The sequence below is a fragment of the Phalangium opilio genome, unplaced genomic scaffold, assembly GCF_054372755.1.
Source record: "Phalangium opilio isolate 3A_F unplaced genomic scaffold, DU_Popi_V2 ptg000009l_1, whole genome shotgun sequence".
Taxonomy (NCBI): domain Eukaryota; kingdom Metazoa; phylum Arthropoda; class Arachnida; order Opiliones; family Phalangiidae; genus Phalangium; species Phalangium opilio.
Window position 1 is genome coordinate 4,482,395 of NW_028324146.1, and position 58,899 is coordinate 4,541,293.

The window sequence follows — 58,899 nt, forward strand, 5'->3', positions numbered from 1 at the left end:
TAAAACAAGTCTATAATGTGTTTCTGTGAGCTACGATTGTAAAATTAGTATTGTGTCATTAACCAAACTGTTTTCAAATTAAAGAGCTTTAGCGCACACCAGAAAAAGAATCGAGAAAGTTTTATTTAAAGCGTTTAAAAGTGGGCTACTGCATGCAGTATCGTTAAAGCTATACTCTCCCTCAAAAACTACCGATATTTACGCTAGATGGAGAGACCTTCAGGGGCGTGTATGCTTTGATTGAAATACGTCAGCCATCATTGGCCAATTGAGCCACGTGGTACAATGACCATAAAGGTCATAAATAATGGCAAACAATCCGATTCGTGTTAATTTGGTGTACACTTTAACGCCTTTCTCTGCCTTATAGTGCAATACATGCACTTAAACAAGCCACTACCGGGTCAAATATAGACCATATCATAAGTGTTACGACTTAAATTAACACATAATTAGTCGGAAAGTATACTACAGATATATTTTTTATCTGTAAGTAGTCGTACTTTGATCCAATTTTTTACACATATAGTTTGTATACAAGCCGAAGTAATTTGGTTTTAATTACGTAGTTCAAACATTTGTTATCATTCAAAATTTTCCAACAAAAAAGTGGCAGGTATTATCAAATCGATGTTTAAAACTAAATAAATTGCACGAAAATACCTTTATATTAAAACCCAAAAAGAAGGCGGATTACTACTATAATCCTCACAATCCAACACTTAGTATGGAACAACTTGTTTCCTTCCACGCTCTTCTCATTGGCTACCACTTGCTTCCGTTTTCTTTCACCGCTAATTAAAAATTTCTTTCGCACCAAAATCATTCTTCTGGTTTAGTTCACAAATTCACCGAGCCATTTCACATATACCCTTTTCCCTTCAGTGCTGGGAGAAAATGCTGTTGCACAGCGATGTTATATCGTCCAGTACTTATAAGGATCTGTTATATGATCCACGTATGATGAGAACTGTGGTTTCAAGTTTATTAGAGACATTTCGTTTCCATCACAAGAATCACACATTGGATGAGTGGGGTGGCGTAGCGGTTAGCGCTTTCGCCTCGCAGCAAGAGGATCCCGGGTTCAATCCCGGACTGTGGCACCGGGTGAAAATCTGGGAACAAATCTTTCTTCGTAGAGTTTGCAAGTTCTCTCCCCGCTTGTTAAAAGGAGTTTTCCTCCGCGGTCTAACCCGGTTTCTCCTTTCCATCAAAACTTGCTGAGGTTAACGGTAATAGTTGAATGAATGAATGAATATTTATTGTCTTTTCACATACAGTGAATCCCTTTTGGAACAGGGAGGAGCAGTTAGCTGCTCGCAAGTTTAGTTTTGTAATTATTAGAACATTTTATTAATTAATTTATTAAATGGTTTAAGGCTTAAGACGCGGTTATTGTTGCTGTGGTGGCAGGAATTAGTCATAGGGCGCTGTAGGTTAGCTGTGGCATAGGGGCTAGCCACCACCCCCCTATGCATTGTAAAGGGACCCACCTGTAAACAAGCCACAGGCTTAGTGTGGACATCCCTTCTTAGACAAAGCCTAGATTATTATTATTATTATATATTTTCATTCATGTTATATAACCTTGGATTTTTCGCTACTATATTAAATTCCTTTCACTTCTGAATTGGTCTTACTCTATTGATAGCTATTGTCATTATTCTCGCCTAATCAGTGAACAATAGACTGATTTTCTTTCGCGTTCTTATCTAAATCCATTATTCTAAAACAAATTAAGAGGCGTAGCACTCATTCCCTAGTTTTGGCGTGCCTCTTGATACATTATAAAGACAGAGCATTACTATTAAACCTCGTCATGAGTTCCAAACTCTTAATTATATTATTAACCCTATTTGCCGTTTCAGAGGTCTACTCTCAAGGTAAATGTTTTTGATTTTAACTAACTTCCAGTGTTATGGTTACCGTTCTTTTAAAGCGTGACGTTACAATCTAGTATTTGAATTTGGTAAGGTTTATTACATAAATGGTTTGGTAACGTGTATACGAGATTACTATTTGAAGTTTATTGAAGAAATGGTTAGGTAACACCGTAACAATGAAGTATGTTTATTTTGTTATGGATTGGTGTAGGATTTTGGGTTAGGTAGCCTGAATTAACTTTTACAAATTGAAGTAACGTTAATTACAGGGTTCGCATCCAAAAAAAAGAAGCCAGTAAAAAACCTTAATTAAACCATCACTAAAACTTTAAATTTTGATGTATTTAAATGGAAAACAAATAATTATTTATTTTTAAAGATAGTTTCAGATTTTTATTGTTTCAACTTCAAAAGTATTATTTAATAATATTTATTTATTTTTTTATGAAATATTTTACGATTTTTACTAAGCAGTGAATTTCGAAAGACAATTAGGCCTACCGCTTTTCACACACCTGCTATATATATGCTATATATAAAAAACTAATAAAAACCCAATAAAACCCGGTGGGCTGGGTTTTTTCAAACCTGGTTAATTATGCAATGTTGTTGACTAAAACCAGTGAACTTAAGTTAGGGCAAATATACAGCTATTACTGAAGAATAGGTTAGATAACACTGAAGTATGTTTAGTAATGGTTCTGGTATAATTTTTCAAGAAATAGTTAGGTACCCTGAATAAACTCTACAAATTTAAGTTAAGTTGATTATTCAGTTTTAATTGACTAATCACAGTGAAATAAAGTTAGGGTAAATATACAGAGTTTATTGAAAAAATATTAGGTAACATTGAAGTAATTAAATAGTAATGGGATTCAGTGAGGTTTATTGATTAAATGGTGAGGTAACCTTAATAAATAGTTATCATTTGAATAAATTGCATGGATTTTCAAATAAAATGGGATCTTAAACATTATTTTTAACACAGGTATAACTACTGGTATCAAGTCATACCGAGCAGTAGGGGAGTTAATTTCGTTGAGCAATGACGCGTTAAATGATACGAATACGCAGATTTTATTCGAAGAGAACTACGACTCGGTGGGACAAAGAGCCTCTCTGACTGTCACCATTATAGACATAGAGTTCACTATCGTCGAATATGAGAAACTTAAACAGATGTTCGTCTACGAGAAGGGTGAGTTTAATCATAGTGAAAGGCACGAGTATATTTAATTTTTTGGAACGTTTCCAAAAATGTTTAAAAAACCATGTATTATTCGTTATGCCACACTAGGACAATTGAATTGACTTTGTCCATACATTAAATTTTCAAAAAGTCAAAAAACGTAATGAAATACGTTTCATTTGACAATGATTACCTATACTTTATTTATACGTGTATATCGTCATTCGTTCCAGTAGAGATTAAAATATTAATTACATTGTCCGTGAAATATTTCACTGGAATACACAAGCTAAAAGGATTTAAAATGATTTTAGGAATAAAGTTTCTTAAAACGATTTAACTAGAATTAAGGTAGATTAATGAAGATTAAAATAATTAATATCAATTATAAAATTTATTTAATTATTTAAGAAAAACCTCTTAATCGCGTCTCGACTCGGAGAGGTTTATTTTGGTTTCCCAACTTGTTTTACTGACACTTAATGTCGTTTTCAGTTTCGAAACAGTGTCGGACGTTTTCACCCACCGATTTCGAAGAAAGTAGCTTGGCTCCTATTCATATAAAAAAGTTTATCATCAAAGATGGTAACACCATTTTCCCCGTTCGACAATTGCTGGCCCTTCACAATGGAACTGGTACCTCCAAGGGTATAATAAGTACAGGCTACAGGGAGATTCCAGCTCAGACTTGGGGTTTTAAACTTCAGGATGGTCCGGATATCAACATCGAAATTGACGCTTATTGGTCCATAGGTATACAACTTGTTGATGTTGAGCGACCAAAAATGATGTCTAAAATCATACACGAAATTTGTTTATTTATTTAGATGATTACACTTCACCGTCTAAAAATAAACAAGTGCCCCTCGGTTATCATCTTAAGAGGACGAAAGTCAATGAGAAACCACATTTTACTAGCGTCAACCTTTTCTTGTTCACTCATGATGAGTTTGACGAGAAAGTCTTTGAGGTAAGGCTAGGCAGAATTTGATTTGTTAAAGGGAGGGTGAAAAGGAAAATCAAGTGATTTTTATCGATTCTTCTACTAATTATAAGACCAGTCTGTATAGTGAAACATCCAGGAAATGCCTCCGAATGATATAAAACTCAAATTAGGTTCAGATTTTAAGGATAATTTTAAATAAGGACCTAGCGCCCTGCCTTTTTGTAAACAAAATTCTTTGTACAGAATTTTAGGGGGCTTCAAGCAATTTTTTGGTAGGGTTTACGGATTATTTTGAGGGAGCTAATTCTGAAATTTGGGGGGGGGGGCTATAGCCTCCAAAAAAAGGCCTAGCGACGCCACTGGTTTTAAGGGAGTGAAAACCGTGAAGAGTTTCCTGTCTCTGTAGACATTAATCACTAAATAGTCTTTGGACCCACCCCTATGAAATATCTCCATAATGTTGCTTCCCTGGAAACAAATTTTCCAAATTTCAAATTCAACAAAACTATACTTATTTAGGGATCACATATAAAGCTAAAATTCTATGGGTCTGGAAAAGAACGATATTTACAGTCTTAATGACTATAGGGGTTTCTTCGACTCAACCTTGAGTATCTCAACCAAAAAAAACCCTTTTAGAATATTCTACCAGTATTACTTATATCAACCACCAAGTTTGGTCAAATTAGGTATCGAATTGTAACTGTGCATAAAGAACAAAAAGATTTTCATATTTGCAGCCTGCTCGCGGCGTTCATTGTCCAGGTCGTCAAGAACCGGATATGAAATTTCCTGATGTGTCACTGATTGAAACACTCACTTACAAGAGCGAGTACGTTTGGGAAGATTATAAAACCTTTTCGGCCATTGATGTATGTGATTATAACATTTTCAAAAGAATATTAGCATGTTTAACAAACTAATTAAATTTATACAACAGGCCTGGATAGACCCAAAAACAAAACTGTTTCGTTTCGATATGATTCCCTCAAAGACATTTAATATCAATCCAAAAGATGTCTCCAGAATCATTTCAAAAAATCAAGGTAATTCATGTAGTTCCATTGCAAAAGTGGACCAGGGAAAGATGTAATTTTAGAAGTCCCGGACCCTCTTCCCCGGGACGAGGTGGGGGGTATGAAAGAAGAGGCGGATCATAGCGACAGAGGTAGATGGAAATTACGTATTTTTCGCCGTCCCCGTCAGCAACGTCATCAAAACGTAGTTTAAGTGAGCAAAACAGAAAATTTTAACTTTCCGTTACGTGTTGGAGGGAGGGGTTCTATACTGGGCCATGAGTCGGACTGAAGTAAATACTAACCGTTCTCCATTCCTGCTTCTAAAACTACATCTATCCCTGATAATATAATATAATTTCAGTCGACGAAAATGTGGATAAGATACCCCTTGTTTCCGCTTTTCATTCATATGAGCTTTTGAAATGAGACATTCATTTTAATCACGTCTCAATTTCCCAAAATTGCCCCTTTCCTTACTACAACGCCATTCTGTCATGCACTGATTGTATTCTAATACCAGAAGTGAGATGAGACTAGAAGTGAAGGGCTCTAGCATTGGTAATAGATCCTGGCATTAGTGAACAAATTTGAGGATTTTACGCAGCTTCAATCGCGCCTACGCTAGAGAGAAAAAAATTGGCCGAGTTCCAAAAAAATTTCCTACCCCCTTCCCCTCAACCTAAAGCGGCGAAACACGGACGCGGCTCCTTGATTCTAGTTCGGCCGTCTACCACCGCGAGCGTCTCACGTTTTGGAGGGGAAATTCTGAAACCGCCACTAGAGGGCCAACCGTTTGTGTGTTATCAAGAATATTCACTTTCGCCGAGTGAAGAATTTGGTTAGCTCAGTACTTCTAGTCTCATCTCACTTCTGCTAATACTAACTACCCTATCAAGACCAAACACATCTGAACAAACCACTTTTAAACTCTTTTGTAGGTGTAGTTTACGAAATCTCTGAAGGAACGAACGAAGGCTGCGTTGTTGATCCAATTTCTGAGACGCAATTCGACCCTCAAACTATTATTGACTATCGGCAAGACCACGATTGGAGTATCAAGTCGTTATTCGGAAGTAGTTCCGCCTCAGACTATATCGGGGTCGGAAAGGTAAAAATATAGTGGTTTAATAATGAGAGGAAACATAATACCAACTCAAACACCATCCATGTTTGTATTTCTAAAAAAATATATATATATTTCCATTAGACATCTGAAAGAGGAATTCCGTGTCTCTTATACCACGGTATTCGCAAAGATTGGCCTACGGAGGCGGAAGGAATCACAACCCTTTGGGAATGGTGTATTTCAAACGACAAGGTTTAAATGATTTTTCATGGTTTTTAAATTGACAGGTTTTAGAGCTTAAACAGATTCTATTCCGAACTATACCGGGGTTAGTGACTCGTTTCAAATTGTTAAGCTTCTGGTTATAGAACAGTCAGTTATGTCCCATTTCAATCAGAAATAATAGAAGCAATGAAATAATTCATGATAAAAATGTATTCTCTAAATTGAACACCATCTAGTGTTCTTCCCAAAAATCTACCATTTTTGCTTTGACGCGGGTAATTTTATAGATATATTGTTTAACAGCAGGGATAAATTTAATTTTAGAAGTAGGAATGGAGAACGGTTTGTATTTACTTCAGTCCGACTCATAGCCCAGTATAGAGCCCCTCCCTCCAACACGTAACGAAAACATTAAATTATCTTATTGGCTCACTTAATCTGCGTTTTGATGACGTTGCTGACGGGGACGGCGAAAAATACGTAATTTCTTTTTTACCTCTGTCCCTATGACCCGCCTCTTCTTTCATACCCCTCCGCCCCGTGGAAGGGGGTCCGGGACTTTGACGCGCGCCCACATTACTCTGTTCTCCATTCCTACTTCTAAAATTAAGTCTATCCCTGTTAACAGTTATAAAATGAACAGACAATAAACCCTGAAAATAATTAAATTGGTCTTGGGTCCGAGAAAAATGTAGATGGTGGTTAGTTACAGACGAATAATATACGATCAAATTAAATTAACTGTGTATTTAAAAACCATAGCCAAATACATCCTAACGCTTATATTCGATAATAATTTGAATAATTCATGTTTTTCTCTTTTTCAATTAATAGAGCATTGAATTGGAATTTCCCAAAAATAGATATCCAATCGTTAGTTTAAATATATACGTAATGAACGTAAGAACAATTTTTTTTTTTTTTTGGTTCCTTTCCTACGAAACTATTAATAAAACCATAAACTGTATATTCTAGAGCACCCAAACTGAAAGTACTGGAGTGTTTTACGAGGGCTTGCGATTCACTCACCATTTTCATAACGCCAAGACCTTAAGTTCTAAATTTATGGACGCCGCTTATTTCGATATAAGAGATTGTTTTGATGTTAGGAACATTCGGGATTTATCATTCACAGTTGATGGTGAGTCTGCAATTCAGTTTATTCATTAGAAACAGGGAATTAAGCATTCTGTTTGATCGCCACTCAACTTCTAGTAGAATCACAGTATCTTTGGCTAGAAACTATGTTAGACTAGCGTTTAAGACTGGTCTCCGGCAGGAAAGGGAGGTTGTGTTCAGTTGAAGTACATTATAACGTGAAGGCAGGCGAGAGTCAAGCCAGGGAAAACGTTTGGGGCTTTAAAAGTGACCTGCAAAATAAACTGAAGAAAACTGTTTGGGGATTTTAGATTTCTTCACGTACATCCGTCACACAGGCCAAACTTAATTAGGGGAAAACGTTTCTGGGAATACTTTGGGTGTTTTACCTTCATGCAGGATAGAATCGAAAGAAGTGAAACCTTTTGGGACATAAATAATTTTATTCTCGCATGTCCTTCATACAGGCCGAGTAATTTTGGGGGAAATCGTACGAACGAACACTTTTAAGGGTTGAACCTTTATACAGACCATAATGAAACGGGAGAAAACCTTTGGGGGGGGCAATTGGAGTGTTTTTCGCGTATTTCTTTCATATAGGGATGCAAACTTTCCGTAAAAAACCGGTTTTCGGTTAACCGATTAATTTAAATGGCCGGTTTAACCGATACAAAAAACTGGACAAAAACGGCTTTTATCCGGCATTTTATGATAAGTGTTGAAAAATGCTTCAACGAGAACTCAGAGACCAAATATTAGTAGTACCGATAGGCGTTAACTAATGCCGTTTTACATTGGCATTCTAGAATATGCCAATGGAAAATTACTCCATAGATGTTGTAATTTTCTTGAAGTGAGAACGAAAGTTCCTTTAAAATTGCGTTATTTACATCTATGTCTGATCCTTTGATATTGCTCCATGGTGGTAGATTGCTAGCAGTCAACCGAAACTAAGTAAAAAGTGACGAAAAACTAAAACTTTTCATTTTTTGAATTAAAAAAAAACTGAATCGGTTTTCGGTTTTCATTTTAAAAAACCGATTAAAACCGAAAAATTAAAAAACCGGTGCTCCGGAGTTGAAAAAACCGGTTTTAGGTTAAACCGGGCGGTTTTTGACATCACTACTTTCATACAGGCCAGCAGAGTCAATAAGGGTAAACGTTTTGAGGGTTTTAGCATTTTTCACATGATTATCGGGGTCTCATGAAACCATTTGCCAAATTTCAAGCTTGAACCTAGTATACCCTTGGAAAATAAAACAGACAGATTGCCTTAGTCCTCTGGGATTTTATAGATAAGCAAAGTATCTGAATTTTAATTAACATTCATGACAGTTTCTGGCGAAACTCTGAAAACATTGAAAGAACAAGACAGGAACCCGGAATTCGTAGGTGGATGGAAATACGCCGTCAATGAAGCTGCTAAATTATTAATTTCGTCCATGAGAGTTTCGGGTCTGAGAGTTGTAAGTGGTTGTTTTAACTGTTAGCATTAAGGAAGTAAATTATTATTACAACTAAAATTAACCAATTGATAGACGGTTACGGATAATGTTATGAGAGTAAACTTCGGCCTATTAGGTCGTCATCCTAAACTACTAAAAGACTCTACAGAACCAACATTAGACGAATCATTCAACGAATTGAAAACTGTTATCGACTCCGGAAATTTGAAACTCAATTTCACTTTGGATGACATGAAGGGGAAGAAAGTGGTTTGTAACTTTATTTAAGCAAGGTTTTACCCTACACCAAAAACGGATTTATGTACTAAGAACGTGGGATCGTAGCTTTAGCCTCTAGTACCATCCTCGCATACTTTATGGAGAAACTTCGTCTGCTTATATTTTGACTCCACCCACAAATTCTGTATATAGCGACTTCTAAAGATCGAAAATGTCATTCTTATCTCTATTTTCGTGGTTAAATATTTTTTTCCGAAATTGCGCCAGTGGTAAAAAAGCAAAGTGGACAACAATGCTATATTACTCCCGATTTAGTGGAATTTAGTTTTAAAGTTAAGAATATAAATAATTGATGTTTCTTTTTTTAAGCATCTAGTTTTTCTTTCTTTGTATATTTAACCACGAAAATAGAGATATACAGAATTTGTGGGTGGAGTCAAAATATAAGCAGACGACGTTTCTCAATAAAGTATGCGAGGATGGGTTGTGAATTTGCTACCTTCAACGTTCTTCTCACATAAATCCGTTTTTGCCTACACTCAAATTTAAGTTCAGAGGCCTTGAATCTGTGGAGAGGCATAAATATCAACTGGCAACTTACATAATGCCATGAAGCGATAGGGAGAAGGTATAAATTCGCCACATTTCTAGCTTTATCTCCAGTCCAAACGTAGGTCCGGAGTTAATCCCCGCCTCTAAATTACAAACAGCATCTCATTGGTTCTTGAAAACTCACGTCAGCGCGACGCGAATGACGAAAATTACGTTTTTTCCAACTGAGGAGAGGCGAAATAACCCGGCATCTTTTTACGTCCCCCATTGTATTTTGAAAGGGGTGGCGCGCGAATAATGGCATCTTATACCATCTCCCTAGTAAACTAGATATTGCTTCTTGATAATGCAGAATAATGTGTAATCATGAAACAATTATACATTTCAGGATTTAATATTAGTGGCCAAACCGGGGTCTTTAGTGAGTAGGACCAGAATTGACGATTACGACGCACCTTTAACTTACTCACCAGGTGTTATGGCCGCAGTGGCAATCATAATGTTGATGCTTGGTGTGGCTGTAGGTGCTGGAGGTGTCTTTACCAGATACACGTATTTCAAGACATGAGCTTCTTCACTGTATTTAATGATTGTAATAGTTTAGTGTAGTATAGCGTGTTAATAAATTAATTTTAATCGAAGTGGTTTTAGTTTGTCTGACTGACTGATTGATAATAAACGTTCAGCCCAAAACCGTTTAACTTAAGAATGCTAAAAATATGCAGGGACGTTATTCTTAAAGGGTCTGTAAACAAGTTGGCGGACCGTTTTATTATCCCCTTCTGGTATCACGTACCAATGCAGTCTTGTGATTTCTGTGTGCCGAAACAAAGACCCTGTTACTGATAAGATAGCAAACACTTGCGTAAAGTACACTCCAAAACCACGGGTTTCGTGTCAGTTTCTAAGAGTATTTCAACAAAGAAATTAAAGCTGAAACGTAAATCTTAAACAAAAACGGTCAGCCTTTCCCGACATTATTCTAAATATATTTAAGTTATTTGGAGTCGGAAAGTTTTATTCTGGAGTTTGCATAGTTAGGGGCCATCCGTAGCTGCTAAAAAAATCCAGCATGCTGTTCGTATTTGGGCATCATTGAGTGTGCTCTTTAGTAAAACAGTCACGTATCATGAAAGGTTCTTCTTGCTATATAGTATAACCAGCCTCAAACCGGGGTACTATGGGTAAATTTTACGTCCATGCATTGGAACGGGCTCTCTTGAAAGAGCTAGAGAGCTTGCTACTGCATAATCTTTTTTTTTTTTTAAGAGGTTTCAATGTAAATTGGGTCCCTGGAGGGTCCGCGACAAGGATGCGATTAGTCAGGTTTCAGGATGTGACTAATCAGGGAAGGAATTGAGGTTTACTTGGGAGGTGACGGAAGGGGTGTGGGGGTCAAGTCACCTCCGGCGGACACGGGGCAGTCGGCACCTATAGGGGAGGATCGCCGACATGTGTCGTATTCCCTCAAACTTTGCCGCCCAGTAAACTGCATAATCAAACTTTAACTCCTCCAACACTTTTTATTTAACTAGCAGTTTAAACAAATACCTTAGAGGGTAGTCTCCTATCTAATCTGTTTTTCATAACAACAACGCAATAAATCATTGCTTGATAAAATTATGTTTAACATATCAATTAACAAAAGATCAATCTTCACAAACACCTATATTCTCTATTGCTGATATGATATTACTGAACAATAGCTTCATTGGCAAACGTACGATTGCAAATTAATATAGGGCAACCAGCTTTATCAATGTACTCGCTTGTAGTGGAATGATTTTCGATGGCATTGTTTTAAGTTTCTATAATCTAATTAAGGTAAAGGTTTAAAATCCGGCTGCTGTCGAAAATATTTTTCCTTTTTCTCCCAAAATTTTGTGATTGTTTACAAATAACTTTTTTGCCAATAAAGAGCTCTCGCAGGAAAAAACATTACATATCAGGAATCTATATGATAAATAGGAATAAAGGTAGCGCAGCGAGGGGCTATTCACTCAAATATTCTGTACGACTGTTTAGTACGGTACGATGTGGCTACTATTACGAGCCATTGGGTCATCTTGTTTTCAAAAAGAGTCAAATGTCACAGTATCGCATTTGGTAGTATAAAATTTTTCGTTCGTGATTAAAGGGAGAGAATTGGGGTAAGGTAATATTTTTTATTTAGTATGTTTTTAGCCACACCGTATACAATGGCCTGTTAGTTTGACTTAGTGTGTAGAAGAAGAAGAAGAAAAAGATGATGGGATGTTTCTTTTGTTATTTTTTAATAGTACTTCTCAAGGAAAAAAATAAATAAATCATACATATTTGAACCCGAAAGGGATGGTAAGGTTTCGAAAAGGGCAGCCATTTATGTTAAACTTTCTCATACTTATGGCGTAAAAAATATGTCACAATCATTCCTGAAACCAGGCCAACAAATAACGCGACACTCAAGTATATAATCATGTCCTTTTGGACTATCGTATTTTGTGGCTGTTTTAACTGTTCTTCCTTGACGACATCGTAATTCCTCAAATAAATATCCCTGCGCTTTAGTAAGTGCAACTTTTCAACGTCGTTAAAGTATGGAGAAGAAATTGTAGCATTAGGTGTTGCTTTAACTGCCACTTGAAGTCTCAGTGTTCCTGGTGTTGCTTGAAGTGATATATTCTGTTTGAAATATGTAACATTGGGAATAAGTTCCTGAACATAGTAGCATTTTATTGGTAAGTACTATCAGAAGTAAGATAAGGGACTAGAAGTATCGAGGTAACCAAATTCTTCACTTGGCGAAAGTGAATATTCTTGATAAGACACCAACAGTGGCCCTCTGGTAGCTGTTTCTGAATTTTCCCTCCAACACGTGAGACGCTCGCGGCGGTAGACGGCCGAACTAGATTCAAGCATCCGCGTCCGTGTTCCGCGGCTTTAGGTTGAGGGAAGGAAGGGGGTAGGGAATTTTTTTGGAACTCGACCAATTTTTTTCTCTCAAGCTGCATAAAATCCTCAAATTTGTTCACTAGTGCCAGGATGCTAATACCAATGCTAGAACACTTTGCTTCTAGTCACTTATCTTACTTCTAGTACTATCATAGCGTTCACGACTGTTCTTGGGACGTCACTCAAATATTTCTCGCATTAACTAATTATCCCGTACATCCAGTTCGAATATGAAAAGAGGGGTCACACTTATCCTATTCGAGCCGTAAATCACAATAACGTTTCATTGCACTAAGTATAATGTCCTGTTTGCTTGTTTTTTTAAGAGATTCTACAATTTTCATTAAAGTTATAACGTTATTGGTATTATCACAAGGAGAATGATCTATCCCCTTTTGGTAGCCTATTATATGCTGGTCATTTTGGACAAACATAATCCAAAATTATTACACTTTTCAATTAAAATAATTTTCTCACCTTTTTTCCAATAGTCCAGTTGATTTTAACTTTTCCCTGGTCCAATGCTTTATGAAGCCGGTCCTTGACCAACTCGAGTTCTTCTTCTTTGACCCGAATGTCTCGCGGAAGTTTTGGGTGTCTTTCAAGAAGCTTGAAGGTGACTATCATGTCTGAGCCAAGTCTAGGAACATTCTAAAAGGTTTCTTGTCGATAAAAAAGTAGGTGACGAATGCGAAAGCCAGCATAGGCAACTAACCGTTCGAACAGAAGTAACTCTGAGTGAGGTGGGTTGAAGTACAGTAGCTTTAATTATCGCCGATTTCCACTCTCTTGCAAAGTGAAAGTTGCTCGTTTCGTTTGTTATAGCCCTTCGTATATTGGGTTTTACTAAGAAAATTGTTTTTGGCAACTTTTAAATTAAGACAAATTAACATTCCCTCCATGATAATTTTGAATTCATGTACACTCATAATATAAAACCCCAACCATTATGTCAAAATCACTTAAAACAAGCAGCCTCCGGCCAAACTAAACACTCCTGCATGTTGATCCACTCTAAGCACTATAAATTAGCATATACTCCAGGATCTGTCGAGTTTTGCGGGTTGTGTTTGTTCACTTAATTTTTTAACATTGATTATATTCTTTAGGCTCATTTTTGTTGGCATTTGTTACATTTAGAGCCTCTGGCAGTGACACTGTCTCATAAGTGATTTCGACATAATTCCTACCCACGGTCCCTTACCACTGTTGCACCCCTTTTGTTGAATATTTAGAACTAACCGAATGACATGCTCAAAATTGCCTACGTGTAACGTTGAACTGCAAAAGTGTTTGATGATTATCCGAAAAGCAGGGTGATATGTCAAATTCCATGGCATCTAAGTAGGCGATGTCCGGTTTGCGAACGTTGTAAAAATGAAAAGAAAGCTTGCTTCCTTCGAATAACCAATCAATATCAGACGTCTTGTTCAACTAGTTACATGGATTTTCAAAATATATTAAAATATCTTGGCGAAAATTTTCAGAATTTACCTTGACCACTCTGATTCTTAAACTGACCAGAGGTATTCCATTAACAGGAAAGGAAACATTCTAAAAAGAAAATATAACAACAAGTTGGGAAACCAAAATAAGCCTCTTCGAGTCGAGACGCAAATAAGAGGTTTTTCTTAAATAATTAAATAAATATAATTGATATTAATTATTTTAACCGTCATTAATTTACCTTAATACTAGTTAAATCGTTTTAAGAAACTTTAATCCAAAAATCATTTTAAACATAGCTATTGATGACGTTTGACTTCTAGCGTTTGCTCCTATTTGCCAAAAGTGAAAGCGGTGACAGACACATAGACACACAGACACGTCCAATGTAACACCTCTCCGTGACGTCATCGTCACTCGGAGAGGTAAATACTCATAAATTTAACTTGGTTGTTTAGATAATAAGGATGGAAATAGTAGTAAAACCGAACTTCAAAATATCCCTTTCATTTCAAATCCAGCTTCTATTTGCAATATTACGATCCTCTTTTGATCACTAAGACGCTCATGTTACCCAAATTTTATATGTTGGACCCACACCCCGTCGTAATAAAATGTTTGGCGTTGTCAATTTTATGCTTTGCACTTAGTGAAATCCAAAAATATACCATTACCTCAGCATCTGCGATACACCACTCCCAAACTGTAGTGGGACTGTCTTCGCTGGTTGGCCAATCTTTGCGGACTGTTTGAAAGACAGTGCAAGTGATACCTCGTTCCACAGACTTAATCATAAACATTGGTATATAATAATTGGCGAGCTGTAATAATTGAAGCAACATACAGTTCCGGTTTTGACATATTGATATTTATCAGTACCAAAGAAGCCTTCAATACTGTATGAATTAGGGTTTCGGTGATCTATGATGTATTCAGGTCGTAAGCTCAGCGATTTTAGATCACCCACTTCGGTTTCAGATTTTGATATATCTTCTAACGGGTAACCGTAGAATGCTCCTGTAATTTAATTCTAGACTTTAAAGCAGAGTATCAAGGTTAAATTGTAAGTAGTGAAATTATAAAATCCATTAAATGAAAGTAAATAATAATGAATGATTATTTGCGAACATTGAAAATATTCTAACCCTGCTCAGATGTAAAAATTCTTCGAAAATCCGTCGATAAGCGTCCAGTACTTGAGTCTTCTCTGATATGTTCGTCTACTTGTACTAATTTTCTTTCAACGTCGAGCCAAAACTAAGAAATTATCACTTTTGTTTAGCACCATATTCAAAATTCGTATCCCTTACACCCAAATTCAAAGTCAGAGGTAAAATAGAGTCTAATGTTTGGCACCCAAGTTTTCTTAGGACGAAACATACAGTATTTGGATCTAAAAAGTTTGATTTGACTTTAAACAAACGTGGACTGGTAACGTTGATGCCCTACCTAACGTCTTTGGGTTCACATACTGGAAGTTCCGTCCTGGCCCTATATCATGTAGACTATTCTGTGATCCCATTTTGAAAAATGCCTATTTTTTAAGTCTTCACAGGGATCCATGTAATTTTAGAAGCAGGAATGGAGAACGGTTAGTCTTTACTCCAGTCCGACTCATAGCCCCCCTCCCTACCACACTTTAACGAAAATTTAAAATTATCTTATTGGCTCACTTAAATTACGTTTGGATGACGTTTCTGACGGGGCGGCGAAAAATACGAATTTCCTATTTACCTATGTCGCTATGACCCGTCTCTTCTTTCATATCCCCGTCCCAGGGAAGGGAGTCGTGGACTTTGACGCGTGCCCAATGTACCCTGTTCTCTATTCCTGCTTCTAAAATTACATGAATTCCTGGTGTTCATTACATCTATGTAGTTCCTTGAAGACGCATTCTGATTGAGCATAAATTCAGCGTTAAAAGAAATTGATTTTAAACCAGCAAAGTCAGGAAACGGCGCCTCATCTTTGATTCCTGGACAGAAAACGCCACGCAATGGCTAAAAAAAAACATAAAATTAAGTCATGACCCTTTATATTCGAGTGTTAAGTGTCAGCATACTAGAAACACATTTTCATTAACATCATCGTGCGTGAACCCAAACAAATTTATATTTCGGACTGTAACAAGAGGAAGAACGCCTTCAACATGAACAATTTTGTCAATTTGAAAGCCTAAAGGTACGGTATTCAATTTTGAAGGTGATGTTTGAGTTCCATCTAAAATAAAACTCGTTAAAAGCAGAAGTTATCTATGATTTACTAACAAAGCAACTAACTTACCCGACCACGATGATTTGATTTCGTATCTGACTGGTGTTTCATTTTCTTTGGTGTCAATGACGTATTCATAATTTTTCGCGGCAATACCGCGGTAGGCCTTATTATCGCCCCATTTGGTTACATACTTATCTTCGAGATTCAAAATCTGTCTAATGGGTAGAATTTCGTGCATCCCTTTAAGTTGAAAAATCCGCCATGGTAGATCCTGTTTTTCAATATCTGCTTCCTTCAATTCAATACACTCTGCAAGATAACAAAATAGAAACGTTACGTTACTCATCTTCTACCGCAACTGACCAATAATATGTTATATCATATGCTGTTTAAAACACCAAGGAGGAGTAGAAATGGAGAAGGATTGTATGCGCATTCTAGACAAACAACCGTCAATCTCAACTCCCACAACGGGAGAAAGGGGTATATTGGAAAACTTTGTTATCTCTTATCAAGGGGCATCAGAGTTACCACAAACTCGCATTACAAGCTACCCTCTCGTGAGGTTCTAGATAAGGAAAAAAATAGGTCTGTTGGCTGTATTTGCGCAAACAAACGCGACTTCACTTCAAAATTTAGTGTTGGAAAGAGAGCGCAAAATTGTAGCCACAAACAGTAACCCTGGTGACAAGAAGGAACCTCTTTTGACACCCATTCTCCCACTGTGGTAGTCTGGACTCGCCGTGTAGAATACTAGTTCACCCCACAAATCGTCTCCTTTTTTACTCCTCCCTGGTTTAACCTTTTGTATTAATCCGCCTCAACGTTCGTTAAATTATCAATTATGAAAAATCTTTAATTTATGTCAAAGGTAATTGCTATGAAACTGTAAGATAGAGCAAATGAAGCGAGCATGTCTTAAGGCGCCCCCTCACCATCCCATATAGTTCTGACAGCACTCCAAACCTCCATAACTGATTTGTTTCCGGGCGCTTAAGAAATTTGTATGCGATCAACTGCGGACCACTTAAAGAGAATCTTCGGTCACTCGGGGCTTAATTATCTTCTTACCAGGTTGACCGGATCCATCCTTGTAGGTTAACACCCAAACTTGATTTCGATTCAGATCTTCGAAGATAGTGGCGTTTCCACCGTCAATAGAATAGAAAAAGGAGGATCGCCCCCTATTTTTATCATAATTTTCCTCAAGGTACATTTGTTCAGCACCCGGGATATTGGGAGACTTAAAGACGATTTCGCCCATAGTTCGGTAACTTCCATTTATTTTGGGTACTTCTGGTTTACCTGAAAATATATGACAATAACATTGTAAAATAACTGAGCCAAAAGGAAAGGGGTTCAGAAAATAATAATAATTGATATTTTAATAAATACCTTGGCATTTTACCAGACCAAGTACACAGAACTGAATAATAAATAGACTTCGAATTAGCGTCATTTTGTCAATTTTAAGAGGACTCATTTCCGACCTGTTAGTTCAGAAACACCTACTTAAACTAGAGAAGGGCACTGATAATTTATATCTCATATATATTGAAATAAAAACAATGCAAAAAATGTTCCACGAGTGCCTTAGATTAGATTGAATCGATTACATTGATTGTAGTTCCTTGTTTGAAACAACTTTATAATATTATAAAATGTGTTTTTTTTTTTTTTTTGCAAATTTACAGTTGCTGTTATTCAAATTGATTAGGAAGCAATAATTTCATTGCCATAATATATCAAACACAGAATGTTTTACGCGCTTTCATTTAGAGTATTAAATATTTATACATATAAAGCGCATATAAATTTATGGGGTAATGACGAATAAAACTGGGTTTCCAAAACAGAAATTCTCATTATTAAAAAATTTGGAAAATATTCGTTCATCAAAATAATCCATATCGTCGCTAATAATTCTAAGGCAGTTTATTTACTTTTGCCAAGAAGAAATTTACTATAAGAAGGCCTAAGTAGAGAGATTTTACGTTTCTACTCTTACGCTGGTGTTAGTGGACAAGTGAGCCCCACCTCTTTCGTTGCTCTGCCTTTCCCCATTGGATCCGTGGAGATAGGTCATACAGACGCGAATGACGTATTCCGACTATAGGAAAAAAAACCTCGAGAAAAGTAAACAGAAAATGGAGGCTGTCAGCGGTGCTGAAACGGTACGCGAATGGTTTTTAATTGTCATTAACAATTTAATTAAAGGTTTTGAATCTAACTTGATGGATTTTGAATACGCGTCTCTGCTTGAAAATCGTTTGTTCTATAATTGTTTCTAAATCGAATCAAGTGTACTATACTTCGTGAGTTCCATAAAAGAAACCAAGGCTTAACGAAAAGGTAAAAGAAATAGATGGTGGAAAACATAGAGTAAGATAAAATATTAAGCTCCGCTTCCGTTTCCACCCTCCCCTACCCAAGAATTAAGGGGGGATTGTCGACTATCACGCGAGCACCGGACGCCATTTTAGGCCTTTCTATAGTAAATCTCTTCTTGCTTTTGCTTAAAAGCTTATATTACATTAAATGGATGAAAAACCTGAGAAGGTTCGTAGACTTCTTTCCATCAAATACTTGCTAGGTTATCTGTAATAAATAGAATAGGGTAATATCATGTCAGGTAGCTATGTCATATAGGTTAGCCACCCCTCTGTGATTTGTAATGGAACCACGTATAAATAAGCCACAGGCTTACTTTAGAAATCCTTTCTAGGGAAAGCTTAGTTATTATTATACTGTAAGTGGATTTGCACTCGTTGAAGAGGCATACGCTACAATTCTAGGAATAGTTTCTCAAAACGACTTCACTAGAATTAAGGTAAATTATTGACGATTAAAATAATTAGTATCGATATATTTTTTTAATTATTAAAAAAAACCTCTTGAAAGGTAGATAGCCCTGTCTCGACTCGGAGAGGTTTATTTTGGTTTCCTAACTTGTTCATAATAATATCCATTCATTCAGAATTTCAGATGCTATTAGATTTTTTCAATATACCATTGAAACCTCCGCTTTGATTTTCACAAAAACCTTGGCTTCAATTCTAGAGGGGTTTAATAAATAAGAACTAGAATAGTTTTTATACCTAGAATAGTACGAATCTAAAAACGTGAACCGCATACGAGTTAAAATTTTCAAAGTGTTGAATCTTGTAGGCCACGTCCGTCTTTTCCGAATAATCCGCTAAGAAGGAAAGTCGTCCATAATACGGAAATCATCAGGCCTTCACAACCAAATTTCTTTTTCAACATGCGTTCATCCTATAAGCCTATGAATGTTAAAAAGTACTAGAAATAAATATTTTTGAGTGAAATTGAAGCAATTATGTGCTTTTGCGATATACCTACAAGGTATATGGCAAAAGCACATTAATCGACTTACACTTTTGAAAGTTTCAACTTAGCCTAGGCCTTGAAAACGATTTTACCAGGGAGGAGTAGAAAAGGTGACTACCGTGAATCTTAACACCCAAAACGGGAGAAAGGGTGATTTTTCGAAATTTTGGTTATCCCTTATCACGTCACAGCGGCATCAGCTGTTCCTGCAAACTTGCACTAGGCCTACGAGAGCTCGCACCGTAATTATAACACAGTTTGGAATTAATAAAAATAATTCCCGCGCATTTCGAATATCACAATTGATTTTTAGGTTAACCAGGTTTTTAAATAATTTGAAAAGTTTGTATCTTGGTGAAATGTTAACCGATTTTAACGAAACTTGTTTTACTTTAAATTAAAAAATACCCTACCACGCATTAAATTGGATTTCAACAAGATGACCCAAGGGCTGGTCTCATAATAGTAGCCATATCGTACTTAACAGGCGTACAGAAAATTTGTGTGAATAACACCTCGATGATCTACCTTCAACTGTACTAAAATTATAACTGCATTTTATTTACTTTTGTTACAATATTATTAGTGTGACACGAACGGAAAACGTGAGTGAATAGCCTTCGGTGCAAAGCCTTTAACAGCGCTAAAATGATTACCAGTAACATATACCTAACTCATAAAAGACGTACAGACTATTTTGAGTGAATAGCCTCTCGATGCGCTATCTTTAATTGTTCTAAAATTATTACCTGTAATCCTTATTGCAATAAATTTATTTATGATATAATTATAATAGTGCGACACTAACAGAAAACCTGAGTGACTATCCCTCGATGCGCTACCCTTAACAGTGCTTAACTGATTATCCGTAACCCTTACTACAATAATAGTAATAATAATTGTAATAGTCTGACCCAAAACAGAAAACATGAATGAGTAGCCCCTCCATGCGCATCCTTTAGTAGTAGTAAAATTAAATACCCGTAACAAACCCTTAATACAAGCGCAGAAAATCGTAGATATACTAATACATCAACAGGGAAAATTAGCTATAACACATTTTAACTTATATTAGCATCTTGGCATATTTTTTAGCTTATTTACATTTAAAATCTGCAACAGAAAACTGGCTGCTTTCTTCCTTTATTTAGCGGATTTTTGAAAAAGCAGTTGGTAACAATTTGAGCTACTTAAGCAGACATTTTTTTGGGCAATGCGGCCGCTTTAAGGCGAATGTAGTAGGATAATCCTGCCATCAGAGCCAAAAACTACATATAATCCACTTGCATAAGGGATAAAAATCCCCTACAATGATATCCCCGAATACGTGATTAAGATTTTTTAGGTGATTTCGATAATCTTTACATTGATTTCCCGTTATTGACGCAGATAACTTGTGATTTCTCTTTGAAATCCGATGAATTCCGGTGATTTTTTGGTGAATGCCGTGATTACCTCTGGAATCTTCGTGAATTATGATGAATGCGGTGATTATTTCTATTTCAACTGATTACGATTTTTATTTTGGATTTTAGAATTCCTCGATTGATGATGTGTGATTATTTCAGGAAATTACCGAGGTGATTACTTGTAAATCATGTTTCTGATTTTCCCAAGATTTGACGTGATTACTGACGATTTTCTCAGAATTATAGAAATCAAGTAATCCATAACTGCGGTTTTCTACACATGATTATTCAAGTGATTCACGGAAATTAAAAATTTTGTAAAAGAAATATTACATCAGGCTCACGTATTCGTTTGTCGTTAACGAGTATGAAACTCCTTTACGCGATGGCAATACAAAATGCTATCACGGAGATAGTAGGAGTGATACAATATTACATAATGGGTCAAATTATATTTTATAGAGGTTTAAAATGAATAAATGAGTAAATGAACATTTTACTGATCATTTAATTGCAAAAATTAGACTGACGTTACTATAAATGCAGGAGCATAATTTTCGATAACTGAAAGCAATTTGTTTAATTCTGTCAAAGTTGAATATCATTAAATAAATATGAGTCTATCTTGAGAATCCCGAAAAAGTTTCAAAGTTTGATATGGGTGGCAATTCATGAGCCTGTAGTAGAAAAAGAAATTGCTATAATTATCTTCTTTAAAACTATAAATTTAAATATGACTTAAATAGCTATGAACCTATTTTTGATCGGTCGGGCAATTTTTCACTACATGCAGTACCACTTCAAAGATGAAAACCAACGCAGCCAAAGTGTTTCCAACAGCAAGGACTAGAAACACAGAACAGAGAAAGAACAAGTCCATAGGTTCGTCCAATATCAAACTGTCAGACTCGAGAAGGTAATTTTGAGCTTTAAATTTAGCGTTAAAGAAATGTGTGGAAAGTAGACTAGTTTCAAAGATTCTTTCGATACTGTGAGCAAAAAAAGATTAATTAATAAAATTAAGAGAGTGGTCTACGACAAATTACTCTAAGAAGAATTCTAGCTAAGCTAACCGTCGCTGCTTTAACGTGTAGCGTGTTATTTTAGGATTCCCCAAAATTTAAGCGTATTCACCTCAAAATATGAAAGGGCTCCACCGGTGGCTTGCGGGCGCGATAGCATTGGAAGAGGTAAAACTCGGTCTGCCTTTTCACGTGTAAGGATAGAGACTACTAAGCCTCTGTTGGAGCCCTTTTAACTTCTAACAAATAAAATATTAAATTCTCTTAGCACTGTAGTTCTGCGCTACTCAGGTTCATTATAAGCAGACGATACGTATTTTTAAAGAGAGGATCCAGACAAGATTTCTCCTTTCGAGATTTTGCAGCCACGCTATTGGTTGGAAAATAGAGCTCAAATTTCCTACGAGAGGTGGCACTGGCCTAATGATTTTGGTTAATAACCGTGACGTTCGCGGATCCCATTGCCCTCTACAAAGTCTACATTATGGAAGCTAGCGTCCGAGACTCCTTTGTCATCTGCTCCTGCTAAGATGATACCCTTATGATTTTTATCACGATTAAATTACTGTTACGGATAAACTAAATATTGAGCCTCAGTAAGTTAAAACATTGAGACCTTGAGGAAAGGTTCCATTCAGTAAAGCGCTAAAAGGAGCTTATCGATATTAAATAACCCCGAACTTTAATGCAGTACTATGAAGTGAAGTCTCTTCGAAATCTCATTATTTCTATATTTAGGAAAAGTGGCGTTTCACGAAAAGGATAGAGATTGCTTCAGAAGACTTACGTGTAGTCGATATTTTCCAAGATTTCTCGAGGAATATTTTGGTTGAAAAACATATGGCCGAATACAGACTCGTAGGTTTCCTTTCCCACATAAATCCGTCTTAGTTGATCATCCAGTTGTTTCTTTAGTTGAAACAAATGTCCTTCACCTATGTCCCAAAACATTTGTGTTTGCTCAATAATAACACCTTTGCCAGACGCCAATCGATTTATAACATTCGGATCATTAAGGAATAGATATGTTTTCCCTCCTTTTTTCAACAAAGCTGAGTACGCAGAATCGTTTTTCTAAAATTTGAAATGCGGACCATTAATTACTTCTGCAGAGATAATGATGTCAGTAAACACCTGTTATGTAATCGATTCCTTTTGAGGCCATCGATACCAAGTTATACCAGAGTCAATGACATAACTGGATAAAAATAAAGCCCGAGTTGGACCATTTTGGTTTTTAAGAATTCTAACTCTGCGCGTGCCTTAAAAGAAATTGCTGAAACTAGCCAAGGCTTAACGAAGAACCTTTGTATTATCAATGATTAAGAATAATGTTTTCATTTTCAGTATAGTCCTAGTCCATATTGAAGTAACGCCGCCGCTACGGCGGTCGCTCATCTTCGGCGGCGAAACCTAGCGCCATTTTCGGACTGTCAGACACATTTACCTAGTAGTTTTTGGGTTGATTGTCGTAGGCTGCCATTCATTCCGTTTTTAGACACAGCCCGTACAAAAATTTTAGGCTGTAATTCATCTGCATACGCGCTTTTTTGTCGCTACCACGCTGTAATAGGTATACATTAAGGCTACATTTTCTGCAGCTCGAAAAACGCGAAAATTTAACAAGAATTCCAGAACTGCAAATTGTCTGCCGTTTCTACATTTTCTGTTTATTATCTGTTAATTGTCTGTACTGGCAGAAATATGCAGCGCGATTCTGCAAACGCGATGCAAAAGTAGAAATAACAGCTGCTAGTTTAAAACTGTAATTTGACCACATTTATAGACATGTTACAGGCCTGCAAATGTGATGGAAAAGTAGAAATCCAGATGCCAATTTAAAACTGTAATTTTACTTCATTTATAGACATGATACAGGTCTGCAAAACTTATGGAAAAGTAGATATTCAGCTGCCAATTTAAAACTGCAATTTGACCACATTTATAGACATGTAACAGGTCTACAAAAGTGATGGAAAAGCAGAAATCCAGCTGCCAATTTAAAACTGTAACTTGACCACATTTATAGACATGTAACAGGTCTACAAAAGTGATGGAAAAGCAGAAATCCAGCTGCCAATTTAAAATTGTAATTTGACCATTTTTATAGACATTTTACAGGTGTGCAAAAGTGATAGAAAAGTAGAAATACCAGATGCTAGTTTAAAACTGTAATTTGACTACATGTATAGACATGTTACAAGTCTGAAAAAGTGATGGAAAAGTAGAAATCCAGCTGCCAATTTAAAACTGTAATTTGACCATATTTATGGACATGTTTCAAGTCTGAAAAAGTGATGGAAAAGTAGAAATCCAGCTGCCCATTTAAAACTGTAATTTGACCATATTTATAGACATGTTACAAGTCTGAAAAAGTGATGGAAAAGTAGAAATCCAGCTGCCTATTTAAAACTGTAACTATTCCACATTTATAGACATATTGCACGTATTCAAAAGTAGAATTTCCTACTTTAATACCTGCAATATCTCTCAAAATGTGGTTAAATTACAGTTTTAAGTTGGTAGCTGAATTTCTACTTTTCCATCACTTTAGCAGACCTGTAACATGTCTATAAAAATGGTCAATTTAGGTCAAATTAAAGTTTTACATTGGCAGAGCTCTGTATTTCTACTGTTCCATCACTTTTGCAGACCTGTAACATGTCTTTAAATGTAGTCAAATTGCAGTTTTAAATTAGCAGCTAGATTTCTACTTTTCAATCACTCTTTCAGACCTGTAACATGCCTATAAATGTGGTCAAATATCAGTTTTAAATTAGCAGCTGGATTTCTACTTTTCTTTCACTTTTGCAGACCTGTAACATGTCTATAAAATGGTCAAATTACAGTTCTAAATTGGCAGCTGCATTTCTACTTTTCCATCACTTTTGCAGATCTGTAACATGTCTATAAATGTGGTAGAATTGCAGTTTTAAATTAGCAGCTGGATTTCTACTTTTCTATCACTTTTGCAGACCTGTAACATGTCTATAAAAATGCTCAAATTACAGTTCTAAATTAGCAGTTGCATTTCTACTTTTCCATCACTTTTGCAGACCTGTAACATGTCTATAAATGTGGTCAAATTGCAGTTTTAAATTAGCAGCTGTATTTCTACTTTTCTATCACTTTTGCAGACCTGTAACATATCTATAAAACGGTCAAATTACAGTTTTAAACTAACAGCTGATATTTCTTCTTTTGCATAGCGTTTGCAGAATTGCGCTGCATATTTCTGCCAGGCTAGACAGTTAACAGTTAACAAACAGAAAATGTAGAAACGGCAGTCAATTTGCAGTTCTAGAATTGCTGTGAAATTTTCCCGTTTTTTGAGCTGCAGAAATGTAGCCTTAATGGTTACAGCGTGGTAGCGATAAAAAAGCGCGTATGCAGATGAATTACAGCTTAAAATTTTTGTACGGGAAGTCAACTTCGAGCGCTCCATAAAAATCTGCTTCTGTTAGGCATTAATATTACTGTTTTTATTTTCCTAAACTTTGAATAAACAATTGGTTAGGCCTAAAAAGGCATCTTAAAAAAGCTTTACTCATTCATCTCAATAAGATTTTTTGATCTAATACTGTCACGTCTCGATCCAAAAAATATTTAAACCACCATAAAAGATAGAAAATTTAAACATTTTTGGTCATAAAAGGGCCAGTATTGTATATACAGTTATCAAAAGTTTATCAGATATATTTCAATAAGTATGACACTGCCTATACTTCGTAATGCTAGAGACTTACTGAGAGCTAGTTCGAGAATGACTCGAGAATTGAATACACTCGGTTTTGCAGTCCAACTTCACCGATTAAGACAAGATCTACTATCACCATGGCGCTCGAAATGTGAAGGAAATTGCGAACCAAAGTACTTTAGCGCTATCATATAAGTCTACAGCAGTTTTCCTGGTTGCGAATAGACGTAAAACAAGGCTGTCGGGACCCTTCCCTTCAGTTGTTATCGGTTTTTAGCTACAAGATTTAAAGCCTTTTTGATTATGTTCTGTGAGTGTGTATGTTGTGGATGTTAGATAGACGAAAAGACCTTTTTAGCTAGATGTGGTAAGAACTTGTACATGTACCTAAACAGTTGGACCATCTCAGATGTTAATTTAGCAAGTCAGAAAAGCGTGCATTCAGATAAATTACAGCTTAATATTTTTGTAAGGGATGAGTACAAGTTGGGAATCCAAAATAAACCTCTCCAAGTCGAGACGCAATTTAGAGGCTATTTTTAAATATTAAAAAAATATAATTGATATTTATTAATTTAATCGTCATTAATTTACCTTAATTCTAGTTAAATCGTTTTAACGAACTTTATTCCTAAAATAATTTTAAACATAGCTATTGTTGACGTTTGAACTCAAGCGTAAGCCTCTTTAAATTTTTTTGGAAATTTAGGGTATATAAGGCGACTGATTCACAATAATTGATAGGAAAACCCGCAATGACCCTGCAAAGCATCTGAAACGCGCCTGCAATTATCCTACAAAGTATCTGAAATGCACCTGCTATGATCCTGCGAAGTATCTGAAATGCACCTACAATGATCCTGCGAAGTATCTGAAACGCATCTGATATTATTCCACAAAGTATCTAAATCGCACCTGCAATGATCCTACAAATAATCTGAAACGCGGCTGCAATGACCCTGCAAAGTATCTGAAACGCACCTGCAATTATCCTACAGAGTATCTGAAATGCTCCTGCAATGATCCTACAGAGTATCTGAAATGCCCCTGCAATGATCCAGCGAAGTATCTGAAACGCGGCTGCAATGATCCTACAAAGTATCTGAAACGCACCTGCAATTATCCTACAAAGTATATGAAAAGAGCCTGCAATGATCCTGCAAAGAATCTGAAACGCACCTGCAATTATCCTACAGAGTATCTGAAATGCACCTGCAATGATCCTGCGAAGTATCTGAAACGCGGCTGCAATGATCCTACAAAGTATCTGAAATACGCCTGCAATTATCCTACAAAGTATCCGAAATACGCCTGCAATGATCCTAAAAAGTATCTGAAACGCGCCTGCAATGATCCTGAAAAGTATATGAAAAGCGCCTGCAATTTTCCTACAAAGTATATGAAAAGCGCCTGCAATTATCCTACAAAGCATATGAAATGCTCCTGCAATTATCCTAAAAATATCTGAAAATTACCTGCAATTATCCTACAAAGTATCTGAAACGCGCCTGTAATTATCCTACAAAGTATCTGAAATTCGGCTGCAATGATCCTAAAAATTATCTGAAAAGCACCTGCAATGATCCTACAAAGCATTTGAAACGCGCCAATAATGATCCTGAAAAGTATCTTAAACGCGACTGCAATTTGCCTACAAAGTATATGACAAGCGCCTGCAATTATCTTAAAAAGTATCTGAAACGCGCCTGCAATTATCCTAAAAAGTATCTGAAAGGCACCTGCAATTATCGTACAAATTAAAGTATCTGAAACGCGCCTGTAATGGTCCTTAAAAGTATCTGAAACGTGGCTGCAATGATCCTGCAAAGTATTTGAAACGCGGCGGCAATTATCCAACAAAGTATCCGAAACGCAGCAGCAATGACCCTGCAAAGTATCTGAAACGCGCCTGCAATTATCCTACAAAGTATATGAAATGCTCCTGCAATTATCCTAAAAATATCTGAAAAGTACCTACAATTATCCTAAAAATATCTGAAAAGTACCTACAATTATCCTACAAAGTATCTGAAACGCGCCTGTAATTATCCTACAAAGTATCTGAAATGCGGCTGCAATGATCATAAAAATTATCTGAAAAGCACCTGCAATGATCCTACAAAGCATCTGAAACGCGCCAATAATGATCCTGAAAAGTATCTGAAACGCGACTGCAATTTGCCTACAAAGTATATGAAAAGCGCCTGCAATTATCCTAAAAAGTACCTGAAACGCGCCTGCAATGATCCTGAAAAGTACCTGAAACACGCCTGCAATTTTCCTACAAAGTATATGAAACACGCCTGCAATTTTCCTACAAAGTATATGAAACACGCCTGCAATTTTCCTACAAAGTATATGAAACGCTCCTGAAATTATCCTGAAAAGTATCTGAAATGCGCCTGCAATTATCCTAAAAATTATCTGAAAATCACCTGCAATTATCCTACAAAGTATCTGAAACGCGCCTGTAATTATCCTACAAAGTATATGACAAGCGCCTGCAATTATCCTAAAAAGTATCTGAAACGCGCCTGCAATTATCCTAAAAAGTATCTGAAACGCATCTGCAAATATCCTACAAAGAATATGAAACGCACCTACAATGATCCTGCAAAGTATCTGAAACACACCTGCAATTATCCGACAAAGAATCGGAAATGCACCTGCCATTATCCTACAAAGTATCTGAAACGCGCCTGCAATGATCCAATAAAGTATCATAAACGCGCCTGCAATGATCCAAAAAAGTATCTGAAACGCGCCTGCAATTTTCCTAAAAAGTATCCGAAACCCGCCTGCCATTAATCTACAAACTTAGCAATTTCTGACTGTAACATCAGAAGGGAATAAGAGAGAAGGGACACACTTTATATCTCCATAATGCTTTACACTCGTAACAACAGTCTTACTAACCTCAAATCAACTACCCTTCACTGATTGGCTATCTAACTTCTGTCTTAGCTGTGACGTCACATAGGAAGGTGACGTCTCGGTTCACAAATAAAAAGTAGTTTTGTTTACAGCTTTACATTGAAGGAGATAAAAATGGCCGAATTTCATGTTGATAAACGAATCATTTAACTATGGTACGCCTTTTCCAAAATATTCATGTTTAGCTTCATTCACTTCTCAAATAATATGCCTTTTCCAAAACATTACTGTTATGTTAGGTTAGGTTTGAGTTGGTTAAGTTAGGTTAGTAATATTTTATAAATCATATTTTATAAATCATTTAACTATGGTACGCCTTTTCCAAAATATTCATGATTAGCTTCATGGACTTCTCAAATAATATGCCTTTTCCAAAACATTACTGTTAGGTTAGGTTAGGTTAGTAATATTTTATGAATCATTTAACTATGATTCCAAAATATTCATGTTTAGCTTCACTCACTTCTCAAATAATATGCCTTTTCCAAAACATTACAGTTATGTTAGGTTAGGTTAGTTTTAGGTTAGGTTCAGTTTCTATTAGATTTGTCCTTTTCCAAAATATTGCAATTTTCATAAAAAAAAAAAAAAACTTCATAATCATTTGCGGTGAAAAATTTTGAGGGCATCGTGTTCCCCACCTCGTTTACTATAGGAAACGACTATAAACTTTTAAAAATCCGTGGAGGCGTTATACTACTATTTTACCGATATTTTTTCTGCAAAACGTCTAAAATGTTCTGCATTGCTCTCTGGAATGCATCTTAATTTTGTCTGAAGTTGAACCTTTTTCAGGTTTATTCCAGTATTTTTCCAGAATATTCCAGTTTATTTGCAATATATTGCAGATTCTAAAAAATCTAAATAACAGCAAAAAGCAGCCGTAAATTTTTGTACGGGAGAACATCCGTAAAGGTTAATTTTTGTTTATAAAAACTTTAATTGACATAATTTCAATACTATTTAATTAAATAGGAAACCTCAATTTCTAAACGTGGAAGAGAGTATAGTAAAAATTTAAGAATACGGCATAGACGTTGCCATTTAATGATTGTGCCCTCTAGATCTCTCAATTATGCAGCAGACGATAATCAGTTACCAGAACCACGGCCCACCCGCTTACGGACGTGATCGAGTTTAATAGTCATGTTAAAAAAAATCCCTCTCTCAGTAAATGGCGGCCGATCACGTGATCATATTTTTCCCGCGGAATACGCCGCGAGATTCTTGAGAACTCTGCGGCGCTCAAATGGACCAATACTCTTTTTGAAATATCGTGGGATACTGGTTCCTTTAGAATCTCGTTACACATCGCCTCACAAGTAAACATTTCATTATCTTTCGCTTTAGAAAAATGATTAGTCTCACTCTAATCGTTCCTTTTTAAAGTGTATGATTGAGATCACACTATTTTTTCTAATCTCTGATGTGAATTAGAGATAAAGAGTCGATAAAAATTACCAACGTCATACCTGGGTCTTGTCTTTGTTTTGTGAACTTACCGTCATTAAAACGAAAATTTTAGATCCCGATTTCATCGAAACCAAAACGTTAGAATTCGAAATCAAATCGTCAATGGTATCAATTTTGGATGCGTGACCGGTCAAAAGTGTGCCAGTCAAATTGCCCGACCACGCCCAGGTCAGTACCATCGTCCCGAAAATCCAAACTGAAGGCAGAAATCTCTTCACTCCACGTTTTTCCAAAGATGTTGCCGCTAAAATGCATTGAATATATATCAAAGGAGGGCCTAAATAAATAAATTGATATCTCGAAAATGTCTTGGCCAAATAATCTTCGAAGATTTTCTCAAATGTAAATTGTGATCTCTATATAAAACTTTTGATAACTGACACTTGTTTAATCTTTTGCTCAGATTTATTTGGTTCTGCGGATTTTTTACGCTAAACTGATTTTATTTTATAAGAAATAAACTATAATATTCGTGATTTATCAAAAACAAATCGAAACTTTGTTTGAAATTAAAGTTACTTCGAATATGCTCCCCATGCACTCAGAGAACCTCGCCTCGAGTAGTCAATACATTTCGCAGGTTTTCTAGCTAGTGTATTTTTACAATGAGGAAGTTAAAATTTGCCTCTTCCCACTTCATTTAAAGGTATATTTTAAGTTATTAGTCAAAGACATATCACTTTTTCATTGAAACACCGAAAAGATACATCAAACTATTTACTTCCCTTTTAACTTGGACTCGTGCTCTAATTAAATATGTCTTTGGTACGTACGTATTTAAAAGTATATTTTAAGTGCTTAGTCTTAAAGGTTAGCTATTTAGACCACGTTTTCGTTGAAACACCGAAATTATTGGTTTTACTTCCCTTTTAACTAGGACTCGTTCTTTAATTCAATTTTTCTCTGGCACGTACGATTCCCCAGAAAATCCGAAATGTAAATCCAGATGAATTTCGTGAAGATTATCGAATTGGACTCCCTGAATCTCATTCTTTTCCTGGCAGCCACAAGAGATACGAGCGAAACTATTATCAGTGACAAAAGATTGAAGATCCAAACTGTGTTCTCGAGTCCTTTGATGGAGAGAATCTTTTGCGAACGTTCGTTTCTAATGGGCTTGCTTGAAAATATTGAGTAGGAATCGAAGTAACTAATTGGAGCTACATGAAGTACCAACGCATCCTTCTCAAATGGGAAATATTGGAGTACAACGGTGTCTAGAATCTTAAGGAAAATGTAATGGATTTAATTCAGAAAATGGGCGGCCATTTGTTTCTCAAAGCGGCTATTACAGACAAGAAGGGATTTGTTTTAAAAAAATATGCAACACGATGTTTTATATCAGGTACTATGCATATTCCGATATTCGTGATATTTAATGCATATTTTAAAAAATATTAAAAAAAAACATTTGTAGGACTATAAACATTAAACTCCCACATTTGTAGTAACACGCTTTTTCTATTAAAACACGATCCAATCTTGTACTTACACCCTTTTCAATAGCGAAACTATGTTTCTCGTGATATGGCATCCATTTAGTAACATTGATCTCCTTTAAACGTCCTTCGACCCATTTATTACTCATAAATTCAAGTCTGAAATATTATTTCCAAATCTTGCCATATGATGTTTTTTGTTTGGGAAAACTATCATAAATACAGGCATACTTCACATTTTTGAGACTCAAAAGCACGTAACGAGCAAATGCATATCCCATATCGTAGTATGGAAAATAAGGCGCCGTCAAGAAGTGCTTCTCCCATTTATTCAGCCCCTATACAATGTATTAATAGGCCTTTATAGAAAGTTTTTACTGCTTGCGCACCTTGTTGATTTGTCCCGCCGCGCCTGCGCATTATAACAGCCATACGTCACCAAAATTCTCTCGGAAGTGACGTCACTAAACTCAACAACCAAGGCTTAGATCAAAATTCTTAAATAAATATACTTTACGTTAGATCTAATCATTATAAATTCATACGAGTATCAAATATCAACATTAGAATAGTTCGGCAAAATATGAATAAGATTTGCTGGCTTAAAGTAGATAAACACAAACGAAGAACAAACGCGTTAAAAAAAGCCCACCATTTTATCAGTCGGCTTTATCTCTCCAAATCTTGCCTCCAGTTCGTGTTTTTTATAACACAAAACTGGCTGAACTGAACTGACTCAGTTTGAACTACAAGAGGGGACAAGTACCCATAATTCCTTTAGAACTTTCTATAAAGGCCTATTCACTTTAAATTCTCGGTCCTAATAAGTTTTCCGCTCAAATTAGAGCAATGCTGTCAATGTATCTTTGCTCGTATATATTCATCATTTGGTAAAAAATGGTATATTATTTGGCATTAAAAACATTCTCAAAAATCAACACTAATATCTGTGGCTATTGTACTCATAATTTTATAGTTTCGGAATTTTTCTTCATACGAAACACTTGTAAAATTGTTAATGAATAGAGAATTACCAAAATTCCTTTGATTAGTTTTACGAAAACTTTAAATGAAAATTTAAAGATATTTAAAACAATCTTCTTATTTGCTAACCCTTTAATAACTATGGTGAGAATGTTTTTAATTTTTTTTATTTCATGTAACATATTCGAAGCAGTCAAATTATAAAGGGGATTTAGTTTACTGTTTCAAACAAGTGCTTTTCGATCTGAAACAGTTGACTAATACGCACTTCATATTTAAACTGCATCACGTGGGAATTTTATTTGCCGACTCAAAATTCTTCAAACGATGTAGTGTGCGGCAAATAAAATTTAATCGTGATTACTTAAATATAGGAAAAAGTTGTTAATTAAAGTTACAAAACAAGAATCTCAACAATATTGGGGAAAATATATAGGTTAATTAAACGTAATAAATGGTACGCCTAATTTTCAAGCGAAATGGTTAATTTTTACCTCATCTGAAAATGCAAAAGTCAAGTTGTAGCGATTGCTCGAGTTAAATATTTCCTCCATAAGGTTTTTTTTTTAGGAAAATTGAATTGTTTTTCTCTAGAAGTTTTTTATAGAAGGACCAAAAGGCTACAAAAATTGGAAAGTTTTAAATTTCTCGCGTCCACTCTCTCAAGCATTCTGCCGCTTTAGAACTAAAACCGGCCCATAGCTTCTACTCAGGCTACTCTTCGCAACTATTATTACAACAAGACAGAACATTTCTATTTTAAGTGTGGGAAGTTGTTTCTTTGTTTATATTTGATGTTATGAAAACGAGAAACAAAATATGATGTATTAAACTCCACTGCTTTGTCAAACAAGAGGCGGCTCAATAGAGTCCTCAGCATTCCGGCCAATCTCCAACACACATATTTGACCCTGCCAACAGCAGGAACCAATTAAATTGTACGAGGAGGGTGGAGCTAAAACGGTTACATTAGAGAGGTAGGCAAAAATCAAGGGACGCCACTGATATCGCCCTTACCTTCAAACAAAATCGTTCTATCTGTCCTTCCGTAGCATATACGACCATTACGATAAAATGAAACGGGGTAGCAAACTATCTGTAGGTTGCATTCAAGGTAGGTCGACATGATATACATCGGAAGAATGCAGGATTCACAAAGAACTACTAGAAATAAATAATTGGGCTATGAGAACGTTTGTCGTTAGAATCTACTTAATTATCAAATTGAAAAACTCATTATAATTATTTTTTTTAGCTGGAGCGATAGGCATTATATCCATGTTCAGGTTTTCGGAGTCAAGCATGTTTAACCATATTGATGCGTGTAGATATCACTTTATCCAATCCTGAAATTTATTTCGAAACATATATAGCCTGGCTAAGAGAAAGGAAATATTAAAAACAACCATCAAGGAAAAGATAATGGACTTTTTGAAACTATTACCAAGCTTCATTACTTGGTTTGTTTTGATTTGACATCCTACTTATATCTTCATATTTTAAATGAGTATTTACAATATCTTTCCGTATCATTACAAGAAACAATTTCAAGCTGTATACAAGCTGTATAAATATTTTCACAAACTTTTAAGCACTTTTAATCATAAATTTACCAATACTGTTTGGTATAAGTACACACAGACAATATGAACAGTTTTTAGCCACATCATATCATGCAACTGCTACGATGATGCTTCATCATCGTAGTAGTTGTGCCACAGTATTGTAATACAAGTTACAATACAAAACCGTGAATGTCTTCTATAAAATATTTAAGATCTTGTGAAATTTTTCATCTAGTCGGTTTTCGAATGGTATCACCCAAATTTTCAGTGCTTGCAATAACAAATTAACTAGGAAATTAGAATTAGTTCGAATTTCCGAATATAGGGCGGGTAACGAAAATTGTGTATGAAGTCGATACACTGCATACATTTCATGGTTAATATAAAGCGAGTAATTAAATCTTTACTCCACTGTATTACAAATCATGAAACTCTTTCCAAAGTTAATAAAGGACCGAAGAATTAAAAAACCGGTGCTCCAGAGTTGAAAAAACCGGTTTTCGGTTAACCCAGATGGTTTTTGACATCCCTAGTTCACACACCAACCCAGTTGTGATAGTTTTGAACATACAGGGTATAAAGTTGTGGAGTGAACACTTGAGTTAGGGAATATCTCACTAAAATTTATGCTCTTCATTTCCTGTTTTTTTTCCCATTGCTGATGGTCTTCTGTACAAGACATATCGTTATTGGTTGAAAAATGTCGTCTGATTTACTTATATTTTCTATGCTTTTAATAATGTTTTAATAGTTCATTAATTTTAACTTTTGTAATTGTTTGTCAGCAATTGCAAATACGGTCGTAGGAAGCTCTCCTCTTGACTTGAAGAGCTGATATTTTGATTTTGCCAACTTGTTAATGGACTGAATCAAACTATATATTTCGTCACTTAATTTGGGAGAGGGGTGATTGTGTGCCAATCGGCAGTAGACATCAGCGAGCTTCTATTTTAAGATAAGATCTATTTCTAGAATACAATAATGACCTTTAGATATATTTTTTGAGTAATTTTTATAATAGTATTAGGTCATTCCCATCTAGAGTATCTATAGACCGAGTAGGGTCAATAGAACAAAAATTACGGCAAGGTCCTATTTTTGGAAAAAGGAATGGGGAACGCAAAATGTTTCCGCTTATTGGCTATAGGTAGCGTAATTAGACTTAGTGTCTCCAAATCAGTTTCCAACTTGGTTCTATGAACTAAAATTAACCACGCAGACATAAACCAATAGTTTTAAAAGACTTTCGCGCGAATTTTAAGATATGTGATTTGCTCGGCTTGCTCTCTTGACAGACGTTTCAAACTTTGTAATTGCAGTCCAGCTCGTTTGATGTGTGTCTAATAGTTCTTTCGTGATTTGTGCCTATCAAAAACCCTAAAGATATAAAGAATAAAATGCTTTGCCATTCTTTTTCCCTAACAATAGGACCATGACGTCATTTTTGGCCTGTTGGCGCTACTCGGTCTATAGATACTCTACTCCCTTCAACTTCATGATAGACAAAAAACAAATAAATTTTTGTATCAACGTTCACAGTGTGAAAATTTAGAATTTCATTTTAGTCGCAACGTTTTACGCTGAGTAGAATACTGGAGAATTGTGTCTCATTTTCATGCCTGATTTTAATTCTACATGTTAATTTTATCATAAAGTTTAAGCTATTTGTCGTTACTTGCTTTTCAGTATGGCAACTATCATTCACTCTCCCAGTAAGTACAAAGACTCTTTCTACATTGCAATCAGTGGTTCGTTAACCAGCTGTTTCACGTCTTTCTTGACCATAGAGTATCTACGGAAAGGGAGAAGAACCTCCACGTCGCAATTGCAACAGTCCTTGCCGGTCAGAAGGGGTTTTCTGAGTTGGAACGATTTACAAGGACGCGATCGTCGGTTTTCCGTCAAGGAGAATTGGGTTTCTTCAACGCCTCACCAGAATTGGGGAGGAAATTCCGGATGGTTGGGTGGCAACCAACGCCGTGGTTCAACAGGTGGACCAACACCTGGAAGGCACATCCCTCGAAGGAAGTCTTTGGACATCGATCAAGCCGGTTACAAACTGAAGTACCACTCCAAAAAGAATGTTTCGGATAGCGATGAGGGTTCCGATGATGATGACGTATTTACCAACGCCGATGACGGAAACAAGGTAAGACAAAGCCAAATTTCCACTTAATTTTATATGCACGTAGCTGGTCAAATTTGGCTAGTTGAAATGTTGTTACTTACCAGGAGTATCGTTCTAAGGAATTTGGTGAGACAGCGAAAGCTAAACGTCGATTGGCTTGCTTGAGCGAAGGCGCTTCCGAACGCCCAATTTTTTCATATAATGAAAGAAGTAAGAGCGGATATTACATTATACAGGGTGAAGAAATTTGCTGGTGACCAGTCTCGGTACTTCCCTTAACGCGTTGATGTTATCCTAAGAAAACAACGCGTTATAGATTTACAGGCGCTTCTAGGGTCATTGTTTGAGGAGTCGCGAGGAGCCACGTATCTAGCCTAGTTGCCAGCAAATGTTCCCATGAATATGTTTATATATTTTGGAACTTTAATTTGATAGAGAAAACTATCACAGATCAACAACGTTTCAGTGGTAACGAAAAGGATATCATGATACCGGAAATGACATATAGACGATTCCACAGAGTTTTCCCTAAAAATGCTGAGCGCATCTTAGACCTACCGAAATTTGAGGACAATTTCTGTAAGAATTCTTTTACTTTTAAGCCTTTGGTGGGTTTCGTTTTGGGCAAAAACGAATTAATGTGATAAGGAAATCGGGGCTCTAGCTTTAGCCTCTGGTATCATTATCGCATAATTCATTGAGAGGGAGGGACTCTATACTGGGCTATGAGTCGGACTTAAGTAAATACTAACCGTTCTCCATTCCTGCTTCTAAAATTACAACTATCCCTGTTGAAACTCAGTGACTGTAATTTAGTTTAGGTAACTGATATGTCTTTGAATTGAAGTTGTTTTTTTCTTGCCGAGTACTGAAATATTTACCTTGCCTTCAACAATATCCATCTTTAAAGCCCATATTTTAAGAGGGTAAGGCAGATACGTGGCAAGAACGCGTTTTGAAATTATAAGCCACTTAATTCAAAACCTGCAAAGTAGTCGAGGACAGAACGTTCTTACATTAATCCATTTTCGGTTTAGGAGTTATATATAGCAGCTCTGTAGATCATATGATCAATGGACCCAAAGACCACGTCACTTAATTTATTTCAGACTTCTCAAATATATATAAATGTATATCTTTCTCGTTTTAGTTACCCACACGATTGATTGGTGGACGGATCAGTACATTGTCACCGCTTTAGACAAAAACCTCTTCATTTGTTTTGCTAATGGTCAAGGTGCTATTTCCGTGAATACATTGGAAGCCGGCGAACGCTACGCCGCCGTCGCTGTCAATGAAACTAAAAGGCAATTGGTTTGCGGAACGACGCACGGTCAGCTAGAATTATGGGATTTGAATACCAAGAAAATTTTAAACCGCTTGTCCCACCCTCATAAGGATACTACCAACTGCGTTTGGCCTTTATCCGAATGCCGACTCGGATGTTTTGACTGGCGGCCAGATGAATGGAACATTTTAGTCAGGTAAATTTTGTCACATCATGGTAGGCATCGTAAAGTAACTCGAGTTATTTATTCATGCAGCGGTTGCCGCAACGGACAGATCGACACGTGGGACACACGAATACTTTCTAAAGGTCCCGTGAATTCGCATTCGTGGGCTCATACCCAAGGGACCATTTGCAGCGTGAAACACAACTTCATGGGCAAATACTTTGCTTCGGGAGATAGTGGTAGTGTCTTGAAGGTTTGGGATGTGACGCAAACGAGCAAACCAGTCTTTGACAAGCGGGCCCATAATTCTTCCGTTAGAGTAAGTAGTATCAGGAGTTTCTTACATAGGAAGTTACTTTTTACTGTGACCGGCGTTGGCAATGGAAGTTTTCCGAAAGCTCTCTCTTTTATTTTACCATTTTAATACAGTAATTTCAAACTTTTGCTACAAATAGTCTTATTGTGTTTTCAATTCGCCTCCTTTTTTGCTTTTCCCTGGGAAAATGTTCTATTCTTGTTTTCATTTGTTGCTTTTATATAGGCTATGTGTTGGCACCCAAATGAGCCGTATGTCTTGCTAACGGGTGGTGGAATTGATGATGGCTATTTGAAGTTATGGAACATCATGAGATATCAGGAACCCATTTTGAAACGGAACGTCAAAGCTCAAATGTGCTCTATTATATTCAGCCCATTGACCAACGAGATCTACAGTTCCCAATTCCACAGGGGAAATAGTTATATACAGAACCATAGAATCCTAGTTTGGAGTTACCCGGAGATGAAGAAAATTGGAAACCTCTTGGGACATGTAGGCAGAGTCTTGCATCTGGGTTTGAATCGCAGTCAAACCGTCTTGGGTATGTCCATAATTTTGACATTAATTTGATTAGTTTTGACGCTGGTTTCTGACAGAAAAGCTTTGCTTTAAGCCTACGTTGTTAGTGTAACGTGTGTGAGCGCTGCTGGTAACATTATTCAAAGTCCGTACGAGCTATTTTAGTAGCTAAAGGACATCACGATATGAAAATAGCTGTTTTTTCCATGAGATAGGCAACCTTTAAGCGCAATTAATTATAAAGTCAAAGATTATGAAAATTAGCTCCTCTTGCAGGAGTGCGATGAATAATGTTACTTTTTGAAAGTAGTACATTTTGGAAGGTAGTGAACAGAGTAAATATAAACAGAGTTGCACCAATAATTTAGCTAGACGTTCACGGTTTCGAATTTCTAATCAACTGTTTGTTGATAGATATTGAAAGCTATCCCCTATTGGTAAAGAGCATTACGCTAAAAGAATTAGAAAGAAAGAAAGAAAGAACTAGAATTTTAGCGGTCAGAAAGGCATTATACAGAATTGAAAATGTGTCGAGCTTTAGCAACCTACAGCATAAACTTGTGGCAAAACTAAAAATTAGAAAAATTTAAACATAATAATTTTATTAAGAATGCCAGGTATCACCCAGAAGTGATATCTAGTATATTAGGGAGAAAGTATAAGATGCATAAGTATTCGCGCGCCATAGTCCCAGTCCCCCTTTCAAATACAAGGGGGGACGTAAAAGGAGGCCGGGCTTTTTCGCCTCTCCTCAGTCGGAAAATACGTAAATCCGTCATTCGCGTCGCGCTGACGTGAGTTTTCAAAAACCAATCAGATCCTGGTTGTAATTTAGAGGCGGGGATTAACTCCGGACGTACGTTTGGACTGGAGATAAAGCTAGAAATGTGGCGAATTTATACTTTCTCCCTAATAAACTAGATCACATAGGCCAGCTCAAGAGAGAAGTTGACAAGTATTTATTGGTTTATAATAATTTACTCTAAAATTAGCATCAGCTGCCGGAGACCAAAGTTTGCGTATATGGAACATTGCTAAAACTAAACGGGAGTCGACTTCTCAACTCCGCTCTACCTTAGCCCTTGGCTCACTTCGGTGAAAAATTGTGTCTTATTCCATGCACCCCTCTCGTTTGAAGCTGTCGCATTTTACATAATGTTTTTAGACATTTATTTTCGATTGTTTATTTTAATTTAATCCATATCTGCTTTAAATAAATTTGGCTACAAAATTTGCAAGTGTTTCGTAAAACATCTTTAACCGCTAAGAAAAGAGCATAGAAACGTCGATGGGAGTTCTGAGGATACTATCTTATTTTTGAGTTGTGGTCGAGAACCTTTCGAATGGGTAGAAAAGCAGTAAACTCATCCGCCTACATAGGTTGGTTTATAGTGGAGGTATTCTTCCTAGGGTTCTAAATCGGTAAATTACCATGGTAATTTACACGGTAATTTACCAGGGTAACTGTAATTTACGATTTTCTCGGGTAAATTACGAAAACGGTAATTACCCTGGTAATTACCGTGGTAATTTACGCTGGTAAATTACCACGATGGTAATTTACCACCGAATTTTCATTTCTAACACTTGGAAAATGGTCTAAAAGCTCCATATTTTGCTCTACCCGTGCATACACACTTATTTCTTCCCATGATATATGAGTAAGTCATAAAAGGTTGAACGGCAAGCGTGGGAAAAATTTGATTAAGGAAATGAAATTTGATTTTCTCGTCTATTCTTGTTGTCGAGTTCGTTTGCTTTAGCTGGAAAGCTGTAGTTGTTAGAATTTTCTAGAGATGGGCCCATACCGATACCAATATCGGCACCGAAATTTGACTAAACCGATATATCGGCACCGAAATTTGACTAAACTGTTATCGGCCCTTCTCTAGAATTTTGTTTCAAAAACGTGAAATAGCAAAAATTCGCAAAATTGGTAAGAAGAAGAAAGTGGATGTTGCTGTTCAAAAGTATTTTGAGCTGCAAACATCAAAACTCGGTGTTTAAATATTGTAAAACACTATGCTATAAAAAGAATAGCTGTGTTCAAGTGATATTTTCATTATTTAGCTTAAAAACGATCAATATAATTTAATTTTTTAATTTTCGTAAATTACCATGAACGGTAATTTACGCGGTAAATTACGGCGTAATTTACCATTTTCCAAAATTACGGTAATTTTCGAACCCTAATTCTTCCGAGTTTTGTAAAGGACAGGTCGGGGGCTCGTGTGATAGTCAACAACTTCATTTGGAAACAGAGGCGGGACTTAATTTTATTTTATCTTACTCTATGTTATCCACCATCTATCTCTTTTACCTTTTCGTTATGCCTTGGTTTGGTTTTTGGAACTCACGAAATATAAGTATAGTACACTTAAAATGAGCATTTCAAGTTAATGTTACGAGTACTTATTCGGTCTCATTGCGTCAACGCAGTGGGGTGGCGTAGCGGTTAGCGCTTTCGCCTCGCAGCAAGAGGATCCCGGGTTCGATCCCGAACTGTGGCACCGGGTGAAAATCTGGGAACAAATCCTTCTGCGTAGAGTTTGCAAGTTCTCTCCCCGCTTGTTAAAAGGAGTTTTCCTCCGCGGTCTTACCCGGTTTCTCCTTTCCATCAAAACTTGCAGAGGTTAACGGTAATAGTTAGTATAGGGCGCTGTAGGTTAGCTGTGGCATAGGGGCTAGCCACCACCCCTCTATGCACTGTAAAGGGACCCACCTGTAAACAAGCCACAGGCTTAGTGTGGATATCCCTTCATAGACAAAAGCTTATATTATTATTATTATTATTATTATAATGGCTATGGTGATAATGCCATCTTTTACCTCTGACGATTACGTCATGGAGAGGTATTACACTGGACGCGTCTGTGTGCGTGCCTGTGCGTCTGACACTGCGTTCGCAGTGGGCAAATCGTAGCAAACGTGTTCGCAATTTCCGGACCGTGCTTGCAGTTCACAGTATGTAAAGATAATTTTGATAAACCACTATCCCTTTAATAAATGTTATTATCCCTTTAAGAAATTCCCTAGAAGGCGAGGTGCGCGCTGGTCGCACACCTGCATTCAAGGGGTATTTTTCTATTTTCCAAATGGAACGTCACTGGCCATGATGCCCATCCCGATTCTTTACAATTCGCAAGCGTAGCTAATCTCTTCGGGTTAGTGAGACCCCATCCGCGCGCATTCCTATTTTATTTTTATTATTCAAAAAACCGAAAACTTGGAGTTTGTCAACCCCTTTTGCCAATAGTATTTCATTAACCTGTCATGCTATATATATATTGTAAATATGTTATTTGTTAAGAGTGTATTTTAAACCACAATGAAAGGGTGTGTGTTCCCTGACCCAAAAGGTCACGGGGTAAACACCGCGCGCGAAAGCAAATTTGACCACGAGGGTTTAGATGAGAGAGAGACTCTAAAATGTCGAACGATGATTGGTCCCGAAGACCTTAGAAAGTTGAAAGGTGATTGGATTAAAAATCACTCTTTCAAGACACCCGAAATGCATAAAAGGGCAAACTCGGACAATAGAAGTAGTATTCTATAGACCTCCACGACTCGAGATAGACCTGAACGTTTTTGGTGAAGTGCTACGCGGAATGATGTGCGGTATAAGTAAAAGACTTAGCGCGTAAACTTAAAAACTTTAAAGTTGGACTTCTATGCCTATGGAAGAAATTAAACCGCGCTAAATTCATCTTGGAAGGGCTCTTGCCCTACGACACCCGTTCGTTACGCCGGCTGTCCATCGTAACTTAACCGAGGACGCCTGAAACTAATCCATGCCGTCGATGCGCCATCCGCCGTTCCTGGGAACACCAGTCCCGAGTCAACTCTACGCTGCTCGAGATCAACAAAGCGATAAGTACCCAAACGTTCGATTCGCCTCTAGGCACCTAAACTTAACTTCTTTGAGAGTTATGAACTTATGATAAACACGTACGTGGTCAGAACTCTTAGTAAACGAACTTTGAAACCCTTATGTGGTTATCCAATACTTTTTAGTTCAACTTTAAAACCCTTATGTGGTTAATGTTAATTTGATATCTATATAAAACCCTTATGTGGTTAATGTTAGTTTAATACCTTTGTAAAACCCTTATGTGGTTTACCCTAATGTTAAGATTATGTTAGTGTTTAATTCCAATTATTTAGTTTATTATTATTATTTTGCATGAAGTGTGCATGACCATTTTGCATGTTAGAGTTAAGTAAAACGTATTATTTTTATTCTAAGTATTCTAAGTATTATTATTAAATGATTTGTTGGCAAACTCCTAATTTGGTTCCCATCTCTTCATTTTTATCAAAAACCCCTAGACAACCGATTGACCATAAGTTAATTTACTCACTAACCCCAATAGTGAAAGTTACGTGAGCTTACCCGGGCTTAGGATTTTATGTTATGTTTATAGCGAAAGTTTAGTTCCCCATCATGAAATTTAAGTTTATCATAATAATTTCGTTATAAGTAATGACGAAAATTGTACTTTATTACGTTATATCTGTCTCATTTAAACGTCACTCATTAACAAGCCAATATACCTTGATCATCTATCAGCCTATTTTTTTACCCACAGACACACCAATCTCTCCTTACTGGCTTCTACCCCCATAGACACAATCTGTACATCTTGGCTTCTAAAATCACCATCTTCTAGTCTTCGTCTATCACGCATAGACATAAATCTGTACTTATTGCTAACGTCGGAGTACCCAGCTTGACTGGAGGCGAAAAAACGATGTGACATGCACCGCAGCATTAGTTACCCACTATGCTTTAGTTTACTTGGGCCTAAGATTGCAGTTCAATCTATCGCATTTCTCAGTTTTTTAGCCACATTGTATGTTTGAACATTGAAAAACCTCGCTATTTTGCCCACTAGACATCCCCTGATGATTAGGCCTATGCTAACGCTAAGTATGCTGGGTGTTTTAAACTGCCAACCACAGTGATAGTCCTCTGGACACCGAGAGGTGATATTTTGGTATGTTCAACTTGTTTTAAGTTATATTACTACAGATAGCAATTTCATTTTTAATTTAAGTTATAATTGTCTTACACTATTCGTATTAGAAAAGTATAATATACTTTCTAGCGATGTTTTACAATAATGACTTTGGTGTTAAAGGTATATTAAAGTAAGGATTGCGTGTTTAAGTTAGGCATATGTTACAGGGGCTACTCACTCACGTTTTCCGTTTGTGTCGTAATAATATAATTATAACAGAAGTAAGTTAGGATTACGGGTAATATTTTTAGCATAGTTAAAGGTAGCGAGTTTTTATGTACGCCTGTTAAATACGGTACGATTTGGCTATTATTATGAACCCAGCCCTTAAGCCATCTTGTTTCTTGTAGTATGAGACCAAGAAGTTATATCAGTATCTCAGAGAGAAGGTATAAGATGCCTTTGTATTCATCCCCTTTCAAAATACAATGGGGGACGTAAAAGGAGGCGCTGGGCTATTTCGCCTCTCCTCAGTCGGAAAATATGACTGTAATTTTCGTCACTCGCGTCGTCGCGCTGACGTGAGTTTTCAAGAACCAATGAGATGCTGGTGGTAATTTAGAGATGGGGATTGACTCCGGACCTACGTTTGGACTGGAGATAAAGCTGGAAATCTGGCGAATTTATACCTTCTCTCTGAGATACTAGATATAACTTCTTGATGAGACATAGAAGAGGGATAAGGCATAAGGGGCTTCGGCGGAATCTAGAAATCATTCGACTTGATGTGAAGTTGGTTGGGCGCATTTATCTCGATTAGGTACATTTCCTTGGAATTTCAGAAAGACGGTTTTAGTAAGTAACAAATTTAGCTTTCTGCTTATAAGAAGTCAATTGGATTCGAAAAGTGTTTTATATGAAGATGAAAGGTAACCATTAATTCTTGCAACAAAACTATATCTATGCCTGGTTTTAATACATGCTTGGTTTTATAAGGATTTTTTTCTTGTCTATTGTCATGAACGATATTGTGGATTAAATACTGAATTTAAAATTTTGACATTGGAAATTAATTTGTATTTAAAAAAACTATCGACTCTAAAAGCTTGAATCCTTTTTGATAGAATAAAATATTTTGTAACACACCTATCATTCAAATTTCAGGACATTTGAACCATTAAATCCAACGACATTGTTAGTGAAATTAAAATTTTGACATTAGAAATAAATTTTTATTGTAAAAAATCAATTCAATCTAGAAGCTTGAATCCTTTTTAGTACAATAGAATATATTGAAACACACATCTTATTAAGATTTCAGGACATTTGGACCAGTAGATCCGAAGATATATTCAATCTTAGCACTGAAGCCATCATTGTAACTTTTAAAAATAATTTTTATAAAAAAACTATACATTCTAAAACCTTGAATCCATTTTAGAATAATAAAACACGTCAAAAGACACGTCTCATTAAATATTCAGGTCATTTGAATTAATAGGACAAAGGATATGACCAGAAGTCCATTAAATTAGCCTAGGAAGTAACCAAAAGCGGGGTTTGGGACTCCCATCTCTTGTGTAGCAATACTGAAGAAGGGCGACACAATCGCCACCTCGCGGTAATTTTTCTCAGATCTCCGGTTTAGGTGCGACTCGTACGCCAAAATTTGCCCTATAGAGTAATATCGGTTACGGGGAGGGTGACATTAAACTCCGCCCATTCGCCATTTTGGCGGCAGAATTTAACATGAGCTCTATAGCCACCAGAAGGTGACTCCATCTGTTGGCTTGTTAATTTCATTGGCTGAAAAACCATTGACGTCTCACCCCCCCCCCTCAGCAAATATTACTCTATTGTCTTGAGAGAGAAAAAACTATTGGCCGAAAACGCCCCCTTTCACTGTAAAACCGAGCCCTCCTTAGCATAGAATCAGGTGAAGGGATGGGGGTGTGAATTTTGGAACAGTCAAGGTCATTCAGTTTTTTATGACTCTTCATAAACCTATTGAAAAAAAATATTTAAAGGGATGGTGAAGTAGAAAATCAAGTGATTTTATGTCGATTCTCCTACTAATTACAAGACCAGTCTGCATAATCAAACATCCCGAAATACTTCCGAATGATTTTGAAATTCAAATTAGGTTCAGATTTAAAGGATAATTTTAAATAAGGACATCCGACCAATCGCGTAACCCCCTGCCTTTTTATAATTAGTAGAAGAATCGATATAAAAACCACTTGATTTTCTACTTAACTCTCCCTTTAACAACCGTGGCCGTTCCTTTTTAATTTTTTATAAAGCAAACAATCTACCCTTTAGAGATCCAGCGTTCATGGGCTGAAGAAGTCACGCCCCGCGCTCACGTCAAGAAAGACTTCCTAGAGAGGAGTTCCAGATTTCTAACTGTGTTAGGAAAGGGGGAAAAATTTAACCCCCTATCCATGGAGTTAGAAGGAGTTTTTATCCCAGCAGAGACTATACCAGCCATTGTAATTGTTTACTTCCTAGGCTAATTTAATGGACTTCTGATATGACCAAAAAACCTACCTCCTCTCTTAGAACTTTATGTTAATTTTGGGTTCCTCTGAATTTTCTTCGAAAGTCGCGCTTATACGTGTAAATCTAATTCATTGAACAGTCAACTTGCATCGTGCTGCGCGTGATCGACTGGGCTATGGGGACACTGATAAAAATACCTCCAAGTTCGGCTGCTCTATTGTCTACATTCTGACCACGCTACTCGCTCGACAGTCAGAGCCGGTATCGCGACGGTTTATAATTCATTATATTTAAAAGTTAATATTTCTATTTTGTATTCGAATCTTGTTAAAACGTGTATTATGACCTACCAGTTAGTCCGAAAGGTTTTTCTTTATCGTAATCCAGTGAAGTTACGGTATTTCAGTGTAATGTCTCAATGCTTTGAGAAAGATCTAGGACAATTGAAATTTGAATTTGATGCAGATTATTATTTAAATCCAAGCAATTATGAGCAAATAAAAGCTAATATTAAACGTCGGAAAGGTATCGGAAATATTTCTAAGGTGACAGAACTCCACAAGTCGCTGAATATTGCTAGAACATTAACCCCAGTTCCTGTGGGCGAAGTCACTCGTCTTAGCCAACTTTTGGAAGATGAACTTCAAAAACTTCCAAATAAAACTCATCCTGAGTCTCATAAAATTGATACGGAAGATCCTAAAGTTATTGAAATTATTGGTGAACCACGGAAGTTTAATTTTAAACCAAAAGGCATAACCTCCTTAAGTGCAAAGTGTGATCTTGCCAGAACTGAGAACTTGACGTTAACAAATGGTCCAAGGAGTTACGTTTTTAAAAACGATCTAGCGGAATTAGAGCAAGCTATTATATTCTACACCGTGGATAAATTAGTAGAAAATGGCTTCACTGCTATTTCTGTACCAGATTACGTTGATGCAAAAGTCATTGAAAGCTGTGGAATGGATACGAAAGGAAAAAGAACACAGGTAGAGCAGGGTTCATACAAACCTGGGAAATAAATAGTTGACAAAAACGTCAGGGAAATTTCGAATTTTTAGTAAAATTCAGGGAAATCAGGGAAATTTGCGTCAAACAGGGGCCAAGTAATTAAGCAAAATGTCCATAGGATTAACATTACACTAAACTTTGGAGGCTCATAACTCTGGTTCTACTAGAGATAAGGAGATGTCCTTTGATTATGTAATAGTCCTATTTGCCCCCCCCCCCCTCCTTCGTTAACATTGCTCCATAAGATACTCCATATACGAGAAAAACCTGGAAATCTCAGGGAAATTTGTTTGGGAGTGACTATTGCCACGCACAGTGTGTGGGAATAGCCTCTGCCAATCAGCTATTCCCACACAATGTGTGTCAGTAGCCAATCAACTATTCCCACACAGCCACTAGTACCCCTTGGACAAGTTAATTAAATTTTTACATTAAGATAGATGGTCACATTTTGTGAGTGTCAATAGTGATGGGCCTATCAGTACGGTGACCCCGCTGTCAAGGTTAATTGTACCAGGGACGGAAATAAGCAAACAATTTTATTGCACATTTCCGAATCGGCCTTGAAAATAGTGACCCCAGACATCGGAAATAATTATACAGGATTGTAGAACCTGTGAACTTTTATCTAAATGGAAAAATTTGATTAACTTGTCATAGGTTCAAATGTGCGTGTCAATAGTCCCCGCACTTGTATTTTGTGTGCCTATAGTATAGCACTGTTAGGATTGACACACTCCCTTTACTCATTTTGTGTGTGTGTGTGTGTGTGTGGCAATAGCACAGTGACTATTGCTACACATACTCCCTTACACATTTTGTGTGTGTGTTGCAATAGCCTCACCCAATTTGTGTTCCAAAAGTTGTATGAACCCTGAAAGGTTTTCATTTGACTGATTTGTTGTTGTGGCATTAGCACAAGTGGAATTGTAAGACAACCGTCACTTTTGTTCAAGCTTTAATGACAGGACATACATGATATTGTTTTTATTTGATCTTTAACTATTATAATAATAACAAGGACACTTCTGTTTCAAAACTTTAAAGATTGTGTGTAAATCAGTTCAAGTCTGGTTTTAAAAATAGGTGTTTTCTCTCGATTGTCCGTGGTACAGCGATGATACCTTGTGTTTATCTGGAACAGCAGAAATGGCCTTAGGACAGTTCTTCTCCAACAAAGTCTTTAAAGTATCAGAACTACCCAAGAAAACGTTTGCAGTTAGTCGATGTTATCGAGCGGAGGTTTCAAATGTGCAAGAGGAAAAAGGTTTATATCGTGTTCACGAATTTACCAAAGTGGAAATGTTTGGTGTAACTTCCAATGAAACTGGTTACGAGAGCGAAAACCTTTTAAACTCATTTTGCAATCAGCAAAAAACTATCTTTCAAGAAATGGGCTTACATTTTAAAGTTTTAGACATGCCACCGCATGAATTAGGAGCGTCAGCTTATCGCAAGTTTGATATTGAAACTTGGTTTCCACCAAAGAGATTTTACGGAGAAATATCTAGCGCTTCTAATTGTACGGATTATCAAAGTAGACGGTTGAATATAAAATATCAGGCGGATAATTCGGTTTTAAAACACGTTCATACTGTAAACGCAACGGCTTGCGCGATTCCAAGAATAATCATGGCAATTGTAGAAAATTTTCAACGTAAGGATGGAACAATTCAGTTGCCCAAATGTTTGATTCCGTATATGAATGGCAGAGAAATTATAGGGGATAATGCCAAGCAGAATGCGCAAATGGTTTTTCAAAAGTTGAAATAGAAAACTTTTTTTTTTGATTTTTATATTCCTTTGTATTGTAATAGTTAGGTAATAGTTGGGATTTTTATATTCCTTTGTAATAGTTAGTATATTTATTTAAAGCTAATAGTGGCACCACTACTGGAATTGAACAAAAATTAGAATCAGGGGAAATAGAAACTTTTTGCAGGACGTGAAATTATGCAATGAGATATTACAAGCGAGCAACAAAACAAACTATTAGACGAGAGGAGAATGATATGTTGCTTTTATTAACCGACAATGATACCAGAATAGAGAAGTATAAGAAGCAAATAAAAGATCTAGGTGGAGAGGTAAACAACTAAAAATAATCTATGTTTTGAAAGAATTAACGTCTTTGTGGTATAATTTTTTCTTTATTTTCTCGTTATTAGGTTGACGATGATGAGTATGAAGATGATCATGATAGTTCAGCGGAAAACAGTTTCGTTGAAGAGTAGCTTATTGTTTAAATGGAAAGGAAACTTAAATATGTTTACAAACGATATGGAATTTTTACTTGATATTAAAATTTATATGCTGAACTCTTAAAAAAAATTCCCTTTGGTTTTTTAATTATATTCTTCAGAGGTTTTTATTTTCTGGGGTTAATTCCCCTAGCTCTACATTATTTCAGCGTTTTGCAGGATTCCCACCAAGTTCCCAAATCTACACTAAAATCAGTATATGGTCCTTAAATCCTTCTAGTCTGAAAATTATGTATATAGGTTCCTGTATATGTAGACACTATCAAAAGTTCATAGTTTAAAACCAATAGGAACTTCATTTATGGAGCTTTAATCTAACCACGGCCATCTTTTTTATCTTTATGGAAAGTACCTCAGTTCCAGAAATAGGCACAGGACACTGGACACTGTCCAATAAAATTTTAATATGTCCCATAATTTTTCTCAAAACTAAGGGTGTCAATGGACATTTTGACCAATAAAAGTTTGGATGGCTTGACTATGAAGATGCGACATTGTTTCTGTACAATCCGGTAGGGTATATCTCGTCTCCCTCACAGTGAAAGTGAAATCTTTTAAAATATATACTAATTACATAGATCTTTAAAATGAACCTAATTTCGTTAAAGAGACACAATTCCTTCATATTATAGAACTCAGAAGGAATGTACAGGGCCGGAAATAATAATCTTTCCTCATTACAATTTTTAATTTACTAATTATCGAATTCTGAACAGGAATAATTAAGCCAAAAACAAACAAAGACTTTGGAATATCATCACTTTTAATTTCAGAACTTTTATTTGATCTAGATCAACTGGACTTAATTTTCCACGCAAAACTGGGTCCCCTGTAAAAATTAATTAACTTTCATATGAATTAGTTTAATTATTATGATTTCAGGTTTCGACCTATTAGACAAACATGGTTATAGGGTGGTTTTTCCAGCTGTAGGAATCCACTTTTAAAAGGGGGAGAAAAGTGTCTTGAACTGTTTAGAAGACATTAGTTAATTATATTTTAAGAATATTATTAAAATATAATTAACTAAATTATTAATTATATTAGAAAATAGAAACAATAAAATTCAAAAGCACGCTCCCGCCATATTTTGAAGTCTGCCTAACTTTTGTCTTCTGCAGCGCCATCTAGCGGTCTATGTTTGCAACCAATAAGCCTAATCATTCTGGGTTATTTTTGGGGCGTTTTCCGAGACAACTGGCCGCTGCGAATTTCTGTGCGATCTTTGCTGGTAAATATTTTGATTTTATTTATATTTTAAGGGTTAATTTGGATTAAATATCAATGTTTTATCGCAACCGATCGGAAATTAAGCGTCGCAAGTGGAAAATTTATGCTTAACCGTGCTAAATACCTTTGTTAATTACGACCAAGGCTTAGTATCCTATGTCTTTTGGAGCCGCGTTGGCTGTTGGCACACTACGACCAAGGCTTAGTATCCTGGTCTTTTTGGGAGTTGGCCTGAAGCCTATTTCAGTGGTGGCTAAAGAGATCTTTCCAGGTAAATATTTTATTTATATATTAAGGGTTAATTTAGATTAAATACCAAAGTTTCATCGCAACCGAATGGAAATTAAGCGTTACCCCATTCCGCTATCGATTTTAAGTATCTAGACAATATCCAGGGTTGTCTCTCCCGAATCCCAACTAGACTCCGACACCCACCAAGGGAAGTTTCTATTCTTGGCTGGTCTTCCCTAACAACGCGTCGCAAATATTTTGACCTTTTAAGCTTGTTCAAAATCTTAAATTCCCCTAATCAAACTTATTTTTCTGATGGCCCCTCTATCGCTCCCACAAGGGGTCATGGAAAACATTGTTCCAACGATATGCCTGTAAAAACCAGCTTAAGCACTCCTTTTTTCGTAGATCGGTCCCCATTTGGAATTCTCTTCCCCCTGAGACTGTATCATTAAAATCTATTGCCCAATTTAAGTCAGCACTGAAACAGTACCTCAAACTATAATGCCCCGTATGTGCCTCGTAAACCCAAGCTCGACATTCCCCACAGGAGCAAAAAAAAGTAGAAAATTGATTGAAAATAGGTTTCTTAATTACGACCTTTGTAGAAAACAAAGCCTTGGTTTATTTTGGGGAGTGGCACACAGTATTCGTGATTCACATTTATGTCGTACTTATTCTAAATATTTGAAATTATTCTTATTAATTGCGCATTGCATTTATTCCTGGTTTTACTATTCAATCTTTTTAGTCGGTTTAAAGGTAATTCAAAGTGATTATTTTATTGATATTTCAAGGTTGACCCTAAAATGTATTAATATTTAATTTTCTAGTTACGTTAAATGATTTATTTGAAAGTATTCAAAATACTCAGGGCCGGATTAAAGGGGGGGCTGAGGGGGCACTGGCCCCCGGGCGCAAGGCTTGTTGGGGGCGCGTTGAGTTCCCTATCCAACCACACAAAAACTTGGGGATCGAGTAAACAGGGGCCAATTAATTGTGGAAAGTGTTCACTAACATACCCGCTCACTAGGTCCCAATTTTCCTGCAAGGTCCTTAATCTACCCTAAAATTGGTGTTCGGTCCTTTAATCACCCTATTTTCATAAACCTCAGAGAAAGTATTTATTTAGTAGTCAGGCAAGGAGAGATAACAAAAATAACTGTTGACGTTACTTTGATTCCTATTTATTCTTTGGATTTTTGTTACTTGACAGTTTTATCCCTGGTTGTAGTCCAAGCAATTAACTTCTTCTGGAATTTCATTTAGTTTTACCAGTGGTCCCTTTTTAGTTCCTACTTTTAAAATTTAGGTCCTTATTTTACCCTATTTTTATCGTGAAAAGTACCTTTTTCCCCTATTTATTTTTGAGATTTTGGTGGAAGCCCTGCCTCTCCATAGGAATAGCATTACACCCAACTTTGGAGGCTCTTAACTCTGGTTCTACTAGAGATTGGTACTCTTGGGGATTGAGTAAAAAGGGGCCAATTAATTGAGGAAAGTGTTCACTAACATACCCCCTCCATAGGAATAGCATTTCACCCAACTTTGGAGGCTCTTAACTCTGGTTCTACTAGAGATTGGTACTCTTGGGGATTGAGTAAAAAGGGGCCAATTAATTGAGGAAAGTGTTCACTAACATACCCCCTCCATAGGAATAGCATTACACCCAACTTTGGAGACTCAACTCTGGTTCTACTAGAGATGTGAAGATGTCCTTTGAGTATGTTATAGTCGTATTTCCCTCACCCCATCCAACCATACTAAAATCTTGGGGATTGAGTGAAAAGGGGCCGAGTAATTGAGAAAAATGTTCATAAACAGACTCTCCTTAGGAATAGCATTACACGCAACTTTGGAGACTCATAACTCTGGTTCTACTAGAGGTGGGAAGATGCCCTTTGAGTATGTTATAGTCCTATTTGCCCCCCCCCATCCAACCATACTAAAAACTGGCAGATCGGTTAAAGGGACTGCAAAGAAGGCATGGGCGGATGGGTAAAAATTATTTGAAATACGTCAGAGTCACGTGACCGAGGAGAGGCGTGGTGCAAAGAAGCTTAATTCGTTTTATTTCGAAAATAAGCACTTGGGGAATCTGGCGCTGCAGTCTCGCGAAAAACAAGGACTAGGTTTCCAGTCCCACTCTTTGTGGAGTCTTGGGACCTTGGCGTCACGTGTTGCCTGTGACGTATTTCAAATAATTTTTACCCGCACGCCGATAGCTTCTTCACAGTCCCTTTAAACAGGGGTCAAGTAACTGAGAAAAATGTTCATAAACAGACCCTCCATAGGAATAGCATTACACCCAACTTTGGAGGTTCATAACTCTGGTTCTACTAGAGATGGGAAGATGCCCTTTGAGTATGTTAAAGTCCTATTCCCCCCATCCAACCATACTAAAAACTTGCGGATCGGTTAATCAGGGCCCAAGTAATTGAGGAAAGTATTTATAAACATACCGCCCTCTCCATAGGAATAGCATTACACCCAACTTTGGAGGTTCATAACTCTGGTTCTACTAGAGATGGGAAGATGCCCTTTGAGTATGTTAAAGTCCTATTCCCCCCCCCCATCCAACCATACTAAAAACTTGCGGATCGGTTAAACAGGGCCCAAGTAATTGAGGAAAGTGTTTATAAACATACCGCCCTCTCCATAGGAATAGCATTACACCCAACTTTGGAGGTTCATAACTCTGGTTCTACTAGAGATAGGGAGATGCCCTTTGAGTATGTTTTAGTCAGGGCCGGATTAAAGGGGGGCAAGGGGGTACTGGCCCACGGGCGCAACGCTTGTTGGGGGCACATTGAGTTAAACTATTCCCACCCTAGCAACATTTACTGTTCCCATTTTTTTTCGACTTAAGGGGGTGCTCATTATCCCTGCCCCTGGTTGCAAAATTGCTTAATCCGGCCCTGAAATAATTTTAATCTGTATTTGATTGTTTGAATTTTATTTTTTGTAGCTACCATCTGTTTCCAAAGGAGAAATTTATGTTGGATTCTAGAATCAATAACTATTTTTTGGAAAAAGGCACCCAATATTAATCAGGTTAATGAACACATTACAATCCCCTTCTTAATTGAGGTCTACACTTTGATTTTATCCATTGAAAGGGAATCTCATATTCTCATTACCAAAACTATTTAGACAGCCTGTGAGACATTTAGGCAATTATTAGGGTATTTAGTTTATTATTTATTATTCTATTTATTGTTAGAAGGGAAGCGCTTTGTGTCCTTTAAGTTTTAGGGATTTTTCTTTTCGCCAGGACATAAATAAAATCTTACTTATGGAATAGGTGAACACTGGTCCTAGCCCTCCCTTTTAAGAATAATGAACGCGTAATCAGGATTTCAAGGGTGAGATTCCCTTTGCGGTATTAAGGTATCTAGTTTATGGTTTTAATTATAAATATTTTTAGGGGAAAAGCGTTTGGCAACTCCTTGAGGGAGTCTTGTAGGATTTAAATAAATTTATGATTTATGTTTAAGGTAGAAGGTTGCTTATACGCTTTGTCCTTTAAAAGTAAACACTATTTTAAGCGGGGTTTAAGGCGAAGCTTAGCTTTTTACGGTATTCTTTCCCTATTACTGTTATGAGTGTGCCTTTTATGCCAAAAAATAGTCATTTGTCTTATGCCTGAACATTTTGCGTTACGTCTAGCGAAAATACTCGAGTGCATTTTCGTATTAAGGTAATTAATATCAAGTTATTCGTGTTCCTTTTTCCAAATAATAATTCGAATTTTTCTTGCGCAGGAATAAGTGGACGACAGCGAGTGGACTCTCATTGGAAATCCCATGCTAAGGACGAAGTTTCCTGGTTTGGGGGCTCCACAGCGGGCTTTAGTTTAAATTTAATAATTCCCGAGTAGAACAGGGACTTGTTAAACTTAAATTGGGCTCGCAAGGCTTACTTTGGGGGTGGTAGCTTAAGTTTAAAATTTAAGTTTCGATATTGGGGAAGGAACAAAAATAGTCGAAAAACACTTAGGGTAGTTTTTTGACCTTTTTTATGCTTATTTTATTGTTTTTTTAATAATTTTTTCATTTTTTAATAAATATTTCATTAAAAAATTTTTTTTAAATAGTTTTTAATGTATATTTTCACTTGTTATTAAGTAAAAAGCTTAAAAAAGGGGTAAAAAAATGCTCCTAAGTCCCGATTAAAAAAATTGAAGCCAAGTCTAGTATCGTAAAAATTCAAAGAAAAGAAAGAACGAGGTTTAAGGCAAAATTTATTCAATAAAAAATAAAAAACCAAAGTGTTTACAAAAATTTCGCACAAAAAAAAACTTTAAAGAGTTTTGTAAGTTAAAGTTTGAACGCAAAAAAATAATGAGTAGTTACAAATAAAATTTGCAAGCAAAAAAAAAGTTAAGTGGTTATTTTAAATCTAATCCCACAGATAGACCCTGTAAATAACTAGAATTAAATGGTACAAGGCTTAATTAGGTTTAGAGCAACGGTTCTCTTGTCTTAAATTGATCTCTGCGGGATTTGATTTTCGAATATCTGTCGCTTTAGCTCTAAATTAATTAATAATAGCCCTTAAACTAATTTTAGGAAAACCCTGAAATTTATTTATTTTAAAACTATTCCCACAGACAGAATCCGTTAAATAACTAGAATTTAAATGGTACAAGGCTTAGGGCAATGGCCCTCGTGTTCGGCGGGACTTGACTTCCGAAAATCTGTCGCGATATCTCTAAATTAATTACGTACCCCGTTTAATATCTTTAAATAATAGCCCCTTAACTAATTATTAAAGGATCTTGTCCAATATCTCGTTGTAAAATTTTATTTATGGTACTTGATTTTTAATAAATAAATAAAATTAACTAATATTTAACACTACCCAATTAATTTAAATTCTTGAAATAAAAAAAAATATATTAAGGGGGGCTAGATGAGTTTGGATTATTGTAAAGTTAGGCTTACGGACTGTTAAAGCACCACGAGGCGAAGCAATGGCCGCCAAATAAGTTGAAGAGCTTCGAATTCAGCTTGCATCCTCGGGAAAAACGATCAGCGAAATGGTGGAACGATCAAGAATCAACTTCAAAAGCCGGGGTCACGATCAGCTGAGCGGGAGAGGTTTTTCCAAGCGACCTCGACGGCTTCCAGGCAACGAATGAACCGGCTGACGCGTAGCTTCCAACTAAGTAAATTTCCAACGTCGGGGGGCGCTAAAAGCTCCTATGACTCGGGTGCGCCATATCCCAGGCACGAAATTCAAATAGCTGAACACCGCTAGGCCTAATAAATGTAGGAACGCTAGGCCTACTAAATGAATGAACGTTAGGCCTAAATGAATGAAGGCTAGGTATACTGAATGGATAGTCCTATTACCATTAACATCTGTCGTGACGTCACAAGTCAATTACCTCAGTGACATCATAGGTCAAGTGACATAACATCATAGGTCACGTGACATGATATCATAGGTCACGTGACATGACGTCATATCCGTTCACGTGACATGACGTCGTATCCGTTCACGTGGCCGGCGTTATATCCGTTCACGTGGCCGGATGTGACGTCATGTCACGTGACCTGGTATGGTTAAACCGTTCACTACCACACACATAAACGAACACTTGTAACCAGCGCTAGCTAAGATAAATACTTTAAGCGTTAGTTTGTGCCGTTTTGCGTGGCTGCTACGTCACGCTGAAGCGTCCAATGCACTTCGAATAAAATCATTCATTATAAATTTAATACTGTATTCAAAATATTCAGTTATTCTGACTGTTTATTAAGAGTGTGTCACGTGTCTCATGTCAACATACTCGACTCATCGATCTACTATGTTGAGCGAGCACTTTAATCATACTCTAAATCAGAGGGTATGAAGCAAGTTTCAATACCTTAGTCACTAACTATAATTAGTAAGCTTACAAGCAAAAATAAATTTATCAGGCAGACTTGTAAATATTAGTGGAATATTTTATTTCGAAATATATACCATTTGATACATTCGGATTTATTAAAAATTTTAATTAAAATACTTTTCAAAAATATGGTAATCATTCATTACAACTTTGGTTAAAGTCTTTTATTCTTTTTATTATTTGACGCCATAACTATAATTAATAAGCTTATAAATAGAAATAATTTTATCAAATAATATTTTATAAGTATTAATGCAAGTTTTTATTTTGAAATATATTTCATTGATACATTAGCATTTATTAAAAAGATTAATAATGAAAAATAATATTTTTATAAACGTGTAACTTCTGAGTGTTGAGTCCAGGTACTGAAGATAATAAGAAAATTTCTATTATTAACAAATTTTAATCGGCTTAGAATTTCCACTGTTTTTCCAGGCTAATATCCTACGGTGGAAAACGACGTTGTTAGGATGAAAAACCAGGGTATTTGGTGGCCAAACGTAGCATTATGCTTTTGCGTCCAGATAGGAAGTGCGTAAAGTCACTGAGTGTTGAAATATTGCATAAATATTATTAACCATGTATAGATTAAGCATATAAAAGAAATATATACAAGTGCAAGTGAACGATAGTAAAAAAACCCCCCACCCAACCTTGAATACAAAAATAAAAGAAGTAAAAACTTTGAGCAACCAACCCTTAATAGTAACCAAAATACACCTTCGTATTTGAAAAACAAGCTTTGTTCAACTGTAATCCTGGAGAGCTTCTATCTCGAGCTAGCGAAAGGGAAAAGTTCCCAAAACACATCTATTTCTCCACAAAACGAGAATAGTTTTAAAAGAAAGTACTAGCTTGTGGCCCCGGATACTAACACTTATAACGTAAGTAAATTTATTGAAAAAAGGATTAAGGGTTCTAATTTTTTGTTAGAGTATCGAGGGGATATTCACTCTGATTTTCTGTACTTCTTTTAATGGGTATTTACGGGTACCATGTTTTACCACTGTTAAATTATGTGCATCGAAGTACGGTACGATGTGGCTACTATTCCGAGCCCAGCCCATACTTCAGGTTATATTTGCAATGTGTGACATGAAGGAAAAACGTGAGTACCCCCACGATGTGCATTCTTTAACAGTGGTAAAACGAAATACCCGTAAATACCCCCTAAAAGAAGTATAGAAAATCAGAGTGAATAGCCCCTCGATGCCATAACAATATTAAAAAAAAAATAAAAACGAAATACCCGTAAATACCCCTTAAAAGAGGTGCAGAAAATCAGAGTGAATAGCCCCTCAATGCCCTATCAATAATAAGAAACATATAACCCTTAATCCTTACTTCAACAAATTTACTTACGTCATAATTGTAATATCCACGGGCCACAAGCTAGTACTTTCTATTGCTTTTAAAATTCATCTCGATTTGTGGAAAAATACACATAACTTCCATTAATAAACACAACTTTAAGAACATTCTAAGTATAACATCAGTATTTACTTGCTTTTGCTTTTAAAATTTCCCTCGATTTCTTTGAATGTTGAAATAGGGGCGCGGGATTGAAAGCTTCAAAATCCTTATTGTCGACGGGTGACAGAAATTTTAAAGGGAGTATTAAAGCTTGTATTTAAATCAAGGCAATACCATAATCCTCTCTATCGCTTTAAATATATCGAGTAAACGTAAAACACAATTCTCAATGCTTAACCTGACTAGTACAATTAAATGCAATGCTTAGACTTACTATTATAAACCCATCCTTTTGAAATACGAGAACGAAAACTATCCCCTCACCACAATCCTCTCCCTTCAATGACGAACGAAAAATTTTATAGTACCAAAGGCGGTAGTCTGGCACTACGGGGACTACGTCATGGCTACGACGTGGACTACAACAGGGCAGGTCAAACTAAGAGCCTCATCGTAGATGCACATCGTACGATGTGGCTAAAATGTTACACACTCCTCTTTGCTCTATACCTTGTCTTGGGACCCTAATGATCACCTGATTAAGGGGGGAATTTATACCTAACCAAGTTTTAAAACTTTAAAATTATTTTTGTATTAATGTCGCTGGACCCGAATGGTCATTGTAACTTCATCCATTTTTATAACTTCGTATTAAATTATTTGTTTAGATAACCCAGAGTTGCTAAATAATTACCTCGGAACTAAGACCAGTTAATAAACAAAAATGACTACCCAACCATTGTTTCAGTCCGGTGGATGGATTCATTCTCCCAACAAGCG

General features: G+C 36.4%; 5 protein-coding genes and 1 long non-coding RNA gene across 8 annotated transcripts; 4 read left to right on the plus strand and 2 right to left on the minus strand.

The window, feature by feature from the left end:
- Window positions 1-1,663: 1,663 nt before the first annotated feature.
- Window positions 1,664-10,273, plus strand: LOC149713457 (uncharacterized). The gene is made up of 13 exons (XM_089849543.1): window positions 1,664-1,883; window positions 2,872-3,081; window positions 3,568-3,825; window positions 3,900-4,042; window positions 4,759-4,890; window positions 4,959-5,064; window positions 5,976-6,145; window positions 6,245-6,355; window positions 7,163-7,228; window positions 7,304-7,469; window positions 8,762-8,892; window positions 8,965-9,141; window positions 10,052-10,273. Exons 1-13 carry the CDS (start codon window positions 1,820-1,822, stop codon window positions 10,229-10,231), a joined length of 1,914 nt encoding a protein of 637 aa, XP_089705669.1. The 5' UTR covers window positions 1,664-1,819; the 3' UTR covers window positions 10,232-10,273.
- A 1,562-nt stretch (window positions 10,274-11,835) lies between these two features.
- Window positions 11,836-17,768, minus strand: LOC149713458 (uncharacterized). Its single transcript, XM_089843849.1, has 13 exons — window positions 17,653-17,768; window positions 17,329-17,562; window positions 16,324-16,566; window positions 16,103-16,260; window positions 15,909-16,040; window positions 15,186-15,297; window positions 14,885-15,057; window positions 14,715-14,825; window positions 14,089-14,148; window positions 13,863-14,028; window positions 13,310-13,440; window positions 13,072-13,245; window positions 11,836-12,324 (listed from the first exon to the last, which is right to left on the minus strand). Exons 1-13 carry the CDS (start codon window positions 17,738-17,740, stop codon window positions 12,028-12,030), a joined length of 2,079 nt encoding a protein of 692 aa, XP_089699975.1. The 5' UTR covers window positions 17,741-17,768; the 3' UTR covers window positions 11,836-12,027.
- Window positions 17,769-21,731: 3,963 nt separating this feature from the next.
- Window positions 21,732-32,384, minus strand: LOC149713459 (uncharacterized). Its single transcript, XM_089848139.1, has 6 exons — window positions 31,811-32,384; window positions 31,633-31,738; window positions 31,055-31,364; window positions 30,170-30,384; window positions 22,824-23,110; window positions 21,732-22,003 (listed from the first exon to the last, which is right to left on the minus strand). The coding sequence occupies exons 1-6, from the start codon at window positions 31,858-31,860 to the stop codon at window positions 21,769-21,771; spliced, it is 1,203 nt and encodes a 400-aa protein (XP_089704265.1). The 5' UTR covers window positions 31,861-32,384; the 3' UTR covers window positions 21,732-21,768.
- A 3,385-nt stretch (window positions 32,385-35,769) lies between these two features.
- LOC149713460 (uncharacterized) lies at window positions 35,770-39,782 on the plus strand. Its single transcript, XM_089843856.1, has 8 exons — window positions 35,770-35,840; window positions 35,916-36,277; window positions 36,361-36,466; window positions 36,692-36,835; window positions 37,407-37,740; window positions 37,801-38,029; window positions 38,252-38,570; window positions 39,541-39,782. Exons 1-8 carry the CDS (start codon window positions 35,816-35,818, stop codon window positions 39,645-39,647), a joined length of 1,626 nt encoding a protein of 541 aa, XP_089699982.1. The 5' UTR covers window positions 35,770-35,815; the 3' UTR covers window positions 39,648-39,782.
- A 6,444-nt stretch (window positions 39,783-46,226) lies between these two features.
- Window positions 46,227-49,353, plus strand: SerRS-m (Seryl-tRNA synthetase, mitochondrial). Its single transcript, XM_089848149.1, has 3 exons — window positions 46,227-47,000; window positions 48,109-49,109; window positions 49,191-49,353. Exons 1-2 carry the CDS (start codon window positions 46,353-46,355, stop codon window positions 48,793-48,795), a joined length of 1,335 nt encoding a protein of 444 aa, XP_089704275.1. The 5' UTR covers window positions 46,227-46,352; the 3' UTR covers window positions 48,796-49,109; window positions 49,191-49,353.
- A 1,036-nt stretch (window positions 49,354-50,389) lies between these two features.
- Window positions 50,390-55,596, plus strand: LOC149713462 (uncharacterized). Of its 3 annotated transcripts, XR_016371161.1 has the most exons (4): window positions 50,390-50,514; window positions 50,598-50,784; window positions 53,713-54,444; window positions 54,509-55,596. It is a non-coding gene; the product is annotated as an uncharacterized LOC149713462 (long non-coding RNA). The 3 variants fall into 3 exon arrangements; XR_016371162.1 differs by having other exon boundaries at window positions 53,713-55,596; XR_016371163.1 differs by having other exon boundaries at window positions 50,391-50,784.
- The last annotated feature ends 3,303 nt before the right edge of the window (window positions 55,597-58,899 follow it).

Coding starts and splice junctions, on each gene's coding strand:
- LOC149713457 (XM_089849543.1), top strand. CDS start 1,820: ATGAGTTCCAAACTCTTAATTATATTATTAACCCTATTTGCCGTTTCA. Junction 5,065..5,975: donor AATCATTTCAAAAAATCAAG/GTAATTCATGTA, acceptor ACTCTTTTGTAG/GTGTAGTTTACGAAATCTCT. Junction 7,229..7,303: donor TAAATATATACGTAATGAAC/GTAAGAACAATT, acceptor TGTATATTCTAG/AGCACCCAAACTGAAAGTAC.
- SerRS-m (XM_089848149.1), top strand. CDS start 46,353: ATGACCTACCAGTTAGTCCGAAAGGTTTTTCTTTATCGTAATCCAGTG. Junction 47,001..48,108: donor CGAAAGGAAAAAGAACACAG/GTAGAGCAGGGT, acceptor TTTTAAAAATAG/GTGTTTTCTCTCGATTGTCC.
- LOC149713459 (XM_089848139.1), bottom strand. CDS start 31,860: ATGGGATATGCATTTGCTCGTTACGTGCTTTTGAGTCTCAAAAATGTG. Junction 31,739..31,810: donor TTGAGTCTCAAAAATGTGAA/GTATGCCTGTAT, acceptor ATAATATTTCAG/ACTTGAATTTATGAGTAATA. Junction 30,385..31,054: donor TTCGGATTTTCTGGGGAATC/GTACGTGCCAGA, acceptor AATGCATTTTAG/CGGCAACATCTTTGGAAAAA.
- LOC149713460 (XM_089843856.1), top strand. CDS start 35,816: ATGGCAACTATCATTCACTCTCCCA. Junction 35,841..35,915: donor AACTATCATTCACTCTCCCA/GTAAGTACAAAG, acceptor TCTTGACCATAG/AGTATCTACGGAAAGGGAGA. Junction 38,030..38,251: donor CCCATAATTCTTCCGTTAGA/GTAAGTAGTATC, acceptor GCTTTTATATAG/GCTATGTGTTGGCACCCAAA.
- LOC149713458 (XM_089843849.1), bottom strand. CDS start 17,740: ATGAGTCCTCTTAAAATTGACAAAATGACGCTAATTCGAAGTCTATTT. Junction 15,298..15,908: donor CTTCAAGGAACTACATAGAT/GTAATGAACACC, acceptor ATAATTTCTTAG/TTTTGGCTCGACGTTGAAAG. Junction 13,246..13,309: donor GAGTTACTTCTGTTCGAACG/GTTAGTTGCCTA, acceptor GAAACCTTTTAG/AATGTTCCTAGACTTGGCTC.